At 33.9% G+C, this 72,089-nt stretch overlaps 4 protein-coding genes across 4 annotated transcripts; 1 reads left to right on the top strand and 3 right to left on the bottom strand.

Moving 5' to 3' along the window:
- The first annotated feature begins 19,479 nt into the window (after positions 1–19,479).
- LOC131639608 (pentatricopeptide repeat-containing protein At3g24000, mitochondrial-like) lies at positions 19,480–22,535 on the top strand. Its single transcript, XM_058910091.1, has 2 exons — positions 19,480–19,733; positions 20,143–22,535. Exons 1-2 carry the CDS (start codon positions 19,623–19,625, stop codon positions 22,351–22,353), a joined length of 2,322 nt encoding a protein of 773 aa, XP_058766074.1. The 5' UTR covers positions 19,480–19,622; the 3' UTR covers positions 22,354–22,535.
- A 136-nt stretch (positions 22,536–22,671) lies between these two features.
- On the bottom strand, positions 22,672–28,675 carry LOC131639609 (CBL-interacting serine/threonine-protein kinase 8-like). The gene is made up of 14 exons (XM_058910092.1): positions 28,171–28,675; positions 26,997–27,059; positions 26,551–26,622; positions 26,329–26,436; positions 26,175–26,249; positions 26,005–26,058; positions 25,767–25,892; positions 25,244–25,333; positions 24,724–24,846; positions 24,000–24,119; positions 23,736–23,852; positions 23,501–23,557; positions 23,322–23,396; positions 22,672–23,212 (listed from the first exon to the last, which is right to left on the bottom strand). Exons 1-14 carry the CDS (start codon positions 28,327–28,329, stop codon positions 23,111–23,113), a joined length of 1,341 nt encoding a protein of 446 aa, XP_058766075.1. The 5' UTR covers positions 28,330–28,675; the 3' UTR covers positions 22,672–23,110.
- Positions 28,676–49,067: 20,392 nt separating this feature from the next.
- LOC131639607 (uncharacterized) lies at positions 49,068–51,029 on the bottom strand. Its single transcript, XM_058910089.1, has one exon. It carries the CDS (start codon positions 50,844–50,846, stop codon positions 49,362–49,364), a length of 1,485 nt encoding a protein of 494 aa, XP_058766072.1. The 5' UTR covers positions 50,847–51,029; the 3' UTR covers positions 49,068–49,361.
- A 15,114-nt stretch (positions 51,030–66,143) lies between these two features.
- LOC131639611 (phosphoglycerate mutase-like protein 1) lies at positions 66,144–70,756 on the bottom strand. The gene is made up of 11 exons (XM_058910094.1): positions 70,663–70,756; positions 69,532–69,714; positions 69,376–69,437; positions 68,893–69,000; positions 68,624–68,703; positions 67,519–67,681; positions 67,343–67,417; positions 67,122–67,207; positions 66,925–67,044; positions 66,666–66,710; positions 66,144–66,575 (listed from the first exon to the last, which is right to left on the bottom strand). The coding sequence occupies exons 3-11, from the start codon at positions 69,433–69,435 to the stop codon at positions 66,491–66,493; spliced, it is 822 nt and encodes a 273-aa protein (XP_058766077.1). The 5' UTR covers positions 69,436–69,437; positions 69,532–69,714; positions 70,663–70,756; the 3' UTR covers positions 66,144–66,490.
- Positions 70,757–72,089: the final 1,333 nt, after the last annotated feature.

A 72,089-nucleotide genomic window follows, 5' to 3' on the forward strand; every position in this document is an offset into this window, starting at 1 on the left:
GCCATATCCATCTATCCCTGGGGATTTTAGATCGCCAATACTTTTGAGGGCCTCAGTAATTTCATCATTAGTAATCTGTCTCGTTAAGAAGTTACTCTGATCCACATCTATCTGCTTCCCTCTTCTCATGGCATCCACATGTATGTGACTGATACTATGTTCAGCTTTACCCATAAGATTTTTGTACAGGTTCAAAAATTCCTCTTCAATGCCTTTTTGAGTAGTCACAATGGTTCCATCCTCTTTCTGAAGGAACTGGATACTTTTTGCATTCCCTCTAGCTTTCAAATAAGCATGAAAATAGATGTTATTCTCATCTCCCATCCTGATCCAATTTATCTTGGTTCTTTGCATAAGACTTTTTTCCTCCATCTCATTCCACTTAACAAGATCCTCAGTATAGACTTTGATCCTATAAATATTGTGTGCATCCATCTGATGATTTCTGAGTTCTTCTTGGGCCTGTTCAAGTTTGTACCTAGCTTCAACAATCTTTTTTTTTGAAGATCAGAAACAGGTCAGTTTAGATTTCTAAGCACTGGTTGAAGTCTCAAAAGTTTTTTCTAGAGGATCTCCATAGGCCTACCAGTCATAGGTTTATTTCAATTATCTCTAACACTGTCTTGAAATCCATCAATATCAACCCAACTATTATTAAACCTGAAACTTCTCTTCTTCTGACTGATGCAAGTAGGACTGCTCAGGTATAGCATGGCATGGTCTGAAATGTGAGGGGATAACATATTCTAGTTGAGATTACCATTCCTTTGAAACTAGTATGTATTAGCAATAAGCCTATCTATTCTAGAGTAGATAGGGTTGTCACTCTGTTTGTTAGTCCATGTAAAGAAAGCCCCCTTACTATCCATCTCACCCCGGCTTGTTTCTCTAAGCATATCATTATAGTCCTCACATTCAACTTCAACTATCATTTTTCCTCCAATCCTATCATTAGAGGTAACTACATTGTTATAGTCTCCCACTGCACACCAAGGTCCAGTGTACTTCTTCTGCAGCTCAATTATATGCTTCCAAAGAGTCCTTCTATGTTCCAACTGATTCAAAGCATATATGGCAGTTAACCAAAATCTGAAACCCCCCATCAAGTCATACACACCACAATGTATATACTAATTTGAACTACTCACTGGCCTTATGTCCACCTTATTATTGTCCCATTGAATCCAAATTCTACCATTGTCACGAGGGTTGTAGTTATCTATATAGACTCCCTTCAAATGAAGTTTGTCTCTTACAGCTTTTGCATTATTCTTTTTTACCCTAGTCTCAATTAGGATAATAATCTCAGCCTGGAATTTAAGGAAATGGGAGCTAATCTCCCTAATTTTTCCAGCCTTATTTAGCCCTTATGTTCCAAGAGACTAACATGGACCTCTATCAACAGTCACTAGGTGGTCATTCAAACCCCTAATGCCTCAAAACCATTTAAGCACCTAACATATTGTGAAGTTTCAAGGAACAAGTGATTCTTACCTCTGTCTCTCCCAGCTTTTTGAACTCTTGTCCATTCTTTCTCCTCATCTTCACCAGTATTCTCCTTTTGAGTATCCTTTGGAGTGGAGATCACTTATGTATCTTGCTTTGTCTCCTCAGGTTTTTTCTTCTTAGGCTTCCACATTTTAACCTTAGGTTTGTCTCCACAATGGTGTCCCACTTGTTGGCATTTATCACAATATTTCAGTCGCCGCTCATATTCCATCACTTGCTTCCCCTTCAAGTCGCTGTTATCCTTTATGGTTATCTCATCTGGTAGTTTTTTTAGAGATATCCACCTCGACCAAGATACGAGCATAGGACACACGCAGTTTATGAGTAGTGCACTCATATGTCACCAGAGGGGTTCCTAAAGCACTTCCTATCTTGTTTAAGCTTGATGCCCCCCATAATTGAAGTGGAAGCATAGGAAGCTTAATCCAAATAGGAATAGTTCTCAGCAAATACTTCTTGAGATTGAGTTCAGGATTCCATTCCTTGATCAGCACAGGCATTCCTCGAATGGAGTATGGCCCTTTCATCAGCACCAGATCCATATCCTCAGACTTCTTGAATCGCAGAATGAAATATCCCTCATCATGGTAGTACAATTCTGGCAATTGAACAAAGTTCCATGTCTTCTGAATAAAGTTTTTAATAGCGTGCATACTCAATACCTCTCCCATCACATATAGAATCAATGCATTTTCCCATAATTGGAGTTCTGACGCTACATCCTCATCATTGATCTCAACTTCAATTTCACCATTTGTAACCATCAGCGCAACATACTCCATAACTCTCCCCTTTGTTGGATTCCGATTGTCGCTGATAACATCAACCCACAATCGCCTCGATTCAGGCCCTTCTTTCTTCTCAATTAGGGTTTCATTAATGGAGTTTTTCTTAGTGCTATTTGTCTCTCTCCTTTCGTTCATGCTTTCTTCATCTGTTGAAATTTTCGTATTGCTTCCCTCACCCTCGTCAATCTTCTCCGATGTCATCTCCGGTTGGCTTGCCGGAGGTGTAGAGCTCGTCGTCAACGTCGACACCGTCACTCCCGTACACCCACGTGATCGCTTGGCTCCCATCAGAGAATATTTAGGAGACCCCACTTTAAGTTCAAAGTTCCTGAAAATGTTCTTATTTGTATTATTACCTTTGAAGAAATGGACTTTGCCCCTTAAATTTCGTTGTGGCATTACAATTTACTATGAAGTTGGAAGATCTGGAAATAACAATACGAACTTGGTAATGTTGTTGAACGAAATCATTCCTATGCATTTTATTTGGTTTTGTGGAAAGATGAGAGAAGAGGGAAAGAACGTAAATGTACAGATCATCTTTCCATCGTATGGCACCACTACGAAAAAAGGGAGGAAAGAATTGGGAGCATTTAACATGCCATCACACCCGAGTTATATTTGACACCTTCTGAATTCAATGAAAAAAAATCATTATAACCCTATTTAAATTTTCCATCATTTTTATTAAATTCATGTTTCCTAATCGAAAATTTGAAAATTCTTTAGCGATATCGGAAATTTGGATAAGACATAGGAAATTCTTTGAAAAATTTTGTGGAATATTGGAAATTGTTGGTAGAATTTTTAAAAAATTTCATATTTTTCGGGAGAATTTCATGGAAATTGCAAAAAATATGGTAAATTTTACCAGAAATTCTGAAATTTTTGGTGTACAAATTTTTTTTTGAAAAATTCCACAAAATTTAAAATGAATTAAATTTCTGATACAGAATGGTAAATTTTTCGAAAAAATTTGTAACGTACTGAAAATTTCAAATGAACTACTAAAATTTTTGTTGATATCGGAAATTTTGTTCAAAAATGTTGTTCTTTTTTTGAGAAGGGTTATTTTAGGTATTAAAATTTTTGGGGGTGTGTCAGATATAATTTTAGGGGTGACATCTTAAATCCTCTAGAATTGGACAAAAAAAGAAGAAAAGGTCAAATTTATTCAAAAAGGACATTACACGTTACCTTTCATTCCTTACTCCCTTCATTTCTTACTCCCACGCTCTGACGAAATTTTAATGTTACTTTAAAAATTCTGGATTTCAATCTCTAGACGTATCAAATACACAACAAATTCTATTTGAAATAAGTCAAACCACAAATCAAAGGTAAAAAAGGTTTGGGTCTTAAAATTCGGACGTACTCCAATATATCGATCCAAACTATCGCATAACCTTGAAGATGATATCAAGACAATCTGGATGGTTGGCTTGTAGATTTTGACTTATGTATTCACTTCTACTAAAGTGAATGTTGCGACAGTCTAGATATTTGTAAGGTATACGTAGGGATCCTACAGTTTGTGCTCTTGTTAGCGCCCTCCCTAGAGATGTTGATGAGACATTTGTGGACTATGATGAACATCTTGTGTAAGAGGATGTACATAGCGTTCCAGCTCCTCTTCCACGGAGTATAATATACAGTTATATCTAATTGTTGTATAAAGTGTCATTTCCTTACATGGCACCGGATGTAGAATGAGACCCCCATAGGCCACCTTTATTTGAGGAGGAACACGCATGGGCAAACCATGAATGTACTGCCTATATCTCACTATATTGTTGCTATCGGGGGAGATATCATTGCTATGAGCGAGTTTCAGGAAGACACTTTTGAGAGGGTCACTTTACAAAAAATCTTAGTAGAGGCACGACATGCATTATAGTATAGGAGGCAGAGGAGGAACATGGGCGTTAGATATACCTAGTAGTGATATTTTAATTTGTATTTTGATATTAACATTTTCGATACTTTGTACAATTTGTTGTATTTTATGAACATTAATGTATGGTTTACTAAAATTTTGTATGACAATTTGCTCTTATTAATGAATGATTAATATGTACAGTCTATTGTCAGAAATTTGAAAGACCATAGTAATGTCTTAAAACACTTCACCCCTGTCAGACTTTGTATTTTGGGTAAATGGTAGATCAAGGTAAACTTAAGAAAAATATGACCTCGAACTAAGAAAAAATAATCTTAAATAAAGTTTTTAATGAGGGCAGGTTGATAAAACCCTTTTTATCAAGAAAACTGAACATGACATTCTACTAGTATAAATATATGTTAATAATATTATATCCGGTGTTACTAATGAGTCCTTCTGTAAAGAATTTTATGAAATAATGCATAATGATTTTAAAATATCTATGATGGCTGAGCTAAATTACTTTCTAGGGCTTTAGATCCATAAAACAAAAGGAGCAAAGGGAGGGACATATATAAATCAAGCTAAATACTGTAAAGAGCTACTTACAAGATTTGTTGTGGAAAAGTCAAAATTACTACAAACACCAATGCCAACATCACGCTCCCTAGACAAAGACGAAGACAGAAACCTGGCGATGAAAGAAAATATCAATGTATGATTAGATCCATGTTATATCTTAGTGCACCGCGTCCTGATATAATGTTTTATGTCTATATGTGTGCACGCTTACAAGCATCTCCAAAAGAATCACATCTCCATGTCGTGAAGCGCATAAGGAGATATCTGACCAGCACACAACAATAGGTCTACGGTACCCCAAAGGAGCGGATTGTGACTTAGTTGGATACTCCGACTCCAACTTTGTGGGGTGCAGATTGTATAGGAAAAGTACCAGTGGTACGTGTCACCTGCTTGGAAACTCACTAGTCTCATGAAATAGCAAGAAACAAGCAAGCGTAGCACTATCCATAGCTAAGGAAGAATACGTTGCTGCAGGAAGCTGTTGTACTCAAATCATTTGGATGAAACTACAACTCAATGACTACGGTGTCAAACTCTGAGTTGTACCGATTAAATGTGACAATAACATTTCCATAAACATTACCAAAATCTGATACTTCACTCTCGATCTAAACACATTGACGTTAGGCACCACTTTATTAGGGATCGTGTAAAAAAGGAGAATGCATAATAGATTTTGTAGACTCATAATAAACTTGCAGACATTTTTACCAAACCACTTCCTAAAGAAAGCTTCTTTTTCATAAGAACTGAACTAGAAATTTTAAACCAATCATACATGAATTAATACATGTGAATTTATGTGCTTATGTTTGTGTCTTAATGTTTATTTACCTTTTTGATTTCGACAAAGGGGAAGAAGTATACTCTCAAGGGGAGTAGGATATACCCTCATCTAACCCAGGGGGAGTTAACTACTCCATATATATATATATATATATATAGGGGACGACTCAAGTGAGAACACTTGGTTATTATGAGAAATGAGAACAATGAATCACGACCATTAAATTTGATTTTAATGGACTGGATTGGTTTCTCTTTCTAAGATCCAGTCCATTAAATATTAAGGATCTTAGAAAGAGAAACCAATTCAATCCATTAAAATCAAATTTAATGGTCGTGATTCATTGTTCTCATTTCTCATAATAACCAAGTGTTCTCACTTGAGTCGTCCCCTATATATATATATATATATATATATATATATATATATATATATATATAGAGAGAGAGAGAGAGAGAGAGAGAGAGAGAGAGAGAGAGAGAGAGAGAGAGAGAGAGAGGAGGGATATATTGACTCCAAGAGTAAGTGTTGAACACTTACTCCAAATCTTAACTATTGATTTTCATTAATTTAACGGTTTTAATTGATCATTAAATTTAATTATTTTTGGATTTTTTTTTTTATAAAAAATTAATTAAAACCGTTAGATTAATGATAATCAATGGATAAGAATTGGAGTAAGTGTTCAACACTTACTCTTGGAGTCAATATATCCCTACTTATATATATATATATATATATATATATATATATATATATATATATATATATATATATATATATATATATATATATATATATATATATATATATATATATATATATATATTGTTTTCTTTCTACTTCCCCGGAGAGATGCATTGTCATCATAAAAAAGAGTGAGAATATGGATCTATGTGCTTGCAGGTAATAAAGACCAAACATATAGAGTTTTGATGACGGCAACACATGACAATAGTACTTCAACACTAATGATAACAAAAGCATCATCTTATAAGATAACTCAAGATCAATTGATTTTACAATTTAATGCTATCCAGCAAAATATTGGAGCTTATTTGATGAAAAGTGTGAAAGCTCATCAGACCATGTTAGTCAGTCAATCAGGGTGAACTGAGTACTATAAAAATAAGATAGTAGTTTAAGAATACTAATGCAACTCACACACACTTACAAATATATTTTCATCTTAAAAATAACTTTTCCATGCCAAGAACAAGTGATTAAAAATCTATAAAAACCTTTTAAAATTACTTAGTTGATTAAATAAATATACTAATCGATTAGCAAGACTTTTCATAAATCTAATCGATTGAGGCACTTGCATAATCGGTTAAAAGGTTGATAAACATTTTTAAAATCAGCAAAGATAACACATTCAAGTCTTGCAACGACTTTATATCAAAACCTTCCTAAAGGGGCTTTACAGTCAATTAAAATTGAGTTGTCTAATCGATTAGAGTATATTCCTAATTTATTATATTCAACACGTGGATCGTTTTCATTCTTGGCGTTTCCAACTACTATATAAGGGAGGGTCTTCCTCACTTCAAATCACGCTACTTTCCATTGATTTCATATTTCTTTGGAATTTTTCTTTCTTCATCTTCTTGAATTTTTTTCACTTGCGGTTGCCTAAGTACTTTTGAGTGAAGCTTTATTTGCGAGGAAGATAATTTTTGTAAGTGATCATACTGGTCGTTTAAATTCTTGAAGGTGTGATACCTTTAAGAGATCAAATTTTTGGTTCTTGACATCAACATGTGGTAAAATCACTGTTATTGGTTTATTAAGCTTCACCGGAAAAAGCTTTGTTTTGGTTAAAGAGATTAGTCTTAAATCTCTAATTGGTTTGATAGCATAGTGTGGGGGTAAAAGCTGTCTGTTGGTTGGGGATAAGTATATTAAAATCCCAAGATCATATTAAAATAATATTCGTGGGCATAACCTGTTAAAAGCTTAAATTCTATAGTGAAACTCTCAAGAAGACCTCTTGGGGACAGGACTAGACCAACGTTTAGCCAAACCTATAAATCTCTAGTGCAATCTTTCTAACCTTATCTCTTTACTGTAACACCCCACACATATTTGTCTAGAATAATATGCATAAAGTATTATAAATGGTTCATAAGACAACAAATACATAATGTTTTGCAGCGGAAAGTAGAAGTACATGATACAAAAGCCGAATATGACATGGCCAAAATACAAGTACATCATAATAGTACATGTTCAAAATACATAAAATCTGATAAGCACGATAAGAACTAAAGGAACATCCATGTGTCATCAAGAGAACTAGTCCATCTTTCCCTTACCACGAGCTTGTCCCGAACCACCTGAAAAAAATATAATTGGAATGGGATGAGATTACTAAATCTCAGTGAGTCCGCCTATCCTATTAGTTCGCTCGGATCTAAAGGGAACATACAATTAAACGGATCCGCCGTGGACCCGTGGTCTTACTCACGGCTAGGTACAAATACACAATAGGGGCAATATCATCACTGGAAGTCCCATGGCTAACCAATGAGATATTATTAAACACGCAAATAACACACAAGTGTGAGTTGCTAGTACAATCACGTCGCCATGATCGTACCAACCCACCGGAGAGGCCCTACTGATATTGCCTATGTGGCATCACTAGGGGTGAATAAGCAAGTGATCTTACCGATATGGTATCACTATCTCACCGTACCAACATCCGATGTTTTCCTGCCAGAGGAAATGCCTTTTTCAGTACATGGTGAGTATACACCAGATCATTCCCACCAAGTACTAGCATTTCTTTAGGTAACACGATGAGTATACACCAGATCATTCCCCTCGAGTACCCACATATCACACTGATCAATGAGTATACACCAGATCATTCCCATTGAAAACAGTGAATATGCCCGGCTATCCCTTCCCACCAATGAGTATACACCAGATCATTCCCATTGGCGGCCATCCACGGAGTGTACACCAGATCATTCCCGCGTGGAAGGGGGCATAGAGATGACAATATATATATATATATGCAGCAATACAATACAGCCATCAAGATTACAGGAGAAAATTACATTCCAAAATACATATGCATCACATGTTATCAATATCGCACATAACAGAAGGTACGTCAGATATATCGAAAAATATCATTTTCACACCAAAGCTAATTTTCCTAGATAGTACATCTAACTAGCTTTCTAACGGTATATGGTACGCGTCAATCGGGCGTACGAGGTAGGAGATATGAATTTCCTAAGTTTCTGAATTTTTGCTTCTGCGCCCAGTGTAACCGGTTACACCAGGAACCGTAACCGGTTACGGTCACGCAAAATGCCCAGATTCTCAGTTTTTCAACAGCGTAACCGGTTACACCAAAACCCGTAACCGGTTACACTGAACCAGAATCATTTTTCTGCGTTTTTGGGAGTTCTAAACCAGTCCCAAAGTGCTTATGAGTTCATCCCCTGCATTACTAACAGTTCCACGAATTTAACACATGCACCATAATCAGAATCACCAACAAGCATGGATTTAAAGCAATGTAACATGATCACCTTCATTGATTCATTAATCATCACACAAACCCTAACCCCAATTAGAAACCCCAACATGCAAGCCCAAGGTTTCTATCTAGGACTCACCTTAGAAGAAGATGAAGATGATGATGGAGTTGAGAGCAGAACAGAAGATGTTCAGAGAATCAGGCTTGAATAGATTCAGATGCATGCAAGGTTGAGCTGAGTTTGGTCCAGGCTTGGAGGCTTCCTTCTCTTCCTCTCCCTTTTCCACGTTTTTCTTCTTCTTCCTCTACTAAATCAGAATTCTGGTTTTGGAAAGAAGAGGAGGATTAACCAAACATGCCCTAAGTTTTATTTAAGAGTGAAAATACCTTAATACCCCTTCTATCACCACTAATAGGTTTTGTTAGCATAATTGCCAATTAGTAGAAGTAGATATCATACTTATCGATCTTAGTTTATACCAATCACCTTAGTATTAATAAAGAGTGGATAAATAGGATATCGGGTATTACATTCTCCCCCCCTTAAATAGAATTCGTCCTCGAATTCAAAGAAAACTCACCAAAACAAGTGAGGATAGGACTCCCGCATCTCTGATTCAAGCTCCCACGTAGCTTCCTCAGGACGCGTCTCATCCCACATCACTTTCACGATAGGTATCTCCTTATTCCGTAGAGACTTGCTTGCACGCTCCAGGATCCGGTAAGGTTGAGGATCATAGGAAAGACCTGGTTCTACTTCAACAAAATCCGGAAGGATAGGATGAAAGGTATCTGGTACGAACTTTCGGAGCTGAGATACGTGGAATACATCGTGCAGCCCGGATAGTGAGGGCGGTAGTGCCAACTGATAAGCCACCTCACCTACCCTGCTCAAAATCTGATATGGTCCCACATACCTTGGACTGAGCTTCCGGGTTTTGAACGGTCCTCCCAACCTCAATCTCGGAGTGACTTTCAAATACACATGGTCACCAACTTCAAATTCTAACGGTCTCCTCCGCTTGTCCGCATAATTCTTCTGTCGGTCTTGGGCTTTCTTAAGGTTATCTTGGATCATCTTAACCTTCTCGGTAGTTTCTTGTATAATTTCCGGTCCAAGAATACTCTTCTCCCCTACTTCGGCCCAACATAGCGGTGATCGACATTTTCTCCCATATAAAGCTTCATAAGGAGCCATACCCAAACTAGCATGGTAACTGTTATTGTATGCGAACTCTATCAATGGCAGATGATCTTTCCAACTCCCACCTCCTTCTAAAATACAAGCTCTCAGCATATCTTCAATCGTCTGGATCGTCCTCTCCGTCTGCCCATCGGACTGAGGATGGTTAGACGTGCTCATATCCAGTCTAGTCCCCAATTCCTTATGAAACACCTTCCAAAATCTCGAAGTGAATTTTGGATCCCGATCGGACACTATACTGGATGGCACGCCATGCAATCGGACAACCTCCGCTATGAAAAGTCTTGCGAGATGGATCACCTTGTGCGTGGTCTTTACAGGTAAAAAGTGAGCAGATTTGGTCAACCTATCCACTATTACCCATATAGAATCATGTCCGCCTCGAGCACGAGGTAATCCCACGATGAAATCCATAGAGATAGAATCCCATTTCCATGTTGGTATCTCCAGTGGCTGTAACATTCCTCCTGGTCTCTGGTGCTCAATCTTAACTTGTTGACAGATGGGACACTGAGCTACATATTCAGCAATCTCCTTCTTCATACCTGGCCACCAAAAATCCTTTTTCAAGTCTTGATACATTTTGGTCGACCCAGGGTGAATAGAAAACCTGCTCTTGTGTGCTTCATCCAGAATCAAACGCTTTAACTCCGAATCATTCGGTACACACATCCGTTGCTGAAACAAGATTACCCCATCAGGTGCTCTCACAAAATCAGGCATATCTCTGCTTGCTTGCAATTGCTCATCATACCCTTGGGATATCCGAATTCTCTCTCGCAATTCATTCTGAATGCTCAAATTACTGATCAACACACCATTGGGTGCCCATTCAAACTGGAGGTCGAGGTCTCTAAACTTTTCCATTAAGTCATGCTCCAACATCATCAACTCAGCGACTCGAAATTCCTTCCTACTTAATGCATCTGCCACTTTGTTAGCCTTTCCTGGATGATACTTCAATTCAAAATCGTAATCTTTGAGGTACTCCATCCATCTCCTTTGTCGCATATTCAGCTCTTTCTGGTCAAAGAGATATCTCAAACGTTTATGATCACTGAACATCTCAAAGTGGACGCCATATAGGTAGTGTCGCCACACCTTGAGTGCAAAGACTATTGCAGCAAGCTCAAGATCATGGGTCGGGTAATTCTCTTCATGAGATCTCAACTGTCGAGACGCATAAGCTACCACCTGACCATCTTGCATCAATACTCCTCCTAAACCTTTCTTAGAAGCGTCACAGAACACTTCATAAGATCGGTTTGGATCCGGAATCACTAACACTGGTGCGGTAGTCAACTTCTTCTTAAGTTTCTGGAAACTCTGCTCGCACTCGGAGTCCCATTCAAAAGCAACCTCCTTACGTGTAAGCTTTGTCAATGGTAAGGCTAACTTAGCAAACCCCATAATAAACCTCCGGTAGTAACCTGCCAAACCTAAGAAGCTTCTGACTTCAGTCACACTCTTTGGTCTATCCCAATTCACTACTGCTTCTACTTTAGAAGGATCTACTGCTACGCCTCCCCCTGAGATAACGTGACCAAGAAAACTTACTTCGGATAGCCAAAACTCACACTTACTGAATTTGGCATACAACTGTTTCTCTCGAAGAGTAGACAACACGATCCGCAAGTGTTCCTCATGATCTTCAGGAGTACGAGAATACACAAGAATGTCATCAATGAAGATCACTACAAACTGATCCAGATATGGCTGAAAGATTCGGTTCATGTAATCCATGAAAACTGCCGGAGCATTAGTCACACCAAAAGGCATAACTAAAAACTCGTAATGACCATATCGGGTCCTGAATGCGGTCTTGGGTACATCAGAACTCTTCACTCGGATTTGATGGTATCCTGACCTAAGATCAATCTTCGAGAACACACTGGCTCCTTTCAACTGATCTAGGAGGTCATCAATCCGCGGTAGAGGATATTTGTTCTTTATGGTAACTTTGTTCAGCTGACGGTAATCAATGCACAAGCGCATACTTCCGTCTTTCTTCTTCACCAAAAGAACAGGAGCTCCCCATGGAGAAACACTGGGTTGGATAAAATGCTTAGCAAGAAGTTCTTCCAATTGGCGCTTCAATTCTCTGAGTTCAATAGGAGACATCCTATATGGAGTGATGGAAACTGGGGCTGTCCCAGGAACAAGATCGATTGAGAATTCCGCTTCTCTTTCTGGAGGAAGAGAAGTGATATCCTCAGGGAAAACATCAGGAAATTCACACACCACCGGAATCTCCGACAACTCGATCCTCACAGAAGGCTCCTTGGAAAGAACTAAAAGAAAGGATCTTTCTTGAGAAAAGAGATAATTAACCGTGCTGATTGTACCTTCTATCAACTTGGTAATTGCATCATCAGAAGAAGTCTCTTCAGCAGGAATGAATATGGCCTTCTCTTTGCAACCAATGTACACCGAGTTATGAGACAACCAATCCATCCCTAGAATGACATCAAGCTTCTTGAGGGGTACACAAATTAAATCAATTGGGTACTTGCGACCATTAAAAGAGACTGAACAATCTTTACAGATTAGTCGAGCTTCCACGGTATCATCCGTTGCCGAAGAAATAATCATGGGTTCAGGTAACGGAATAATCTCCAAACCAAGTCGGTAGACGCACTCGGTGGAGATAAAAGAATGAGTGGCTCCACAATCAACTAATACACATAAAGGTTGATTGTTAACGTAACACGTACCCGCAATAAGATTGTTGTTCCCTTTGGCCTTTCTAGAATCCAAAGTGTAGACGCGGCCTGCAGTCTTTTCAGGAGTCTTCCCTTGTGGACAGCGTGGAGCTATGTGGCCCTGCTCACCACATCTAAAACAAGTCACAGAACCGAGCTGGCAATCTCCAGTATGCTTCCTTCCACACCTACGACAATGAGGCGGTTGAGTCGATTGGTCACCATAAGCTTGCTTCTTCTTTGGTGGAGGGTTACGGGGCCTCAAGTGTTGAGTAGATCTCCCTTGCTCTCTGAAATTAGTCCTGTTCTGGTTCCTCTCTTCTTGAACCCTCTTCAAACTGTTTTCAGCAACATAACACTGCCTTAGACATTCAGCATAAGTAGTGAATTCTCTTTGGGAAACACTATGAGCAATGTCGGCCCTCAATCCCATCATAAACTGATCGATCTTCCATAGTTCATCCGGAGCATAAACAGCCTGCCTGGAATAATCTGCCAAGTCCTCGAACTTCTCTGCATATTCTGAAACAGTCATGTCACCTTGCTTGAAGTTCTGAAATTCTCTCTCCTTTTGGGTCCTCACACTATTAGGGAAATACTTCTCCAAGAATGCCACTTTGAAGTGCTGCCAATCCTTAGGAATCCCTTGGGTGGTGAAATAAGTGGATGCAGTGTTCCACCACCTAAGAGCTGGTCCCTTCATCTTCTGGGTAGCAAAGATCACCTTCTCTTCTTCCGTACACTGGATAGCCTGAAACACCCTCTCCATTCCAGCTAGCCAGTCGTGAGCCAGGAGTGAATCAAGTCCGCCAACAAACTCTGGAGGATCCATCCTGAAGAAGGCACGAAAATCAGGTCCAGCTGCAGCTTGAGGAACGGGAGCTTGAGTAGGAGGTTGTTGCCCCTGCATGCCTTGCATCATTTGAGCCATCATCTGGTTCTGCTGCATCATTTGCTGCATCATCTGCTGCCAAGGCACACCTGCACCTCCGGCTTCTTGCTCGGGCTCCACATGCCTAGTTCTGGGCCTTCCGGGACCTCTGCGTTGCTCAGCCATCTCCCTGTCTGTCCTACGCATGGAATCAAGTTGATCAGGCTCAGTACCACAATTAAGACAAAAGGGATCTTACTGATTATACACATATGAGGCAGAATTGTACTGCATTATGATATGTCTTAGCAAAGTCGAGGATCGACCTGCTCTGATACCAACTGTAACACCCCACACATATTTGTCTAGAATAATATGCATAAAGTATTATAAATGGTTCATAAGACAACAAATACATAATGTTTTGCAGCGGAAAGTAGAAGTACATGATACAAAAGCCGAATATGACATGGCCAAAATACAAGTACATCATAATAGTACATGTTCAAAATACATAAAATCTGATAAGCACGATAAGAACTAAAGGAACATCCATGTGTCATCAAGAGAACTAGTCCATCTTTCCCTTACCACGAGCTTGTCCCGAACCACCTGAAAAAAATATAATTGGAATGGGATGAGATTACTAAATCTCAGTGAGTCCGCCTATCCTATTAGTTCGCTCGGATCTAAAGGGAACATACAATTAAACGGATCCGCCGTGGACCCGTGGTCTTACTCACGGCTAGGTACAAATACACAATAGGGGCAATATCATCACTGGAAGTCCCATGGCTAACCAATGAGATATTATTAAACACGCAAATAACACACAAGTGTGAGTTGCTAGTACAATCACGTCGCCATGATCGTACCAACCCACCGGAGAGGCCCTACTGATATTGCCTATGTGGCATCACTAGGGGTGAATAAGCAAGTGATCTTACCGATATGGTATCACTATCTCACCGTACCAACATCCGATGTTTTCCTGCCAGAGGAAATGCCTTTTTCAGTACATGGTGAGTATACACCAGATCATTCCCACCAAGTACTAGCATTTCTTTAGGTAACACGATGAGTATACACCAGATCATTCCCCTCGAGTACCCACATATCACACTGATCAATGAGTATACACCAGATCATTCCCATTGAAAACAGTGAATATGCCCGGCTATCCCTTCCCACCAATGAGTATACACCAGATCATTCCCATTGGCGGCCATCCACGGAGTGTACACCAGATCATTCCCGCGTGGAAGGGGGCATAGAGATGACAATATATATATATATATATGCAGCAATACAATACAGCCATCAAGATTACAGGAGAAAATTACATTCCAAAATACATATGCATCACATGTTATCAATATCGCACATAACAGAAGGTACGTCAGATATATCGAAAAATATCATTTTCACACCAAAGCTAATTTTCCTAGATAGTACATCTAACTAGCTTTCTAACGGTATATGGTACGCGTCAATCGGGCGTACGAGGTAGGAGATATGAATTTCCTAAGTTTCTGAATTTTTGCTTCTGCGCCCAGTGTAACCGGTTACACCAGGAACCGTAACCGGTTACGGTCACGCAAAATGCCCAGATTCTCAGTTTTTCAACAGCGTAACCGGTTACACCAAAACCCGTAACCGGTTACACTGAACCAGAATCATTTTTCTGCGTTTTTGGGAGTTCTAAACCAGTCCCAAAGTGCTTATGAGTTCATCCCCTGCATTACTAACAGTTCCACGAATTTAACACATGCACCATAATCAGAATCACCAACAAGCATGGATTTAAAGCAATGTAACATGATCACCTTCATTGATTCATTAATCATCACACAAACCCTAACCCCAATTAGAAACCCCAACATGCAAGCCCAAGGTTTCTATCTAGGACTCACCTTAGAAGAAGATGAAGATGATGATGGAGTTGAGAGCAGAACAGAAGATGTTCAGAGAATCAGGCTTGAATAGATTCAGATGCATGCAAGGTTGAGCTGAGTTTGGTCCAGGCTTGGAGGCTTCCTTCTCTTCCTCTCCCTTTTCCACGTTTTTCTTCTTCTTCCTCTACTAAATCAGAATTCTGGTTTTGGAAAGAAGAGGAGGATTAACCAAACATGCCCTAAGTTTTATTTAAGAGTGAAAATACCTTAATACCCCTTCTATCACCACTAATAGGTTTTGTTAGCATAATTGCCAATTAGTAGAAGTAGATATCATACTTATCGATCTTAGTTTATACCAATCACCTTAGTATTAATAAAGAGTGGATAAATAGGATATCGGGTATTACATTTACTTTCTACAATTTACTTTACAATATTTTGTTTCTGCTGTTATTACTCACTTAAAAGTTACTAATACGGTCTTAATTGAGAAAAGTTTAAATCAATCACAAATTTTGAATACCACAACTCACCCCCTCTTGTGCTTGAGGTCACTTGTTCAACAAATTTCATATAGGCATAGATTTGTGTGAGCATTGATTAATCGAATGCTACATTTGGGTAACACCACGACTAATCGGCATGAATTTTTCTAAAGTATTTTTTACTATGTATTATTATTTTTTTAGTATTTTTACTATGCATTTTTTAAATTTTCTTTTACTATGTATTATTTTTAGGGTTGAGTCGACCGTTGGAAGTTAAAGCAGATGTTGGAGAATAGTATAGGTGACATGGTCAAGTGTTTAAAGGTTATGAATAATAACTTGAAGTTACAACCGGGCAACATTCAAGTTTCTTTTCAAAAATGTTTTTTTTGAAGTTGAGCAAGCGCACATAAGTTCATTTTATGGTAATCTGTGTGTTACAAAATTAATACTATTAATAAACAAATTTGATGAAGCTAATAAATAAAATAAATTAAATAAAAATAAATAAATACATGTAGTAGAGTAGAATAACCACCGAGCTGCTTGCAACTGGACATGGAAGCATCTCTGAGATATTTGTAGAGGGTAACCAACACAGCTTCTCCCCAACTGTATCCCGCACATCTTTCCAAGTTCGTAAATAGTAATAGATATTGTGCCTCGACAAGCGTAAAAGTCTTGTCGGCAAAAGTTGTGAAACCCATCAACATCAATATATATGTTCTAGTCACACAGTCCCATCTGCAAGCAACTTGGTGATCTTTTAATAAGTCGTATAATCTCTCCAACTTATAATAAGCCACCTTGCAACTACGAAAATGTCCTACGGCGCCACTCTTAAATAATTAACAGCAAGTTCAACAACAACTGCTTCAGTGACATCTTGAGGGCTTCGGAACATGCCCCTGATGGGCAAGTGAAGCGGCTAAGAGACATCATCTATTGTAATGTTTATCTCACTAAATGGCATGTGAAATGAACATGTATCTAGATGCCATATCTCTACATATGTTGATACCAGGTTTGTGTCTGAAATTTTGTTTCTCAAAGGACAAATGCCGAACACGATACTCTGACAATTAGGTTCGACAAGATATACCAAAACCAACACAAATGTAATAGAATGAGTTGTGTAAGTTGATGGATCTGAAAAATGATAAATAACACAGAGAATTGTTAACCTAGTTCGGTGAAACCACACCTACGTATGAAGGGTCAAGTCCACAACCCAAAGAAAGGAAATTTACTATCAGTAGCTTAGTATGTTTAGAGTTACAAGCAATAAGAAGCCTATGTTGTTCAATGTCTCTTCCTAACACTACCCAATGACTTTCTATTTAGAGTCTCCCCCTAAATCTAAGAATCCACCGACTTTTTTCCTCTATCACACAACGCGTGATAGGAGATTACAACCACTAAACCCTAGTGATCAACTTCAACCAACAACATAAGTCATGTTGAATTTTACAACTCAATTAGACAAACCTTCTATGCCAAGTTACTAAAACATAGAGGTATACGTATAGAATTTACACTAATCCTATTAACGCATTAGCTTGAACTAAAAGACACAAAACTTAGCACTCTAAAAATTTTCAATGAATACTTGAATTCTTGAATTCCAAATCCAGTTATGTCATCCTTATATAGCAATTCTTCATGGAAATTTGATTTGATCTCGTCTAGAAGTAATGCAGATTTTGTTCGATATTTGATTTGTTCCTTGAATATCACCAACAAAAAATATGATTTGGTTTGTTACAAATATAAATTTAAATATCTTTAAATTTTATTTGATCTTCACAACTGTCCAACAAATTATATAATCATATTGTTAACTTAGTAACAATAAAATTTGATCCAATCGTTAATCAGAGAATCTTCTAAAACACAACAATCAAGTCTTGATGCGCAAGGAATGTCGAGCAGCATGTTGAGACGTCGTGTCCAACATGTGTACCTTATGCACCTTTATACATCTTTAGCAAGCTAGATCAACTTTAACACTTTGAACATTTATTCCATGTTGTGTTTCGCAAAATATAACCAATCCAAAGGACCAGTTCACAAAGAACTCCAGTGTCTATCTTCGTCAAAATGGTTCTCTGAAGTGAAGATAGACCAGACCGACTCATCCACTCTCCATCTTTGGCGGGAGACTATGAGGAACCCTTTGGGTAAACTTCAGCCCATGTCTAGCAACCTTCTACTATTTTTTCGGGCCTTTCTCCTAAAAACAATTAAGAGTACACATATTATAAAACACAATTAAAATTTTAATATTATTCAATATAAAGTAAAATGTCATTTACTTACCTCATTGAATCATAAATGTCAAACAACATGATGCTCATACTTTAGCAAAAGAGACGTGTCGTACGACCATCTAGAAAAGTCAATCTATTGTGGAGTGGATGCAGATGCACCATTATGCTCTTCCTCACCTACCAACATTGATAGAGTGTCACATCCTAAACCACACTATGAAATCCCACTGCCTCGTGTTCGCACCACTGTCAAAAGAATAAAAAAAACATCAAAAAAAACAAACTAGAACACATTTTGAAAGAGTTCGGTGCATTAACTTTCCAAAAAACCAGAACACTATGTAAAGGAGTTCCAGTAAAGATGTCACCCAACCGAAAACTTTAGCCTAGAAGTTCCGGTATGTAGCGTAAAAACCGGAAGACTTAGCCTAGGAGTTCCGGTGAAATCACAAAATTAGAGAATTTACTGAATTTGTTCCAGTTTTGTTTTTGTGAACCGAAAGAGTTGTTGGAAGTGTTCCGATATGCCAATTTTTTTCTCGTTTTAAAGAGTTCAAAAACGACAATGACGAAAAAGTGAAAATTTGTAAAAGATAAACTATTTAAATGAAGGTATTTTGGTATAAAAAAAGTAAAGCAAGGAGTAGACTGATAAATAATGAGATATAGGGTAATGTTAAAAAAAAAAAAAAGGCAAAAATATATAAGGCGTCCTTTAAATTATTTTATTGAAAAATTGTGATCCTTTACATTTTTTTTCCAGTGAGTCCTTTAACTTAACTAATGTGTGCACTTTTGATCTTTTTTTCCTTTTTTTTAATCTAAAATTAAACCAATCATCCAAAATACATAAACTTGCAACAAAATACTACATATATACTAACATCTTAAATACATAAAATAACATTTAAACATATTTAAAAATATAAAGTCAGGTCCTAATTAAAAAAATTATTTAATGAACCAAATTATTAAAAAATCGTCGGCCACCATGTATTCTACCAAATCTGTAAATTGCATAACCATTTAACTCTTAAAAAAAATGGAAGGAGTTATTCGTCTCACATGTACTCAGCGACTGGTTCACATTAGATGAAATCATTGCTCAATATTTACCTTATCGTTCCTTCATTCATAGCATGAATCTACACTCCATGGTTTCCTTACCTTCTCCAGTTGCTGTCACTGCAACTCTTAACCTCCACCCACAATTCAGAAAATATCCAACAGCTTCTTTTCCACTACATAAGGTACAAATTTTCTATTTCATTTTCTCACAGCAATAAATTTTGGTTTGTTATGTACTTGTTTTTCTGTTTAAACTGTGTTAAGCACTTCTATAATAAGTTGTTTATCCAAACAGACCTTAATTGAAATAAGTTAAAAACAGCTTATAAACATGTCATGAGTTTTCTTGTATACGCTTTCTCAAACACTTATACAGAGATTACTAGTGTATTAGTCCAAATAAGTTGTTCAAGAGTCAATTCAACAACCATACCCTAATTCCCAACTTTAATGGACTTGCAAAATTATAGTTAATTCTATAATCAAGCTTATTCATAAGCGCTTATTTTGATAAGCACTTGTGCTATAAGCTGCAAATAAGCCGTTTATCCAAACAGATCCTTAATATTTACCTGCATCTTATGCTTTCAGGGTCAAAGCATTTCATTACAGAAAAGGCACATATCAACACATTTGGATCCAAACAAGCACCTTAATTTTCAAGAAGCACTTTCATTGGCAAAAGAGGGTAAAGAAGAAGTAGATACATCTTTCTACATTCCCTTGTTACAACAATGCTTAGAAAATGGCTCCTTTTCATCTACACAAATTATTCACTGCAACATAGTGAAAACAGGTAACCATGAAGACCCTTTTTTGGCAACATTTTTGCTCAATGTTTACGCCAAATGCGGTAACATGGAGTGTGCTCGAAGAGCATTTGATCACATAAACCGGAAAAATGATGTTGCTTGGACCAATTTAATGAAAGGTTATGTGCAAAACTCGATGCCAGATCGCGCTATACATTTGTTTCAAGAGATGCTGTTACATTCGGAGTGCTACCCTTCGACTCACACTCTTGCTCTAGTCCTTAATGCGTGTACATCTTTGCAATCTTTGAAGTTAGGAGAACAATTACATGCTTACATAATCAAATGCCATGTTGATTTTGACACGAGTATCGGCAACGCGCTTTGTAGTTTATACTCTAAATGTGGTGGTAGGTTGGAGTTTGGTCTAAAAGCGTTTAGAAGAATCAGAGAAAAGGATGTTATTTCTTGGACTGCAATGATTTCTTCTTGCGGCGAGAATGGTAAACCTATGAAGGGTTTGAGGGTTTTTGTTGAGATGTTTTTAGATGAAGTGCAGGTTCAGCCTAATGAGTATACACTAACTTGTGTATTGAGTCAGTGTTGTGAGGTTAAGTGCTTAGATTTTGGGATTCAAGTTCATTCGTTGTGCGCTAAATTAGGATACGAATCAGACCTACGCGTTCGGAATTCTTTATTGTATTTGTACCTTAAATGTGGTTGTACTGGTGAAGCTCAAAGATTGTTTAAAGGAATGGATGATTTCGATTTGGTTACTTGGAATGCTATAATTGCTGGACATGCAAAGATAATGGAACTTTCGAAGGATAATCTTTCTGCATACCGAAGTGGAAGTGAAGCACTCAAACTTTTCGCCGAGTTGAATCGGTCTGGAATGAGACCTGATTCGTTTACCTTCTCAAGTGTGTTGAGTGTTTGCAGTAGAATGATGGCTTTAGAACAAGGCGAACAGATTCATGCTCGGATGATCAAAACTGGCATTTTATCTGATGTTGTTGTAGGTTCTTCTATAATTAAGATGTATAACAAATGTGGAAGCATAGAGAAAGCAAGCAAAGTTTTTCTTGAGATGTCTATCAGAACAATGATTCTATGGACTTCCATGATTAATGGTTTTGCACAGCATGGTTGGTCAAAGCATGCATTAAATCTTTTCGAGGATATGAAACTTGTAGGAGTTAGACCTAACAAGATCACTTTTGTCGGTGTTTTAGCGGCTTGTGGAAATGCCGGTATGGCCGACGAAGCATTCAATTACTTTGAAATTATGCAAAAGGAATATAAACTTAAACCTGTGATGGACCATTATGCTTGTTTGGTTGATATGTTAGTGAGGCTTGGTCGGCTTAAGGAAGCTTTCGATTTTGTAAAAGAAATGGATTATGAGGCTAATGAGCTTATTTGGTCGAAACTGATTGCTGGTTGTCTAAGCCTAGGGAATCTAGAATTGGGATGTGATGCTGCAGAAAAGTTATTAAGTCTCAAACTAAAAGATACAGAGACATACGAATTGCTATTGAATATGTACGTCTCAGCCGGGCGGTTTGAGGAAGTTTCTTTGGTGAAGAATATAATGAAAGAAGAGGAAGTCGAAAAGTTAAAAGATTGGAGCTGGATTAGTATCAAAGACAGAGTGTATTCATTTGAAACAAATGACATCGCACAAGTCCAAACTTCACTGGTAAGTAAATCATTGGAGGATTTACTTGCGAAAGCGAAGAATCTTGGATATGAGATGTTAGAAAATGTGGAAATAAGTGACAAAGAACATGAAGAAAAGACTTCTTCTACCATTTATCATAGTGAGAAGCTAGCTATTGCATTTGGGTTGGAGAATTTGCCGAATTCTTCGCCAGTAAGAGTTGTGAAGAATACCTTGATGTGTAGGGATTGCCATAACTTTGTGAAGTACATTTCGACACTGACTAGTAGGGAAATCATTGTTAGAGATAGTAAGAGGCTACATAAATTTGTCAATGGACAATGCTCTTGTGGGAATGTTGGTGGTTTTCTCTTATATCCTCTATAAGATGCAGCTAAAAGTTCATAAGTTATTATCAAGAGATGACCGAAAGCAGATAATTTTTTTCACATTTCTACCTTTACTTCTATAACACATAGGTACTTTATAGATCGACAAGTTTTGAATTGTTAAAGGAAGTTCAATTTTGATTTTTGAATGTAGCTTCATAAAAACAAAATTATACCATGCATTGACTAGGTGACAATCCGTTTACATACGATAAATTCTGCACAAATGGTTTGCACATCAAAAGTAGTCCAAATTCAAGTGTAAACCATGATTGGAAGTTCACTAGTTTGTTTGATTTAGTGATGCAGCGCCAAAAAGAAAACTTATAAACTAAACATAATTCATGCACTTTAATATACAACAGTGTTAACCAATACCACGAGAACTATTAGTACATACTCAATCAACACTTACACTCTTCTAACTGTAAAATCTGGATACATTGTAAAGGCAAGACCAAAAAAGGGACAAAAGGAAATTTACAAACACCAAACTCGCTATTCTTGTCATTACAGTTTACACCTGATTCCTTTTCCTCTTTTGAATTTGAATCTGTTCTTGTATTTGTGGATGATAAAAAGGCCTGAATTGGTTAGATACTAAAGAGGTGACTCGGGTGTTGTCTGTAACGTAACACTTCCATATAAATATATATTTTATGCAGCTAGACTTTTTTTCTCCATCCATTTTCACAAATAGATTTTGTTCGCCTCTGCTTTTAAATAAAAAACAAAAGACACCACAAGCAACAAAACTAGGGTCTTTTGCTTCTATTCTTGGGGGTCTTCAATTTGCTTGTTTCATAAGGCGATTTCCAAATGATATCTTCGAGGTTGCTAGAAAAATTCTTGTAAAACTGTAACATAGAAGAGGTTTTTTTATTTTTTTCGTTAAAAGTACAATAAATTGATGGAAAGAATGGTGGGGTATAACACCAACCATACAAACAACTTTTAAAAACTGACCTTGAGATATTCACTGGAATCTCCAGCTGCTTTCTGAATATCCACCATGAAAAATGTGGGAGCAACTTCAAAAACCTTTTTGAACACACCAAAAAAAGAGACCAAGAAATGAAATTGTTAGCCGAAATGTTTAAGGGACTGTTTAAAGTCAAGAAGAGAATCATCATTTATCAACTTACTTCCAATATAACTGAGAAATGAGATTTCTTATTTGCTGAAATACCCTCTATTCTCATCTGAAAATATAGACCAAAGACCACTTCAGATTAATAAAATCAAGAAATAAGGCAAGCTTAATCTTAAGTTGAACTAACAGCAGATACAATGTATTAAGATTGATTTTTTAGAATAGATAAGTGAAAAAATGCTACAAAATAAACAATTGACCTAATCTATATATTATAAGCTACCAACCTTATAGTTACGAATATGCGTCTTGAATCCCATTGATTGTGCCACAACTTCCATACTTGTTAAAACCACTTTCACTGGCTTTTGAGTGACAAAGCGTGTTTGGTATTTCATAGTGTCCTTAAGATAATGACAGAATATGGGAGATCAATTATGCATATTTTCATAGCAAGCCATATTAAACGGGCATTTGCACATGATTATTGAGTCATAGAATAGAAAATAAATAACAGTGTAACTTAAAAATAAAAAATAAAAAAGAGATACCTGTCCCCGATCAAAGATTGAAGCAAGGTTTAAGCCTTGAGATAACATTATCATGTCGAATGCATTAAGAACTAAAGGACCCGTGTCCTCAACCTCACATTGCGGATTATCCCTCTGATCCTTCAATAACAAAATAATCAGTATGTCAATATAACTGATACAATTTTCAAATCAATATGCATGAAACAGAAAGTCTCCTCCTGAATTGAAGGGGCGTAAAAAGTTAAGATAACTGTGACGATAGTTTTGGCTTTCATCAGTACCTTTCAATCAACATCTCCTTCATCATCATTGATCTTTTGAGTTTTGAGTAACCAGAGATTTCAACGTTATTAATTGTCCTACTTTTAACACATCTTGCAACTTAAATATACTTAAGATTGAGTAATGTTAAATTTTCTTGTATAAAAGAGAGAGGAGTATATAATAAATATACATAAGGCTTAACCTACTTAATCCCGAAGACTAGGGAATAGGATCAATTAAGAAGAGAATAGTATCATAACAAATACGATAATATCTCAACAAATATCTTCCACTGATATTGTTATTTTGTACTCCAAAAAAATCAAGGTAGGAGGACAGGACATTCACAATGTATCCAATCCATTCCAATTCGAAGCTGATAGGGTACATTCAGAGAGGCTGAGGTGAATTAGCTCAAATGTTAAAAACTCCTACAATATATAACTTCTCCTAATGCAGAATGAAAATATTAACAGACCTCATCACTGTCAAATGCAGCATTTATATCGTCCAGATTTACATCTTCATACTCGAGGAGATGGACAGGAACATAGCTTTTTTGGAACCACTCGTCACTTCTAATCTGCTCAATGGTAATACGCTGAATTCAACATGCACACGAACACACATGGATGAGAATGAGAAAGACTCTGGTCAAATATTGCAATGAAGTATATATTGTATCCACTAGACTGAAGTGTATATATATGGAGTGTAAAGTTTGCACTACCAGGCATCTATGAAAGCCCCAATATAAGATCTATGACAAAATTCTAGCCTAAAATAATTTCATTACCAAGATTGATAATTACATATCATGACACGCTAGGACATTCTAGATCCCTTGAGATGCAACATGAATTTTTTCATGAATACAATTAGTTTTCAGTTTCTGAACTCGGACAACATTAATTATAAACTGATTGATGCTGAGATGCCATGTTTTAAACCTCTTTAGACATTAATAAAAAAAATTATTCTGCAAAGGAAATTCTTACATGTTCAGGGTTTGGGTCCAAAATTCTCTGTATCAAAGATTTCGCTCCCACAGGAAACCAAGCAGGGCATGAAAACTCCGCTTTGTCAATCTGCAAGGAAATAAGAAAAAATCATCACCTTTGATAAAAATATGAATTTTCTTTTGAACAAATTATTAGACTATGTAGTATGTCCTGACTCCCAAGCCTTTTGACACAAAAAATTCATTATCACAAGAACTTGTATGAACAGCAGCCAGCACCTCTTAGATAATGCAGCCGACATATTATGTCAGTATATGCAATTGCACGATATATAGATAAAACAAACACTCCTTCTGGTCACTATTATAAGCAACACTTCATTTTGTATCTCGTCAATATAGACTAGAATAGTTACATCAGTTATTCAATGAATAAACTAATGTATCTAGTATATCGATACAAAATGAACTTTTCCATATAATAGTGACCCGTGGAGTATTCAACAATGGAAAATCCATCTACAAACAGAAAAAGGAAGATTTGATGTCTAAATCCATGCCTTACTGTATAGCGTGGTAAGATCAAGCTCATCAAAGGGAAGATATCCCGCCATTAGAACATAGAGGATAACGCCACAGGACCAAACATCTGCTGGAGCACCATTATAACCCTTGTGACTGAGTACCTGAGATCACAAAGATAAATGTCAAATAAAGAAAGCTCGAATACTAACATAGTGAGTAGCCAAAGTTGACATAAAATCATATTACGAGCGCAGTGAACAACACAAAAATTACCTCAGGAGCTACATAATTTGGAGTTCCACAAGTTGTCCGCAGCATACTAACCCCCTATGAAAATTTTCACAAATTTAAGCATGTGTATAGTATTCAAAACCTATATATGATCTGATCTACATGGAATCATAATTTCAAGTCAAGTTTATGAATATGTGTAACAATCTCACTTTTTCTGGCAAAGCACTCAAACCAAAATCTGAAATCTTCATATTTCCTAGTGAATCAAGTAAAAGGTTTTCCGGCTGCAAAGGGGGAGGAAAACTGTTAGACGACACTATGATATGGATGAAGAAAACATTCCAGGTTTCAGTCAGTGCAAACCTTTAAATCTCTATGATAAACTCCCTTACTGTGGCAATAATCTACACCATCAATAAGCTGTTGGAAGTATCTCCTAGATTCAGCTTCACTGAGACGCCCGTGGTGTACCTGCACCATTCTTATCTTCATTATATCTTCAATGCCAGAAAAAGTGCCAATAAAAATCACGATTGAAGCTTAACAAAAAAAAAAAAAACCATCGATCCATTTTTAGCTACTCACAATTTTATCGAACAATTCACCACCTGTGATGAACTCCAATATGATATAAATCTTAGTACGGCTGGCCAGAACCTGAAGAAAACCATCATTTAAAATAGAACGAAGCACTTTTAACAGTGACAACAAACAAGATAGAAACATTTATTAATATTGGATCGTTGGAGCAGTTCTACTATACCATATATTTTGAAGGATAATAAAGTACAAGAGAAAAGGAAATTTCCAAACCAAGTCAAATTCAAAAATGATTCCTACAATATTTAGGTTTTACTTTACTAACCTTAAAAGACTTAAGAAGCTTACAAGTTAACTTTATTTCACACTTCACACATTCATCAGGACTTGGAGAACAAATGATTAATTTCAGATCAGAACCCAAACAGCCCCTTAATTACCTTTAAAAAGGAGAAAGAAACAATATCTACAGACAATAACATATGACATACCTCATGGAGGCGAACAACATATGGATGTCTGACTAGCTTCATAATAGAAATCTCCCTCTTGATCTGCGTTAAATTAAAACAAATAAATAAACAAATAGCAAACATAGTAATGTAAATAGAAACCATAGCAATCACAAATATAGTAAGCATCAAACCTCTTGTATCTTAAAAAACGGGAAAAAATCCAAGCAAAAATAAACGTCTTAAACCCCACCCGCTCGTCACTTACCGGGATGCCAATTCAATCAAAACATTTACCATCACTCAAGAATTAAAAAGACTTACATCCACAACCACATTCCTCTTGCTAGTATTATTAATAACCACACCGAAACTCCATATAACCACATGCAATGCATCAATAAAATTAACTTACTATGAGTAGAAACTATAAAATGAAGCAATGAAAACACTCTATGTTTGAGTAGGCGTTATCAAATCAAATGTGATTTTGAATAAAATTCATTTCTCTACAATTGAGCTGACTTATGAGTGAATGTTCTTACTCTAAAAGCTAAATTAGCCTAAAACTTGAAGTAAATTTTTTGATCCAGTAGAAAAGCTACATTTTATCACTCTACATTCCGAGGAAAAAACATAGTGAACACACTGCATGTCTCGATTGATTGTGGAATAGTTTTGAGATGTTTGGTTTTTTTTAAAGTAGAATAAATTCTGTCTTCAGAATTGATTTTACTTAAAGTTAAAATTTATAGCTTTTGAGTTTAAATGTGATTTTTTATATTGAAATTCACTAATCAACTCAATTTTACTTAAGATTATCCAAACATAAATCGATTTACATCCAACTCACTTTTAACCAGAATCAATTCTACAAAATCAACTCACTCAAAATCAATTCGCGTCGCTATAGAACTAAACATAAATCACTTTACATCCAACTCACTGTTAACCAGAATCAATTATACAAAATCAATTCTCGTTGCCGCAGAACCAAACACACTTACTAAAATCAAATTCTACTTGAAACAAAATCAATTACAAAACTCTTCAATTCAAACACACGCAAACTAAATATACTCCTTAGGTTATATCTACAATCTACTTCACCACCACCACCAACAACAACAACAACGCGTTAAAATCTCTAAAATTAACCAAAATTAACAACAATTGAACGAAATTGATCATGCTTAGAACAAAAATCGAGTACCTGATCGGCCATTTTATGCTTGATGATGGTGCTACGATCGAGAATCTTCATAGCAACGCTTTCACCAGTTTCAGTATTCTGAGCGAACTTAACCTTCGCGAAGGTTCCTTCACCAATTGTTCTTCCAATTTCATACTTCCCCACTTTTCTCAACACCATGCTTCGTTTTTTTTCTTCTTCTCTCTTTATTCTTTTCTTGTTCTAATCAACAACTATAACTTAAAATCATTTCACTCTATAAGTTTATCACTTTAACAGCGATTAGTGAATTGATTAATGGGTTGATTAGTTAATTAATTAGAATAGATTATCTTCTCTTTTTTTTAAGTGAAAAGAAGGAAGGGAAACTGGGAGTATGATGAGTGAGAAAGGAAAGTGGATTTGGTTTGGGAGGTGAGAGAAGGAATTAAAAATGAAAAGGTGCGAATGTGAATGAAACCTTTTTGTTTGAAAATTGAAATATGAAAATTGGAAATTTGAATTTGTGGGTGATGATTTTAATATGTGCGACTTTGGATTTGGGGACCGGAAAAGACGGCTTTTATTTGGAATTAAAAAGTAAAGTTGACACTTGCCAAGTTTATCAACAACAAAATAAAATTAACATAATTCATGTTACAACTTTTAAGATGATAAAAATGTGTCGAATTATGATTTGATAGTGTTTACAAATACTTGAAGTATGTGGTAAAATGATTTATATATGATGATTGAGTGGACATTTTAATTTGAGTGAATGGGTGAGAAGAGAGAAAACAATTAAATTGACATTTTCTTTTGAGTGATTTGGTGAGAAGAGAGAAAACAATTAAATAGATATGAATCACAAGTAAAGTATTTTGAGTTATTTCGTCCACAGTCCACAGTATGAGAATGAAAGTGGAGATTGAGCAGATTATAGAAGTACTCTAGTAAGTAGCATTAACTTGTTGATTATCATCAAAGTAAAGTAAGTAAATTCCAAACTTTTCTTAAATTTTATTTTTCAAGCATTTTCATTGAGGATAAGGAAAAGTTCAAGTTAGTGATTATGACGAGAAGTAGTCAGACTGTATTTTTAGAATTTAAATTTATTATTTTTAAGTGTTTTTATTACTAATACATTTCTGTTTTGTAGGTTTTAATAAAGAATCCAAAGATTCGTGAAAAGGACCAAACTATGTTGAAATCTGCCTAATCTGGCAATTTCATAGCATTTTACGATGAAAGTTACGATGAAAAAGTAAGGAGAACGGTGAAACACGGAGAACGGAAGAAAATCATAGAAAATGCATAAGGCATGTAATAGCAGCACACTCCAATGCAATAACGGGGCTATTGAACTTCATCAAGACATCGCAACTCTCAACAAGCTTAGAGATGTGATCCAAACTTTCTACCTTAATTGCAAAAACAAACAAAAAATCAAATCACGACACGTCTACAAGACATTATGGAGCCATCAAGCCCTATAAGAAAAAAACGGTGTACTCATTAGCATAGTAATGTTATCTCAACTTTACGCCAACACTTGGAAGCAACTTAATGATCAATTGTGACACACTTAGGTTATGACACAACCTAATTTTACGGTATCAAGATTTTATCTATAAATATAAAAATGTCACTACTATAAATAACACATCTATTTAGAACCGAGGTTATAAATTTATATGTGAGAGAAAGTGAAAAAATATGTTTAAAGAAAGTGAGGAGTGAGATATTAAAGCTCTTGATATTGGATATGAAAATATGAGGCAAAGGACCTCTATTTATAGGTTAGAGGTTGTCATAAAAAAGAAATTTGTTTGTGGCCAAAATTAATGAGTTAATCAATTGGCACCATGCTCCAATCAATTGGTTGACCTAAAATTAATCGTTTATAAGGTTTTAAAAAGAAAGAAACGTTTAGGATGCATTTTTGCACTAACCCATGGATTGTGTATAAGTTCCACTCGATTGGTCAGTATAAAAAGTGTCTAGAACTTTTCTAACACCTACTGATTCAACTGACACCATGCTCCAATCAATTGGTTGACCTAAAATTAATCGTTTATAAGGTTTTAAAAAGAAAGAAACGTTTAGGATGCATTTTTGCACTAACCCATCGATTGTGTATAAGTTCCACTCGATTGGTCAGTATAAAAAGTGTCTAGAACTTTTCTAACACCTACTGATTCAACTGACACGACTTTAAAACATTTTTTAGGAGTATTTTTTATAGAAAAATAAGTTTGAAAACTTGTTTTAGTGTGTGTGTGTGTGTGTGTGTGTGTGTGTGTGTGTGTGTGATTAGCCATATAACTCTATGATAAAACCCTTATGCTTTTACAACATATTGTTCACTCAGACACGATAAGGCGAGCTTTCACACTTTCTGTCTTTCACACTTTGAAGCTTTAAGACTTGTCAGACAATCCACTCATACAAACACTTGCTTGACTTCTTCTTGGAGATGAGGCTTGAGATTTATTCTGGTGTCATCATCATAAAATATTTGTAGTGATCATTAAACATTAGATTTGTTTGCTTGCATATCTAACAGCTTGTTATGCTTGCACTTTAGTTATTATCATCAGAAAATTGTTGTCATCATCAAAAGCATATTTATCTTCAGGAGAGCTTCTTTGATCACTAACCTGCAAAATATGGTTCTACAACGTTGTTAATTGGTGGGAGGAGTTGGGTGAACATTAGAGTTATTAAAAAGAGTTTGATCCCTTTTGAACTTTGTTCAGGATTAAAAAATAATTTCAACAAAATCTTATTGGTTGGAGGTAATGCGGTTGAGTCTGGGTTGGTAGATGCAACATTTGTACCTAATTGAAAAGTTTATCAGATTAAATTTTACAATTTAGGCCTCCCTATATGAGGTAAACCTCCCCGCCTTTATTTTTGGTATACAATGGTGGATCAAATCAAGTTGAAGCTTCCTAGTTGGGAGAGTAGAAACCTATTTATGAGATATAATTTTGTGTTATGTAAGTCTATAATGTATTGTTAGTGGATTATTTTTTTACCTTCTTCAAGGCTCTCATAAGTATATTTGTTCTATTGAATTCTTATTTAAATATTTCCTATGGTGTGAGAGTGCAGTTGCTATATAAATCAATTTGATTAAATTGGAGACATTTTGTTTTTATTGGACTAATGGGGGTTTAGGATTTCAAGCGTGAGCCATATTAATTTTTCTTTGTTAGAGAATTTGTGGTGGATGAAGATAGTGGATAAAAGGATTGTTGTTTAAAGTATTAGGTGTCAAATATAGGGTTATAGCTTTGAATCTTATTGGCTTGTGTGATGAGGGAAAATAATTTATTTTTGGAAGAATATGTGGTTAATGTGTGGGTTACTAGTTTGTTAGGGTTATTTGTGTCCTACCTAATAATGCATGTTCTCTCTTATTCAATTTTGCGGGTCTCACTTATTTTAAAAAAATCTAAAAAGTGCTTTTTTGTTATTTGGCTGACATGCGGTTGATATATTTAAAAAGAAAGAATGTGAACACTCTGGTACCTTTAAATTTAGTTGGATACCATATTTTCAATCAATCAAATAGAACAATTTCATGCTACGTCACTTCTGATTTAAATTTATTTTAAAATAAATTAAAATTTTATAACAGTTTACACTAAAAGTACGGGTACTCAACTTAAATTTCTGTTTAAGTTGAAAGTAATCATTTACTATCTCATATAAGTATTTTTTTTTAATGTATTTCTAATAATTATGTAAAAGGGTGAGTGAGTTTAGTTCAAATGATAAATGTTAATTTAGTTAAATGTGTGTAAAATTTAAAAATAACACATTATATTTGCTTTAATTGTTGTATTTTATAATAATTTAACTAATTGCTAAAAAAAATTCAAAATGTCTAAAAGCCATAATGTTTTGTATTACGTTTAATTTGTTATAGAACTATATAAAACAATATAAAGATCAAAGAAAGAAAGAGAAGAGAGAAATTAATACTGTAGTATCTTCTTCAAAAGTACAATTTACATTGCAATGTGGATCTTATTTATAGGACTCAAGGGAGATGGAAAATCACAATTATTAATAGGGAATATGAAGATGAAAAATAAGAATAAGGATGAACATCCACTTTTATCTTTATTCATAACATTCCCCCTTAGATGTCCATTAAGGATATGTCTCGCTAAAACCTTACTAGAAAAAACCCAGTGGGTAAAAATCTAATGAAGGAAAAAGTACAATATCATTTCATTTCTCCCCCCCAGCTGAACGATCATTTCTTCGATGAAGACCAATCTTTTATACTAGTTGATTAAAAATTCTACTTGGGAGTGACTTTGTGAAAAATTCTGCAAGATTATCACATGAACAAATTTGTTGGATGCTTATATCACCACTCTTTGAAGATCATGAGTAAAAAAGAACTTTGGAGAAATATGTTCTATTTGGTCTCCTTTAATGTAATCATCTTTCAATTGAGCGATGCATGTAGTATTATCTTCGTATATGGTCGTTGTATTTGATTTTTTAGAAGATAAACCACAAGTATTTTGTATGTGCTGAATTAATGATCTCAACCAAACACATTTCTGACTTGCCTCATGTAATGCTAAAAGTTCTGCACGATTAGATGATGTTGTTGTTATGGTTTGTTTTACCGATCTCCATGAAATAGTTGTACTCCCACATGTAAACAAATAACATGTTTATGATATAGCATTATGAGGATCTGACAAGTAACCTGCGTCTGCATAATCTGTTAATTGGAATGTGGATACTTTGGTATAAAACAAACCCATGTCTATTGTACCTCTAAGGTAACGAAGTATATGTTTTACTCTGTTCCAATGTCTTCGTGTAGGTGAAGAATTGTATCTTGCTAACAGATTTACAGTAAATAATACAGCAGGACGTGTATAATTAGCAAGGTACATTAGTGCTCCAATTTCACTGAGATATGGTACTACAGAACCAAGCAATTCTTTATTCTTTTCTCGAGGTCTGAAAGGATCTTTATCTACATCTAATGATCTAACAACCATTGGAGTAGACAACAGTTGACATTTGTCCATATATAAGCGTTTTAACACTTTTTCTATTTAGCTTTCTTGATGAACAAATATTCCATTGTCCAAATGTACAATTTGCAAACCTAGACATAATTTTTTCTTTCCTAGGTCCTTCATCTCAAACTCTTTCTTTAAAAAAATCATAGCTTTTGGGAGCTCTTTAGGAGTTCCAATAATATTTAAGTCATCCACATATATAGCTATTATTGCAAATTCTTTTCCTGATCTTTTTATGAAAATAAAAGGACAAATGGAGTTATTTGTATATCCTTATCTAAGAAAATATTCAATAAAACGATTATACCACATTCGTTAAAATTGTTTCAGCCCATAGAGAGACTTGTTCAATCTTATGGAGTAGTTTTCTCGAGATTCGGCGTTGTGTGCATATGGTATATTGAATCCCTCAGGGAGTTTCATGTAAATTTCATTATCAAGTGAACCATACATATAAGCTGTTACAACATCCATCATATGCATATTAAGTCCTTCATGTGCTATAAAGCTTATTAGATATCAAAAAGTGCTTGCATCCATTACAAGTGAATATGTTTCATCAAAATCAATTCTAGGTCTTTGCGAAATTTCCTGAGCGAAAAGTCAAGATTTATATATATATATATATATATATATCACAATGTCACCTTTTTCATTTTGTTTTCATACGAAAATCCATTTGTATCCAACTGGCTTCACATCTTGAGGTGTTCGGACTACAGGTCCAAAAACTTGTCTTTTGTAAACTATGTGTAATTCTCGTTCAATTGCATCTTTCCATTTTGGCTAGTCCCCACTTTGTCTACAAATTTTGATAGACGTTGGTTCCTGATCCTTTTTGCCATTTTTATCATTTTGTGTTATATTGTATGCAAAACCATCATTAATGTTGACTTCGTTTCGGTTCCATTGTATTCCATTTTGGACATTGTTTATCGAGTTCTCTTTATTTTCATGAGTTTCAAGTACCTGATCATTCTCTTCTAGAGAGGAAATGTTTATTATGCCTGAAGGTTCTTTTAGATTTTCTATATCTTCACTTGGGCCATCTTTATTCTTAGCTCCCTTTCTTGTTCGAGGATTTTTATCTTTGGAATCGATTGGTCTGCCATGCTTCAGGCGTGGTTGAGACTCATTGGATATCCAACAGGGATATCAATTTTTATTGGAGTATTTGCAACTGGTATATATGATTTAGTCACACCTTTTGGACCAGTGAATGCATTTGGTAATTGATTTGCTAAGTTTTGTAGCTAAATTATCTTTTGAACTTCTAGTTCATATTGTTTTGTTTGAGGATCAAGATGAGATAATGATAATTCACTCCAACTGATCTCTTTTTCCAGCTTGTTGTTCTCTCCCCTAATGTTGGAAAATTGGATTCATCAAAATGACAATCAGCAAAAAGAGCAGTGAATAAATCTCCTGCTTTTGGTTAAAGGTACTTTATATTAGCTGGAGATTCATATCCAACATATATTTCCATCGTCCATTGTGGACTCATCATATTGTGTTATGGTAGAGAAATCGGAACATATACCGTACATCCAAAAAAAATTAGATGGGAAATATTAGGTTCTTTACCAAAAACTAATTGTAAAGGGGAAGAAGTGTGGTAACTCATTAGCCTGATGGGAATCAATGTTGCAGCATGCCAAATTGCATGTCCCCAAGCAAAAACTGGGAGTTTGTATCTTAAAATAAGTGGTCTTGCAATTAATTTTATAAGTTTAATAAATGATTCTGCAAGTCCATTTTGTGTATGAACATGTGCTACTAGGTGTTCAATGTCAATTCTAATAGACATACATTACTTATTAAATGCTTGAGATGAAAATTTTGCAGCATTATCAAGATGTATTTTCTTGACATGATAATCGGGGTAATGGGCTCTTATTCGAATCAGTTCAGTTAGCAATCTCGCAAACGTTTGGTTGCAAGTTGACAATAAATAAACATGTGACTATCTAGTTGATGCATCAATTAAAATCATAAAATATCTAAATGGTCCACATGATGGGTGTATTGGCCCACAAATATCACCATGTATATGCTCTAAAAAACTAATAGATTCAGTTCCAGTTTTTATTGGTGATGGTTGAATTATCAACTTCCCTTGCGAGCAAGAGCTGCATGAGAACTTATTTGATTGAATAATTTTCCTACTCATTAATTAATGACCGCATGAATTTTCAATTATTTTTCGCATCATTATATAACCGAGATGGCTCAACCGATCATGCCAAATTAAAAATTTATCATTATTTATAAATTTCTGATTTACAGTTGTATGTGCTTCAGTTGTACTAATATAAATGTAGTACAAGTCAGAGGATAAAGCCGGTAACTTTTCCATTATACATTTTGTGTCCGATTTGTAATACAAAGATATTCAATCCCTCCATCATCTCATGTTTTAATATGGCAACCATTTAGGCGGATATCTTTGAAACTTAATAAATTTCTATGAGACTTAGAAGAATATAATGCATTATCAATGTACAATATTGTTCCTCCACGTAACAACATATTGACTCTTCCAGAGCCTTCGATTATTTTCGAGGTGTCAGATATAGTACTGACATCAGTCTTTTGATTCACTAAATTAGAGAAATATCTTTTATTCTTGAGAATTGTGTGAGTTATTGCACTGTCAGCAATGCACGTATCTTTATTACAGGTGCTAGTGTCCATATTCATTCTAAGAACAATAATAATTTTTAACAATAAGTTATAAGCGCACTTTAAAAACACAAGTCATTTAAACAATAAATTATATAAACAAACAAGTAGAAAATCCACTTTATTATTATTAGAAAATAAAATTCAAAACATCCATAAAAACTTATTAATAACTAAAAAGAAAATTTCCCATAAATTTTATTTCTTGACACTTCCATCTCCAATAAGGTGGATCAATTTTTCCACCTGAATCAACAAAGAAGTCACCAATATCTAAATGGGTAGCATCCATATTACTGTAATCTGGATCATCATGTTCATTAGCAAAGTGAGTCTCAATCATTTCCTTTTTATTTTTCTGTGATTTTTGAAAAAGATCAATAATGTGTTTTGGAGTACGACAAGTACGACTCCAATGACCTTTTCCTCCACAACGGTAGCAAGTATTTTTATTGGTTTTGCTACTCTGGACTTCTTTATCATTCTTTTCAATATTTTTTCCGCTTCCAGTAGAAGTATGTTTTCTTATGATTACCATTGCGACTACGATCAAAACCAAGACCATGAGCATAATTACTACCACGATCACAACCACGTGCGCATGCACGACTGCGACTATGGTTTTTCCCTTAGTGATCGTACCTTGCCACATTCACTTATGGGAATGGATCTGTACCAGTGGGACAAGCCTCGTGATTTTTCATCAATAGTTTATTATTTTGCTCAGCCACAAGAAGACAAGATATTAGGTCAAAATATTTATTAAATTATTTTTCTCGATATTGCTGCTGTAGGGGCACATTGGATGCATGAAAAGTGAAAAATATTTTTTCTAACATATCTTTATCAGTTACTTTTTCTCCACATAGTGTCAGCTTAGAAGTTATTCTAAACATTGCAGAATTATAATCACTTACATTTAAAATCCTGCAAACGTAAACGCACCCACTAATATCGAGCTTTTGGTAGGTAACCGTTTTTTGATGATCATATCTATCTTTCAAAATTTTTCACAAGACATGTGGGTCAATTACAGTAAGATATTCACTCTTAAGATCCTCATGAATGTGACGATGCAGGAATATCATGACTTTTTCCTTTTGTTGATCAGATGATTTATTTCCTTCTTCAATAGTGTCATCGTGATCTTTTGTGCTTAGATGAATTTTGACGTCTAGAGCTCATGTCAAATAGTTCTTTCCCGAAATATCAAGAGCCCCAAAATCCAATTTCGTAAGATTTGACATACTAAGCTCTATCATAAAAAATAAAAAATATTAAGTATTAAGTATTAAATATTATAATGAGATAATTATCCTAGAGGCAATATTAAATATTAATATTTAAAATTGTTAAGATTGATTAAAAATATACATGTTGATATTCTTTATGGTGGAGTATGATTGTCGGTAAAGACAATGAAAATTAATGTATTATCTTCAATCAAGGTGGAGATTGTTGGGTTTGGTTGAAAATATATATGTTGAAGAAGTCCAACATCGCTTAGTTTTGTGAAGGAAGAGGGAATCCAAAGCTATATTAAGGATTCAAGTTCTTTGTTTCAAGATGCACCAGTCAAAAACACTTTAAGCTTGTATTTGACTTTCTTCGTTCTCTTATGCTCCTGTATTAGAGTGTTGTGAGATGTAGTTAAATATTTATTTTGGAGGGTGTGGGTGTACAAGGGGCCTGAGGTATTTGAGGGTATATTATGTGTTGTAACAATTTTCACATAGGGTTATTCTCTGGTTGTCTATTGACAACGGCCGTGGTTTTTTCTCCGTTTTTGGAGTTTCCACGTTATATTTTGTGTTGTGATTGTGTTCCTTTTTTTTCTCTATGTTTGTTATTTTTCCCAACAAAAATAACACTTTTATAAATTCCAATATTTAAAATAACACCATAATAAAATGGATTGTCATATTAGTCTTAAAATTATCTACTTAAAAAAATCAAATTAGTGACAAAATACATCTTGCATTTTCTTTTAATTGTTATCTAATCTAAAATCTAAATTGTTAACTCCATCAAAATCATGAAATAATAATATTTCAAACAAATTTCAATCTCTTGACACAATAATAAATATAAGGATTTATACATTCTAGTATTTTAAAATAACAACCAATAATCTAGAGTGCTGACTTTAACAAAAAAAAAAAATCTCAACTTTCTTCTTTATGAGAACTAAAAATTTCCTGTTACATCTTAAACGAAAAATAGCATATAGAGCATTACAAGTTCTTCAGAAACTATACAATCTTATTTTACTATCCTTCAGGGATGCTTTGCTTTATAAGTTCTTCATGAACTATATAACTAATTTTTTACAAACAATGATCTAAAAATTATAACCATCATTCTTGGGTGCATTAAAATTATTTGTGTCATTTATCTGGAATGACGATCTTTTGACAACTTTTTAAAATTTCAAAAAGTCATCAATAATAGTATACTTTTCTAATGTTGAACAAAGGCTAAATAAATTATAGGGTTAAGTATGTTTTTGGTCCCTATAAATATCCCAAATTTCATTTTTAGTCCATATTAAAAAATGACATATTTTGGTCCCCATAAAATTATTATGCACGTAGTTTTAGTCCTTACTGTTATACCGATGTGCATTTTTGAATGATTATTTTACAAACATGTTTAGAAGGTTATAAAAAGTTCCTCGAAAAAAAATTAAAATTTAATTTCTAAGTCGAGATTTGTATTACTTTTATCATTATCTTTTGAAATTTAAAAAATTCATATTTAATTCTTCTCATTATAAAAAATTCTATAATTTGGTTAAGAAATATTTTATAATATTTTAAACACGTATGAAAAATACTTATTAAAAAATTTAAAATTTTAAGAGTAATTAAATAGTTTACAAAATTTCAAAAAATAGTAGGGACTAAAACTGCATGCATAAAAATTTTATAGGGGCTAAAATATGTTATTTTTTTAATAAGGACTAAAAATGAAATTTGAGATATTTATAGGGACCAAAAACACACTTAACCCTAAATTATATACATGAGATGGAAGCGAAAGAATCATACATGAGAGTTTCGTGCTGATAACATGTTATAAAACAATATAGAAATCAAAGAAAAGAAGAGGAGAGAGAAAATAATATTGTATCATATTCTTTAAAATTACACTTTACATTGTAATGTGAATCTTATTTATAGAGATCAAGAGAGATGAAAAATTACAACTATTAATAAGAAATGTGAAGATAAAAAATAAGAATAAAGATGAAGATTCAGTTTTATCTTTATTTATAACACCGCATTTTCATTTATTTTGTTTTTCTTAGACATTTTAAAACAGAAATGTTATTCTTACACCAAGCCATACACCTACACGGTATGTATGGACGACACTGTTCATGTACGGACGACATTGTTCATGTACGGACGACTACTATTCATGTACGGACGGAACTGTTCATGTTACTATTGATGAACATTACTTTACAGTAGTCACCAAATTTGGTTAATGCAGTGTAAAAATTTGGTTAATGTGGTAATGAAGTTGGTTAATGCAACATCCAGGTATTAAAAATAATTTTTAGCAGTCATCAAACTTGGTTAATACAGTGTAAAAATTTGGTTAATATGGTAATGAAGTTGGTTAATGCAACATCCAGGTATTAAAAATAATTTTTAGCAGTCATCAAACTTGGTTAATACAGTGTAAAAACTTGGTTAATACAGTAATAAAGTTGGTTAATGCAACATTCAGGTATTAAAAATAATTTTTAGCAGTCATCAAACTTGGTTAATGCAGTGTAAAAACTTGGTTAATGAAATAATGAAGTTGGTTAATGCACGTCCAGGTATTAAAAATAAACGTCCGTACATGAATAGTATTCGTTTGTACATGAATAATATTCGTCTGTATATGAACAATGTCGTCCGTATATGAACAGTGTCGTCCGTACATACGGTGTAGGTGTATGGCTTGGTGGAAGAATAACATTTTTGTTTTTAAAAGACATAATATATAGTATATTTTTGTTTTTAAAAGACATAATATATAGTATTTTAAATGTATTTGATTCTTGTTTCTAGTTTATGTTTTCTTAAGATATTTCGAGATTTCTTTTTAAATATTCTTTGTCATGTTTTTTTTTTTTTTTTTTTAACTGAAAAAAAAAATCTTCTTGAACAATATGGTAAAACATTGGCCACAACAACACATCACCATCACCTCTTTCAGCTATGCAGGGCCGATCCAAGGGGCGGCAAGTCAGGCGGTAGTTTAAAAATTGTTTGAGTTTCAAATTTATGTTTTTAAATTTAATTCTTAATATATATTTTTTAATTAACTTTTTATTGATTTATTTAATTAAAAAATTTAATCAATATTGTAAATACAATTATTTAATGTCTATAAATAATTTATTAAACTTAAATTTTTTCTAACTTTTAATATTATAATTTAGTATCATTCTCGCTCTCCCTCCATGTACATCTCCACCACCAATCTCAATCAAATATCAACGGAAATGAATTTTCCAACCTAGCACTCACATAGAAATTATAATTTAAATAAAATATACTTTTTTCTTAGTAAAAAAACCAATAATTAATTTAAATACTTAATTATTTTAATACTAATCATAATATTTTATCTTTTTTTTGTTTGATTTATATTATTTTGTTTGATGTATTTATATTATTTAAAATCAAGTTTTTCCACTTTTATATAATGAATCAAATTCACAAATAAATAGGAGGATAAAAAGAACATCGATGGTTTAGTAAACTTAGACCAAGTCAAACCTTATCACAATTAAAATAAATTAATAATACATTTGAATTAAAATATTTTTTCATTTAAAATGATGAGACATAATAAATATAAAATTTTAAAATATACTTAACAGTTAATCACTAAATTTGATGCTTTTTTTGAATTCATTGCTTCTTTTATTTTTTATTTTTTTGGAATAATAGCAACTTGACAATTGGGAAGATGGAGTTAAGAAGACTATTGATGAAGTTGAATATACATTTGAGCTAACAAGCACTCAAAAGGTCATCATGATCTTCTCGTCTTTATTTATATCATTAGATTCTTAATTCTAACAAAATGCTAAAAGTTTTGAGAAAAAAATATACATTGAAAGTGTAAATAATTTTACACTCTCAACTAATTAGGACTGTATTATATATTGTTATTTTTAAAAAAAGTTATGTGTCATAAACTAATTAAAAATAATTTATTAGAAGATTTTATACGGTGAGTACACTATCTTTAACTTCAAAAATTTTGTTTTATGCTAACAAGAAAAGTTCAACACTTTGTTCATCGTAATTCTTGTGCCTTATGGTCATTTTTTAGGTGATTAATCTTTTCTTTTTTATAAATTGAAAAATCTCCCTATTTTAAAATTGAAATTCCGTCTATATTCACTTATATGTATTTTAACTAAAGAAAAAAAAACTGTTAAACAAGTTTCAATACATACCTCATTAGAGTTTGAAACATATGAGGAAAACGAAGGAGAAATGATGATTTTTGGAGTCTTATCTTATTTTATTGTCTTATCTTATTTTATTTTTAAAAAGATTATAAATATTAATAATGCGACAATATCTTATGAAAGACATAAATAAAATACTATAGTTAAAGATTGAACGATGAACAAATAACTTAAGCATATTACATATATCTTGAGTTACACCGTATACTCAAAATATTTTAATAATATAATTGCTCTCGAATATGAAAATTAGCCAAATAATTTCTAAGTAGCCTGCAATAATAATATTTTTAAGTGATTGCGTTGATGAATGAATGATATTTTTTAAACGTGGATTTCTTAATTTCTCTACAAGAATATTAAGAATATTAAGTAAAATGTGATCGCAGAATATTGCGTTGGATGTGTGATAAGATTAGAAATAAAAATATTATAGAGATTGTTTGGGTAACATTTATAGAAGAAAAAATGATAGAAAATAGACTTAGATGATTTGAGCATGTTGAAAGAAGACCGGTAGATTATGCTGTAAGGAGAGTAGACTAGATAGAGAGAACTCAAACAATTAGAGGGAGAAAAAGTCTTAAAAAGACAATGAGAGAAATTATTAAGAAAAATCTCGAGATTAAAGATTTAGATAGAAATATAGTCATGGATAGAACATTATGACGCAAATTGATTCAAATAGTAGACCTCATGTAATGAGATAAAGCGTGGTTGTTGTAAGTGTGTTAGCCTGAGATTTTTTGCTCTGCATTTCGACATGAATATGGGATATGCTTAGTGTAGATAGCTAAGTAATATTTTTGACACCCAGTGAACTTTTCACAAATTCGACAAATGGATTTTTCAACAGATATGATGAGGTAACTTGAGGATATTTTCGACAACAGTAACGATTTAAAGCAGTTTAAGAACCCAAGACACGTGAAGATAAAAACCCATGTAGCAGGATACATGTTGAATTCTGGAGAGATAATCGTTGTTGGTAGTTATTGATGTGCCTAGTATTTAAGTAGATTTCGATTTTGTAATAGAGGTTCACATTTCATTTTCTTTCTTTAAAATTCACACATTTGAGTCACATAGATAAAGAATTTGTGAGAAATGTATGAACTTGCGTTCCACTCTTAATTCAAACATTTTTTATTCAAATGTTTTTTTATTCTTCTATATTTACTTTATCCATTTAAGCACTTTTGTATTTACTTTCTTGAACCTTTACATTGAGAATGTTTTAGTACTAATACATTTTCTTAAAAGTCTAACACAAAGTGTCCTTTAGAATTTTTTGAGTTTGATCCTGCAAGTGAATTAAAACTCGTTATTGTTTGCTAAAACACCAGTAAACAAATTGTACACCCGGTGGGACCATTTTGTGCATAATTTTGCAAAGAATGTATGTGTTTTTATGTTTGTTTTTTCGTTCCTCACATCCAAATGTTGTTAATTATTGAGTATTTATGTGTGTGAGGAGTGGAAAATTTGTTAGTATGATTAGACTTGGAATAACTACTCCCATTGTAAATCAGACTTTAGTTTCGACTACGACACCAAAACTGCTGATACCACCACCAACTAGTTTTCATGGTAATCCCAAGGTTACAAAATCACTGTAGGAGGTACTAGGCCTACATTCCTTCAGAGTTTTACACTTCCCCTAGTGGTAGAAGTATCCATATGGCATCCAACCACAACGATGACAAGCCTATAGGCTAACACACCGATTTATGCATATAATGCAACGGTTGTTTCCTCTCTTTTTAATCCATACACGGCATCATGACTTTCTATAAACAACCCTGGTCGAATGGGTCAATCCCATGGAGGATTGGGATACACCCCTCAGGTTATGCCACTTTTGGCTAATAATTCGCTCTTTTCTATATGGCAACAAATGTATGATAATAACTATGACATGGTTAAAATGCTTATCCAACAAATTGGTACAGTGTTCAATCCTTTTATCCAAAATACTAATCATAGTTACCAACGGTTAGCACATCAAACGAGTTTAATTTCAGATTTATTTAGTTCTCCTCAAGCACCCATTCAACCAGTCCCTAATAACCAAATGCAACAGCAAGTAGCGCCCCAGCCAAGCAAACAACCTAGACCCAGGGTAGTTGAAGACACAGTGTTGGTAAACAGGAACAAAGACCTAGATAATGTAGTTAAGAGAGTCCAACAAAACAATTTGGGGGGGGGGATAACATAACCAATATAGTTGAACAAATCCTAACTCAAAATGGTCTTAATAGGCCAAATTTTCGTTTTTGCATTATCTGAATATGTCTTGCAAACTAAACTCCCCAGGGGTTAGAAAATAACTAAGTCTACTAAATTAGCAGGTGACACTAGTGAATCTACTATCAAGCACATTGCTCAATACCATACAAAAGTCAATGATCTGGCTAATAATGAAAATCTGAAGATGAAATACTTCCCTAATTATTTGACCATGAATGCTTTCACACGGTTCACTACTCTCCCTCCAAATTTCATACATAATGGGGGTAAATTAGAAAGAGTGTTCCACGAGCAGTTTTATACGGATCAGTAAAAAATTATCCTGAAAAACCATCCATTGTGAAGCAAAAATCGTCAGAATCGATAGATGATTATCTCAATAGGTTCAGATTAATGAAGTCAAGGTGATTTACTCTAGTGCATGAACATGAGTTATTCGAAATGGGTGCAGGTGGTGGTTTAGATTATTCCATTAGGAAGAATTTAGATACCCAATACCTAAGGAATATGGCTCAATTAGCAGATAGGGCTAGACAAGTCAAACACCTAAACAAAAAGAAGGCTAGATTAGAAAAGGCTAGAAGAAATCGACACTCTAGGAAAGAAAATATTGCTTATATAAAAATAGATGATAATAATCAGGAACTCGACGTAGTTTGTGAATATGTCAAAGAAAATGAGGTAAATTTGGCAGAATTAAAGCCAAGACCTCCATATATTTGTAAGGTCTTAAGACCTTATAATGGAAAGAACCCTATTGAACTAAGTGGAAATGAAAAATTATTATAAAACTAATACATTCGATTTATCTAAGTATGATGAAATTTTCGATCTTCCGGTTACTGATGGTCAAATTATAGTGCTGAAAGGCCTTTATACGCCACCATTGAAACAAAGGAAGAAAAAAGATTTTTTATAAATATCATAATTTTCTTGGTCATAAAACATCTCAATGTATTTTTTCAGGGATTTGGTATAAGATGCTTTGAAGGATGGCAGGCTGGAGTTTGGGGATAAACCTAAGCTACCAATGAAAATTGACACATATCCCCTACAAGTTGAGGAGGCATATCTCATTGAACCTGTGGAGATTACGATGGTCAAAACTACTATGAGGTCCAACATAAAAGTCTAAGAAGTAGGTATGGTGGATTACACAGAGAAAGTCAAGGTTGTATATCCAACAGCCGAGGAGGAGTTAATTGACTTTCTAAATCAGTGCAAAATCAAATGTTCTGAAGTGATGTTGTGCCATCATTGCAGTGCAGTGTTTGACAAAGAGGCAACAAAAGGACTAAAAAATATCAAGCCTCAACAACTAAGGAAAAGTATGCGGGATGACAGAAGGTCCAAATTTTCCTTTGACAAGAGGGGGGTTCCTTACTAAAAATATCAAGGGCCTTCAAGTCATTGGAGAAGTCAGAAAAAGACTTATGTTCCTCTTGCTAGTGTTTCTCTTGGTGAATGGATCCTACCTAATAGCAAAACCAATATTGATCAACAAAATTGGAAGGTAATCAAAGTTGGTGTAGGTTCATCATACCACAAAAACTCACATGTGTCAAAGAATGACTCACATGGTCTTAAGACTTACCTGGGTAAAAAGCCCATGACCAGAATGCAATAGAGGAGATACCAGCAGAAAAGAAATTTGTTCTTGAGGCTGAAGAGTTAAGTAACAATAGTGAAATCTTGGTGTTGACAGATGTTTAAGTGGCGAAGAGACCCATAAAGGAATGACTTTTCCCCCTTTGCCAACAATGGTTAAGCCCAAGGGAAAGGATTTCATGCCAACAAAGATGATGATATGCTTACTGGTAATTTTGAATCTTGGTCAGAAGATGAACTTGATATAATATACAATGTTGTTTCTGTTCTACCTATAGAATTTGATAGAATAACGGAGGTGACAGAGGAGAAGGATGATTGTCTTGCTGAAGAGATAGTAAGTCATAAGCCTCTGAGCTATAATGTAATAAATAATGGTTTTGTGGAAGAGGAGAAGCTCAAATTTCCTTGATGTGCATACCCCGACCTTTCTTCTTCTTTGTTTATTTCTCTAGAGAGTAAAAAGTGTTGGTTAGACGTTACAACAGAGTTGAGTGATCCACAATAACATCATTAAGATATGTCATCCACCACTTTCATATTCTTTAGTATAGAAGAAAGAAACTTCAAGTTCGAAAGAACTCAAATTAATGACTTTTTGGGCATGAAAGTCTAAATACGACTTGTAGTCTCTCTTCATCAGTGTGGTATCAGCCAAATAAATTTCCTCTTCCATGGTAAAGAGGGATCTCGGTAAGAACTCGATGAAACCAAATTGTCTAGCCACCAAATTTGGCTGATATCTAACAAGCCTCAGTCCAGCTTTCCCCATAAAAATTATAATTGACAAAACAATAGGTTTAAAGAAAGCTACCCGGGCGTCGAGAGCCTCATATTGGTTTTCCGGTACATAAGTTGGAAATCCTCTTCTGAACCAATTTGGTCTATGTTTTCGATTGACGAATGGGGCCATAGAAGAAACAGATGTAGCACAATTTATATACATAAAGAAATATTTTTTGAAGTAGACAAGTCAACATCTTATGGAGTTAGCAAAGCATATCTAGCACCATCGACTTATTTAGATAAATCAGATGGAACATCAACTTTTAGAGAAGGTTCAATTGTGACATTAAGTCAAAGTTACAAGAGCCACAAAGGGGTAAAAATCAAGAGATTTTTCATCAGAATTGGATCGATTTTTGAGTTCAAGGGAGGAAAGTCCAAAGGATTCAAAAAGAAAATCCATGACCAATCTGCTAAGATAAACCTTTTTCCCCTCATGAAGCTGGGTTGTTAGAGGTATGAACTTCTAAGCTACTTAGAGAGAACTAGAATAAAAATCGAAAGGAGATAACCAGATGGCGAGGTAGCAATATGCTCGTAGTTTGATACTTTCTCACTTTAGTCATGATGGTCTTTGATGTATGCACTGAAACTAGGATGGTCAAAGGAAAAATTAGATTTTATCGTATGCTTGAGAGCATGCTCAAAAGTTTCCCTTGTTAGTTGAAGATCAGAGATGACAACAACGTCGAAACGGGTGGGAGTTATCATTCCACAGGTAAGAAGAAAAGTGTTGGTCGTAGCCTCCTAGAAACTAAGGGCGGTTTTAAGCATGTTGGCATTATATCTTGGCCCAGTTCTTGACTGCTGAATCAAGTCCAAGATGCCTTGATTTTGCTAGATATTTCCTTTCTTCTTTTCCATTCTATTGAGCCAAATGAGATAAGTTTCATTGTTGATAGAAGGATGATAACAAAATAACTGATGGGGTTGTTCGATGAACCCCAACTCAAAGCTTTTGTCCTCAAAGGCACTAGGTTTAAAATAAGGTAAACAATGGAACACACCTTCTAGTTTTTAGGCTTCACAGATGAACTAGGTATAATGCGCAGAAATGCATGCGTCTTACATACAATAGAGAAACGAAACAGTACTTGGGAAATCCAAATGAGGGATTTTTCTTCTTGATTGGTGGTTCTGGAACGTAAGTTCGATTATCTGAATAGATATGACCATCAATATCAGGAGTAAAAAAGATTTTGGGTTACTTTTCTATGTTAGAAAAGGAAGCCATTTTTCTAGGATTTGAGTAGAAGAAAAGGTGAAAAATGGATGTTGCAAAGAATGAAATTTTTAGGGTTCAAAAGAGAGAGAAATATGGTGAAGTGGAAGAAAGAAATGAAAGAGATGTTTTATAGTTGTTGGAATGAGACTTTTCAATTTTCCCTCTAAAAAAATTAAAAAACTGACGTTTTGATTTTTGTTTTAAATCACTACTAATTAATGATTTTTCTTTTATTTAATATGGTTGATTTTTGTGGCTCACGATAGCCTTGAAAATCGAAGTCATGATGGCAGGTACATGCACATTGCAGATGTGACGGCTGCATAGAGATAGTCATGATGACAGTGACGTATGTAGAATGGTTTGAATAGTGTTTTGAATTTACTAAAAAAATGCCACCTTTCTGCCATATTGCAAAATATGATCGAAAATAGCATTTTTTGGGAGCATCTGTTAGCCTGAGATTTTTTGCTTAGCATTTCGACACGAATATGGGATGTAAAATGTATATAAACGCTAAGTGCAAATAGCTAAGTAATGTTTTCGACACCTATTGAACTTTTCAAAATTTCAACACCTAAGTAATATTTTCGAAGACAAATCCCACGTAGTAGGATATATGTCAAATTCTGGAGAAATAACCATTGTTGACAATTATTGATGTGCCTAGTATATAAGTAGATTTCGATTTTGTAATGGAGGTTCACGTTTCATTTTACTTTCTTTAAAATTCACAAATCCGAGTCAAAATAATAAATAATTTGAGAAAAATGTATGAATTTGTGTTCCACTTTTAATTCAAGCATTTTTTATGCAATCATTTTATTATTTTTCTTTATTCATTTTATCTATTTAAACACTTCTGCATATACTTTCTTGAATCTCTTACATTGAAAATCTTTTAGCACTTATATATTTTCTCAAAAGTTTAACACAGTGTCCTTTATGATTTTTTGAATTTGATCTTATAAATGAATTAAAACTCGTGATGGTTTGATAAAAACACTCGTTGACAAAATGAAATATTATTAAGTATGAACGGTAAGGATGAACACTTTTTCAGAGGGCATCTTGGTGTATTCAATTTTTCAGTATAAGCGATAGGGCGTTAGTAACAATATTTTTATATGATTTGGATAATGCCATACCACCCAGTTTTTAAATTACATACTGACACATGTTATTTCAACATTGCCCACATATAAAACACACAACACTAACCCTTTGTTTTAATTCAAAAAAAAAAAATTAGTTATGTATTATATACCGTATTCGTGCACTTCATATAACTTTCTGTTACTTTATTTGAATCAATTGATCTAACTTAAGTAATTTAATTTATCTATAGCTTATTACCAACAGTTGACAGCAAAGTGGTTTCTAATTGTGTGTTTGGAATTTAATTTTAGATGGAACCAAACAAAACTTATAATGCCATTGCTCAAGCTGGCAACAACCAACGTCGTCTTCATGTGTATACAAAAGGGTTATTTCTTTTAAAGTACAACACAAAAGCCATAATTAGACCCTACCCTTTAGAAGAAATTAAACTGTAGATTTCACTTTCCTTACAAAAAAGGTACAAATTTCATGCTACTATTTGTTAATTTAATTAAACTAAAAAGAATATTCTAAGAACCAAACTCAAATTGTTAATGGCTAATAGCTATTACGTAACAACCAGAAACCAAAATTACGCAAAAAAGGCGCTGACAGGCTCTAGACTCAGAAAATAACATCGTAACTAAAGTTGCAGCCCAAAACAGGAAAAAGTAAAATATATATAAAATAATGGCAATAAAATAAAAGGAGACAACCCATCTATAAAATAAAGCAATAAACTTTGTTTTTTGTTTAATGAAAATATACTAATGAATCAGAATCCAGAGACTCACTAACTACACTCAAAAACAAATTTAAAATCCTAATATGCACCTATGAACAAGAATGAATGTTCTTAACACCAATATTCCAAACAATTAAAAAAACCAAAAAAATAAAATCCACTGAAAAAATGAAAACAAAAACACACTAATGATTTTTTATTTTTTATTTAATAACAATGAATGACTCTATATGCAGTATGCAGTGGTATATTTCGCCCAGAATCAGCATTCTCCCTCCGTCTGCTCCGTCAATTCCAGCTGTCAACACCGGCAACCGCCGCCTGAGATGGAAAACCTTGCCTGTACGAACCATTCGAATAGCCCCGCTCTGAAACCATGCCAGGTAGCCCTGATGCATTGTAACCAAACTCATTCCCAATTTGAGTATATGCGAAATAAACCGGTTGACCGTTAGGTCCAATGACTGGCCTCACTGCTTGATACAATCCAGAAGCTGTTTGAATCAGATAAACCGGTATTGGTTCATTTGGATATCCGGTCGAGTAAGGACTAACCACATTCGGCATCATAGGAGAAAATGATGACTGAACCGAAGCCGGTCCAGGAGGCAGAAACTGAACCGAACCGGAATGAACCGGTGCCGGAGGTTGAGCAGGTATTTCAGTTGTAACTAACGGCATCTCCGTTTCCGTGTTTTCCTGAGTGTAACAGTTAGCTCCGCCGTTTTCTCCGTCAGAATTCATTTGCTGTTCTTCATTCACAGCTTGAACAGGTGGAGTAGTAACTAACGGAATTTCAGTTTCCGTGTTTACCTGAGAGTGACTGTCAACACAGCCGTTAACTCCGCCTTTTTCTTCGTCAGAATTCATTTGCTGTTCATCACTCACAGCTTGAACAGGTACAGTTGAAACTAACGGCGTCTCCGTTTCCGTGTTTTCCTGAGAGTAACAACCAACAGAGCCGTTAACTCCGCCGTTTTCTCCATCAGAATTCAATTGCTGTTCATCATTCACAGTCTGCATTACCTGAATTTCCTGAATCTCGGTTTCTCTAACCGACTCAGACTCACATTCCGTATCCTTCGCCGCAAAATCCGGAACAGACTCCGGGAATTCCGCCTGTTTTGCCTCGGGAGACGGAGAATACGGTTTATCCAATCCAAACAGATAATCAGGATTCATCGTCGGCGGCGGTGGAGGTGGAGAAGAATCCTCCGACGGCGGAACATGAACGGAATTGAGAGCATCTACGAACCACTTGCCTTCCGATTTGGAATCCTCAGCAAGATTCATAGCGGAATTGATAGAATCGAAAGATGCATTGCTGCTGTGGTTCTTGACCGGAGAAGGAAAGAGGAAAATCCTCAACCTCGCAGGCTTAGGTGAAGCGCGACACATCCGATCATACTCGATCATCATATAATCGAGATCATCTTCATTGCAAACCGAGATCAAAGCATCGAGATCTTCACCAGGGAGTTGATACTTGAAACAGACATGAGAATCCGCCATGGCATTGAGCTTACCAATAAGGTGTGATAATTTCACATTACGATCGACGGCGAGGATTTTCGTGTCACCTCCGATGTACGAAAAGTGACCGTCGTGAAGCCTAGGCTGAATTTTCCCACCGAAGCTACAGATGAGCTTGACTCTCTTAGTGTTGGAAGGTGGTGGTTCATCGAACGATGAACGGTGATCGTTCTCTAGCAATTCGCGTGAGGTAGGTGAGGAATCACGCGAATTGGGACGCGAATTGGAATGATTCTCCATTGATGAAGGTGAAGGTGATGAGAATTAGGGTTTAATTTGGGGAAATTTCAGGATCTAGGGTTTGGAATTTGGAGAAGGAAATTTCTAATGGAAGAGTTTTCAGAGAGTGAAAATTGAGAGTGAAGTGGAATGGAGAGGAATGAAAAAAACGGCGTGGATGGAAAATGTGATGTGAGAGGAAAAGAGTAGAGAGTGGCTTTATTTATGAGTGATGAAACTGTGGGCCCACTTATCTTTTACTAGTGTATCTGGTTTTGAATTTAAAAAAGTTTGTTATTAGAGCGTGTTATTAGATAAGATTTCTGTAAAAATAAAAACAAATTAAGAAAAAAATCAGGATTTGATTTGATTCAAAATCAAATTAGGGTTACATAAAATTTATTTAATTTTAAAATTTTTTGTTTTTTTAATTTTAATTTAAAATTATTATGAGATTCAATAATTTGATTTGACTTAGCGAAAATAAAAAAATTTATGAGATAATAATTAAGTAAAGTATTTAAAATGTCTTCATAAAAAAATTGAAAAAGAAAGTAGCACACAAACTTTGTTACTACCTCTTTATTAAAATGCATACTTATAGTTATATTCCATATATTCCATGACGCGTGAAAAATGCACACGGATTTTTTATATTAATTTTATTATTTTCTTTAATATATTAATAATATTTAATTTTCTAGACTTATGTTTTAATAATATATTGAATATAGAATTATGATAAATAACTTTCTAGAAAGAATTTAGAATTAATCTGTATTTGTATATAAGGTAAATAATATATTTTGTTGAACAGCTCTTTAAAAGTTTGAAACCATTTTACAGTGCAACTTCAAATAAATTGTTCAAGTTAAAAAATTTAATGCTAGAATAAAAGTTGTTGAGCAACACAATTATTAGAAAAGACATTCTAAAAAAAATATAATATCTCTATATTAGATATAAATTTGTGTGCTACTACTGAATATAATTTAGAAGAACTGATTCAACATTTATATTGTGAATATTTATTATTTAACACAAAAAATATGGCATTTAATTTTAGATTAAATGAGTTTTTTTTTAAGTGTTGTGCATTAATAAATTGAGTGATTATGTTCATTAGTTTATCTGATTGTGTTTGAGAGATAGAAATGAACATTATCGAGACATGACTTTTAACGATATTATTAAATATGCAACTTATAATAATTAACTTTCTAGAAAAAATTTGTAGAATTAATCTATATCTATATATAAAATAAATATTAAATTTTAGTGTAATTTTTTAATAAAAGTTTTACGGTTCATTTTTAGTGAAGGACATTGACAGCTATGTGCTTATCATATTGAATTAAATTTTAATATATATATATATATTTTACTTGTATAGAAATAAAATCTTGACAATATAAATAAAATAAATGAATATAGTAAAAAACTTTATTAAAAAGAATAACAATTGTGGGGGAGAATCGTTTGAGGTGTGGTGTATAATTGTGAAGGAAGGAGAGAGATTATGCGGTCATCTAGAAAGTTATAGTTAGTCATTGTAGGAGCATTCATGGTCAAAATGGGAAACATATTTTCTTTAAAAATAAAGTGCCGAAAAATAATGATTTTATGAATTGACAATTTGTAACACTTATAACCTCTATGATTAGACGGATAGCCTAGAAAGACACAAGGTGTAGATCGAGAATTCAACAGAGACATCATTATCAATTGTAAATTTTCTGACAGAAACAAGAAATTTTTATAAGTTTCAGTGCATGTAAAACATTGTTTAAGGTTAGTGAACTGGGTAAAAATGCATGCTCACTACCAATAACAGGAATATGATGACTATTTCCAACAGTAATATTACTAATATTAAAATAATATGGGAGGTTACCTCTATTTCCCATCATATGAGAAGTTGATCTGCTGCCCATATACCATTGATCATTAGGAGGACAAATGGAAAAAGTGTGCATAGCAGCATGGATGTCCATTAGAGTATAGTATTGTGGTGCTTGCTGATTGGTGGAAGTCGATGGAGTAGTGGCTATATGGGCTTATTAAGGACTAGTGCCACATATGCTAGATTGTTTATGTGACGTGCCTACTGTCAGATAGGGACATGGTGGAGTTGCCCATGGATGCCATGGATATGCCCACATTTACTACTGATAGGGAGATGGAAACCACTGTTGTTGTTGTGGATGAGATCAACCTCCATCTCAACCATTGTGTGTTCACCTGCCACGACCGTCGCGACCATTGTTTCGGCCACCACGAGCACTATTGTTGCATCCACTATTATTGTTGTTGCAGTTAAGATCTGCCGAAACTAAATCATCATCTTGGGAGGGTAGGAAAGTAAAGTTTTTGGTCGAAATCATTGCCTTCTTGGCCTTAGATGTTTCCTCAAGATGATTCTGGAACGAGTTTTGTAAAAAGGGGCAAGATAATCTCTATGATGAATTTGGGATTTGACCGTGGTGTATGCATCTGTGAGGCCATATATGAGTTGAAACATGATCCTTTCGTTCGACACGGGAGCAGCGACATTAGAGAGTTGGTCGGATAATGATTTTAGATGTTGACAGTAGGTAGAGGAATCAGGAAATTGTCTCATACGAGCATTCAAAAGTTCTTGCTCTAGGTAGAAAGACTTAGAATTTTTATTGTCATAAAAGATATTGAACAATCGGTTCTATGCTTGTTCCGCGGTTGAATTGCGCTCAATAATGGTATGAATAAGATCATCTGATATAGTACCATAAATCCATTGAAGGGCAAAAACATCTAGACGTTTCTAGAGGTGAGGGCCGCTGGTTTAGAGGTTAGGAGATGATGCAGGTTCCTCAGAATAATGTGATCGATAACTTCATAAACCCGAGCATGGATTTTTAAATTTTTATACCATGTTTTATATTGGCATTTTCGATGCTCAAGGTAATTTTGATGAAATTTGTGATGTTTGAGATGGTGAAAGCGGGTTGGATAGGAGATAGTTTTGCTGCCATGGTAGCATACTTAAGAAAGGAGGTCGAGGTTTTGGTAGGAGAGGATGAGGACTGGTTGTCCTCGACCATAGTGAGATGGTAATAGGAATTGTGTGCGGGGAGGAAGAAGAATGATGGGGCGGTGCTGTTAGGGTGAGGAAGGAGAAGATTGCATGGTTTAGGATTTGATATTTGGATCAGTACCTGATGCTTACTGATACCATGTAAGTATCATAAGCCTTGCCTTTTCCATTCATTTGATCAATGTTATATGCAATAAGGGTTTCCATGAATAGTCTCATGTATAATCATTACTATTCTATACATAGATATATGTACAATCATGGTCTAATACAATATGTTTAATATCTACTAAAACTCTATGATCTCAAATTCATACATAATAGAAAGTAGAGTTTTAAGTGAAATATGAATTGAGCGAGTATAGTGATACATGTGAAATATGAATTAGATGAGTATATATGAGTTTTTAGTCATGATAATAAATTATCGTGAGTTTAGAGTCGTTACATTATGACTATATGTATAAAGATCATTTTGATCTAACCAATTTTTTACAATACGATTATATTCATTTTCTATAAAATGCATTATTTATTTTAGGGGGGGTGTTTGTCTCATCGATTATATACTTATTTATGGGAATAAATACCCATATTTGTTATTCGAGAATGAATATTAATTTTAAGGAAAAAATTATATCCAAGAAGTTATCGCAGTGTAGGTTGGATTTTAATTCCCCGCGATGACGGTGGGAAACTTTCATTCTCAGGTAAGTGGAGTCATTTTTTGCTAAAATACTATTCTACCTCCAATGAGCTATGTGATAATTATGGATGGTAAAACGGCCTTGTCCATCCATATATCTACTTTTCCTGTTATTTTTTTGCGGTCGAGCCTTAATTTTGAACTTGCGCATCGAGTAGGCATGCCCTTCCCCGTACCTCAAAAAAATGAGTCGAACGCGGGCAGCCTGCGGATAAAGTAAAAAAAATGGAATTTTTATTTTTGGTGGGTTGTAACTCATGAGACCAAACTATCCTATTTATTTACAACTAAAAAAATTAGGGTTACTTATTTTACTTTTTTCTTCTCTTTTTCATTCACGTTCCCCTTCCCTTTCCTATACCAAATTGCTGCTGCATGTTCTTTCTTCACGTTGCTACTACCAAATCGCTGGTGCTACGTTCCTCCTTCACATTGCTGCTATCAAATCGTTAATGATTATTTCAACATATAAGGTATAACCATTCAATTTTTATTCTACTGTAGCACTAAATGTTGTATATTCCAAATTAGAGTTTGCAATTTCCTATTGTTACCTCTGTTCTATTATATTCAAATTCCTCTTCAGTTCTTTCTCTCGTTTAATAATTTTCTTTTCCTCTTCAATTGGAGTAATATTTAATTTTAATTTCTCTCTTTCGAATTCATGGTTATTATTTAGCAGTAGTTAATTTCTCTCTAATTGCTAGCGATTAATTGTTCTTTCACTATGCTTAGATTTCTAGCCTCGTGTGTCTTTAATTAACATAGTTTTTTATTTGTTCGACTGAAATTAGGTTAACTACCATTTTTTACTTCTATGCTTTAATTCAGTTGTGAATTTCAGTCTATTTAGCTAACAAATTATTTGATTAAATAATAGTTGATGTTTTGTATGTAATTTTTCTTACCCTTCCTATCTTAAGGTGTTGATTTGGGCTTATGTCTTATGAGTATTGGAAATTCCTCGTGGTTAAAGCTATACAATAAATGATGTATATATCTAATCATTTTGTTTGGTTTTAAATCTCTAAATTAGTTAATACATAGATTTGGTTTTGGTGTAAAATTCGGCGTGAAGTGTATCCTAGTTTTTTTTACCAAGTATAGTCCATTTTTTAAATTTTGTGAAGTTTATATTTTGTTTTTTTTTTAATTTGTATTTGTTTTAATTGGCGCATATTTGGATACATAGGTGATAACTTGAAATTGAATCACAAACCATTGATAATGAAATTGTTGGCAAAGTGATCGTGGTTGATTGGTTCTATATTCCACATACATTTCTTTTACGTTTTTCTCCCTCACTGGTTTTTGTTAAAGAACTCCAACATTGTATAATATCCTTTAACAAGTTTCTACTTAATGAATTTTTTCATATTTTTTAAATTGCTCATATCTCATATTTATTAGTATAGAGATAAAAAAAAATTATATGTTACAAAAACACTAGTAATATTTTAAGTATTCTAATGTATATTTCCCATGTTTACAAAAAGATTTTCAAGTGCTCAAATTATTAACCAAACTCATTTTTGAAAAATTCATAGGAATAAAAATCCTATTAAATTCATGGAAAAGTTATTCCTAAATAAAAATTTTGTATTCATAAAACAAACACCCCTTTATATGTATAACTTAGTTATTATATGCAATAACATTGATATGCATACATTTTATTTAGGGTCACTCACAAGTAACACACATAAAGGCCCAAATGCAAGCACCATGAGGAACATGTGTGACCTTGGTCAAGCATGGAATTTGTAATTCCAATATTCTACTAACTTCCCATTCATATATCTAATCAAACAATGGTCCACGCGAAGTATTGCTTTGAGCTGCTCAAAAAGTACAATATGAAGAATTCAAAGTCCATACCTACACTGATGGCTTCAAATTTGTCAATTAATAAAGATGATCAAGGATTGGAGGCAGGGATATCAAAATATAGAGGTATTATATGATCTCTACTCTATTTGATATTTAAGTAGGCTTGAAATTATGTATAGTATTTACATATGAACTTGATTTAAAGAGTCACCTAGGGAATCCCAATTTAAGATCTTTAAAAGAATTTTGATGTATCATAAAGGAATATCCCATCACAGTCTTTGGTATCCTAAAGGTAGCGATTATAGCATAGTAGACTTCCCTGATTCTGATTTTACAGGGTGCGAATCAAATAGGAAAAGTACTAGTGGTACCTGCCACCTATTTGGAAATTGTTTAATTTCATGACACAGTAAGAAATAACATAAAATTGCTCTTTATACCATTGAGGCCGGAAATGTAGTCGCTGGTAAATGTTGTACATAAGTCTTATGGAAAAAGCAACAATTACTAAATTATAATTTAAAAATCAATTGCATTCCAATTAAGTGAGATAGCAATAACGCTATAAGCCATACTAAGAATCCATTTCTACATTCATGCACTACAAATATAGATATTAGGCACCGCTTCCTTAAGGATCATGTTGAAAAGGGTGATGTTATTTTGTAGTATGAGGATACGAAAAATCAACTTGTTGATATCTTTACATAACTTTTATCTGCGGAACCTTTTAATAAAATTTGTAAGGAACTAGGGATCCTTGATGATACTTGTTTTCAATATGCTTTGATTCTATTTGTTATTTCGTTTTTGATAGATAGAATTATTGTGCACTAATGATTTATTGCATAACAAGTTACTTCTTTACCAAATCTATTGGTATGATCTTTCCAAACTCTTATTTTTAGTTTTGTAACTTTCTTAATCTGATTTGGTTATGTCTATGTGATTTATTTGCTATGATTCTCATATTCATGTTGTAGTTGCTATATGACTCAATGTTTTGCATTTAAAATCTTCTTAAGTGCATTTTTGGTTATGTGCATATTGTCATCACTTTTGCTATTATGAATGACAATTGGACCCATCTCCACTAGGCACCCGCAAATATTACCCACAACTGACAGGGTAAAAATTCACAAAATGGATACGGGCACGTGCACTCACAATTACCCACAAAAATAAGCGGGTATGGGTGCAGGTACGGGTATCATAGTATCCACTCCGTCTCATACCCGCACAATATAACTTTATGTATTTTTATTTTTATTATTATGTATACATGCTAATTAATAAATTTTATTAAATACATCACTATTAAACTTATACACATTTTAATATAAATGTTTGTTTATTTCTTAACTCAACAATATCATTCTTAAATTTTTTTAATGTTAAAAATTTAAAATGACATGATAGATTATAATTGATATACAATTTTTTATTAGAAATGCGGGTAAATAGGTATGGGTATGGGTACTTAGATACCCATAGGATACGAGTACATGTAGAAACATTTGTGCCCATACGGGTATGGGCTCGGGTACAAGGATTTTTCAAACCGCGGGAAGGGGGACAAGTACTATAGTACCCTGCCCAAACCCTATCCATTTTCTCCCTATTTGCTATGATCATGCCTTATTTATATCATTATTCCATTTTATGTGTCTTGATTGTTGTGTTTTGTAGCTATAAACATCCATGTCACTGTTGTGCATATTTGTTGCCTTTGACATGTATAGTAGCTTATTTATTTGTGATTTGATATTCTATTTTTTGTATATCCTTGTTTAGATTTTTAGTTTTTTTTCTTTGGATTTTGGTATGAGTTTGTTTGTCATTTTAGTTGAGACTCCTTATTATCCATCTCTTTTTAATCTTGTCAAAGGGGAGGGGGAGTTGTCATTAGTCTAGTATATTGTTTGTTTTATGCAATTATTGTTGACAAAGTAACTCCAAACAAAAGAGGAGAGATGACTTATGTTGGTTAAAACACGACGTTCAATTATAAAATTTTTGATTTATCATAATGTTTAAGTTAATTTTATAAAAAACGAATATTAAGCAACGAACATTTAAATGTAAGAATATAAGAGAGATCGAGAAAAAGAAATACAACAGAAAGAAATAAAAAACAGAATGATAAAGAGATAAGTGAAGAGAAAAAGAAATGCGCCAAAGATTTATACAGGTTTGGCCTCACTACTTGGCCAACTTATGCCCCCAAGACTTTCCTCTTGAGATTTCCACTAAAAGGAGATCTTAGCTTTTCACATGTTATGCCAACGAACCTTCTTACAAATAAACAAGAGATTTTGAATGACTTATCTCTTGAACCAAAGAAATATTTTTACCAAGATGATCTTAGGAATCATAAAGATTTTTTCATAGGCTAACGTCAATAACCAAATAGATATTTCAACCAGGCTAATCTTAATAACCAAACATAGATCTTCACAAGCTAATCTCAAGAAAAAATAAGACATTTTCACTAGTTAAGCTCAAGAACTAGACATTAACTTCTTACAATGATATCACTAAAGATAAAACAACCTTTTAATTAAATTACAAGATTAGAACAACACCAGTACAACAATAATTCTCACATATATTATTCACTCTCTAGGCACTAAGACAACTCCGGTGAAAGACGAAGTCGTCTTAATTTTTGGAGGCCCTGTGTAATTTATCCATAATTCAACCATGAAAAAAAGTTGGAGGCCTTATTTAACTATGTTTTACTATTGTCAAATATTTTATGAGTCCCTATTTACGTACGTCTTAATACTGATAAATTTTAGGCCTTGTACAGTAGCTTGCCTTGCACGCCTTTAAGGACAACACTGGTGAAAGGATAAAAAAATAGAAGAAGAGAGTAGAAAATGAGAAAGAAGAGTTTCAATTTTGAAATATTGTGTGAAATGAAATGAGGAAAAGCCATCTTTATGTAGGAAAAGATTCAACTCCAAAAAGGAAACAATCAAGGGTATTTTTAAGGTCTTGATCGATTAACCCTAGTTGTTAATCAATTAAGCAACCTTAATATGGAACGTTTTTAAATTATGTCATTTGGCATAAGTTATTGTCATCATGAAAATCAACAAGATCATCTAACATTTGCAGACAACTGTACCTACAAGCACATAGATCCACATTTTCTATTGTTTTGATGATGACAAAACATCTCTCATTAAAGTGATAAAATAGAAAATAGATATATAATAGATTGGAGTGGTTAAAATCCCGCTCACTATTAAAGAGAGTATACTTCACTCCCTTTGAGAGTATATTTCTTCCCCTTTGGAATTATCACATATAATCATTTAATAAGTAACAAAACTTAATAGATTCAAAATCGTCATTTATTTAATCAAAGGGAGGGAATACAAAGGGAAAGTCTTGAAAACAAAAAATATAAAGATAAGCAACAAAGAAAACAAAGCAAGCACAACAAACAAAGAATACTCAATATCCCCATTATCATCATCATCATCATCATCATCATCATTAAATAACCAAGGATCCAAAAACATTTCCGTTTTAGCGAGTTTGTGAGCCAGAATCTTGGCATTTATTCGTCTTTTAGCTTTGGCGTGAGCTTGCTGGTTTTGGATAATAATGTTAAATAGAGGTCAAATATGAGGAGTTTGACAGATTTCATTTTTGAAATCATCCAATCTTGAAGTTCCTGCATACTAGGGTGCTTGAAGATGAGCTTCAGTTTGTTGACTTTGTGCACATTCCCTTGCTTTGGGAGGTTTCTAAACCAAAACTCCTTTGCAAATGATCATTTTCATATGTACTACAGTATGCTTCCCTATCCTTGTCATTTTCTATTATAAATTTTCTTACTCAATATTAAAGCTAGTGAGTTCTAGAGTTTTTTTATTATCTGGTCATTATACGGTAACTACATATTCCCCTTCCTCCTGCTTTCCCTCATGTGGTTAATCACCCCACTTATCCAATTTGTTAGTTAGTAACCAAATCATAACAATATCGGTTTTGGATACTTGCTCAAGATTGAATTTTCTTGGGATGAGAATACATGTTGCCACATAGTTAATGAGACGAATATTTAGATGCATATAGCAAGCATTGAGAGGGAAAAGCAGACCCAAAATTGGATTTGACAAGAAAGATTGAGAAACAACATCAAAATTAAATTCTTCACCTTCTTTTATCTAACGAGGCTTTTACATGAAGCCAATGCAAGGAAGGCCACAAATTTCAGTGAATTCTTCCAAAGTTAATGAGATTTCTTACTTACGCACCTCAAAAGTGATGAACTCATCTATGTAGTTCATATTGGAATAATTTTATTTACCAGGGTAGGAAACATCTCTTCAGGAGTGTTATAGATGAAATCTTTAAACTTTTCTTGGACGGAGGCATCAAAGAATTCATAGTTTCCAAAAACACTCACATCCAAATAGAGAACTCGAGTAAGATATTGGGTGAGAATGTAGATACAATAAGGCCTTGAAGGGGGGATGGATAGACCAATCCCTTTAAAAATAATGGCTTAATACCCTTTTTGGTCCCTTACCTATACCTCTGGGTCCATTTTGGTCCATTTACTTTTAAATCGACCAAATTGATCCCTTATTTCTTCAAGCTGTGTCACGTTTGTCCCTTCTGTTAACTCTGTTAGTCAAAGTTAAATACCTCTGCCATGTCATGTACACTTGGCAATTAAATACCTCTATTTAATTCAATTGTTTTAATAGATGTCTGCCACGTGATAAGAGATGATTTCAATGGTTTAGATTTATTATAATTAAAAATAAACTCAATTTTTTGTTCAGAAAAAATACAAAAAATAAATCAAGAATTAAGTTTATCTATCTCAGCAAATATGGAAATAATTAATAATCAAGAAATCTAGAATATTCTAGACGCTCAACAATTAAGAACCAAATCTTTTTTTACTAATTTACATCTATTTCAACCAAATCACAAATATTCTACACACTTAAGAATCAAAAACCAAATCAACCAAATCTTTTCAAATGATATTTCAAAATCTGTAAAGAATAAAAAAAATTAATCAAATCTGGAATGAACAAAAATTGTTAAAGAGAAGAATCAAGAATCTAATCCTTTTAATGATTACACGATTAACAACATTCTACACAATATTCTACACGCTTTCAATCCAAAATTGTTAGAGAGAGAATCAAGAACCAACATACTTCTAGATCCAAACATTTTTTGCACAACATAAAACATGAACCGAAAACAATAACCTAAAAAATCCAGAATATGCTTTGCTTGATGGTGTAAATCTGAGAGGTGTGACTACCACCCTTCACACAGATGTGCATGTCCAAACAATATTCTTCTTCTCTTAGTATCTAGAAATCGCGTTCTTCTTGCAACTGAAACAATGAAATTGCTCAAACTTTTCCATGGTTTTTTCTGAGGTGTTTTCCAAAATTGATTAGAACAATCTTCCAGCTGATCCAGGAGAGAGGAAAAAAATTTCATGTTATTATCCAAATGACCGAGATAACATTCGAAGAGCTTATTTGTAAAAAGGAGCTTGTCAACTAAGAGAACATGATTTTCCAAAAAGAAAAATTGGACCTCTTTTTAGGAAGTTTAATCCTGATTGGTTTTTAGAATTTGGAAATTGGTTAGAATCACTATGCCATAAAAGTTATTTAATAGCGTTTTCTTTTTATTTTTGATAGCGGTTAAAAGCACTATTAACTGCGCCGCTATTGTAAACGATTTTGATTAGTAGCACTTTAAAAGCGTTATTAAAGTACTGGTTTTTAATAGTGCATTTCCTTAAGCGCTATTGAAGTGTACATTTTGCGCTTTATAATACAGTTTTCAATTTTATTTTGATAGCACTTTTAATTAAAGCGTTATTATAGGGCACATGTTTGATAGCACTTTCAAACAAAACGCTACTATAAGACACATGTGTGATAAATTTTGTGTTGAATATTCATAATGGTTAACAAGCCTTTAATCAAATATATTCAGTAATTGCTTCTTGCCAATATCTTCTAAAATATTGTTATGTTATAACACATTAACACTTCTTAAATAAAAATCTCATATTTTATCAAAACCACCCCAATCGCACAGATCGAAGAAATTTCAGTCCAAAATTCCTATGTTTCTAAACTTCTGATTCAAACAGAATAAATAAGTATGTGAAAAAAAGCTCAAAATAAAGAAGAATTTGTATACCTACCTACCTTCGAAGATCCCGTCGAAGACTTCAACTCCGGTATGGTCTCAGGTAGTTTCCTCTGTCCGGTGGTGAATCAATGAATCGTGGTAAAAAGTGTGTGAATTTTGGGCCGACAAATGGAAAAGAGTGTGTTGTTGGGTTCATTCTTTCTTTTCGGTGAAACGGTGGAGAACTGATGGCTAACGAGGGAGAATCGATGGCCGACAATGGTGAATTGATGGGCAACAATGATGAATTGATGGGGTTTCCTCCGAGAAGATGACAAAGAAGATGAAGAATAATCGATAGAAATCAGTGAGTTGTGGAAGTGGAGAAGGGAAATCTGTAAGTTGTGGAAGTGGAGAAGGGAAAGCGTTGAGTGGTAAAAAATTATGCGCTAAAATAAAAAGTATCCGCCAAAATTTTTATTTTATTTTTTTAAGTATTAAGTATATATTAAAATACAATAGCAATTGTGAAAAAAAATGTTAACATAGGAACGTGTGTTTTGTTTTATTTTATTTTATTAATTATATTTTATTAAAACAATAACAGTTTTATATATAAGTGTTATCCTCATGAATAATATTAATAGCGTTTTGGGCAGAGTGGTATCTTAATGTATAATATTCATAGCGTTTTGAAAAAAGCGCTATCTTATTGAAGTTTAATGGGCTAAATTACTCCTAGGGTCCTTTAAGTTATTTAATTATAACAGCTTGGTCCTTCATGTTATTTTCACTACAACTAAGTCATTTATGTTATCAAATGTGTGCACTATTATCCTTTTTTAACAAAGAAAATATGCTAATTGTGTATGCAATTATTTTGAGTGGTATAAAAATGACGGAGTGCAACCAAAAATATAACAATCAACATTTCTAAATGTTTAAAATGAGAGAAAAAGGAGGCAAAAATCATCCAACAGGACCAAGTTGTTACAAAAAAAACTTAAAGGACCAACATGTTACAATTAAATAACTTAAGGGACCCTGAGAGTAATTTATCCAAGTTTAATAATAGCATTTTTCACAAAGTGCTATTAAAACTACATTGTCTGTCTCTTATAATAGCGTCCGACCATAAAGTGCTATTATAGATGTATTTTTTTCCTTTTTAATATCACTTTCTTTAAAAGTGCTATTAAATTAGGTGATACAAATATCAATTTTGTCGTAGTGAATATAGTGTCAAAAGATGCTGTATTTTGTTTATGTTGTTATCTGATGAGATTTGATATTGGAGAACAAAAAAGCAGTGATGCTTTCTCCATTGAAAGTTTTTCAAATTGGAAGAAAAAGGAAAGGTTGAATATACATGTTGGAAATTTTAACAATGCTCACAATCAAGTTTGGAGAAGTTATGAGGCTTTAATGAATCAAAAATAACATATTGAAGTTGCTATCAGTAAACAATCAAACTTAATGAAAAGATAATATAGGATTCATTTGACTTTAATAATTGATTGTATTTGATACCTACTGAAGCGAGGATTGACATTCCTCGGACACGACGAGTCAGTTACTTCAAAAAATAAAGGTAATTTTCTTGAGCTTATACATTTAGTGTCAATACATGATAAGGAGTTTGATATGATTCTAAAAAATGCTCGTGGAAATCTTAAATTAATGTCACCTTCTATTCAAAAGGATATTGTGACAGTTGCAACTTATGAGACCATAAAAATTATTGTTGATGATGTTAGAGATGATTTCTTTGCCATTTTAATAGATGAATCTCGAGATACATCGACCAAGGAATAAATGTCTGTTGTTTTGTGTTATGTTGATAAAAAAGGAAGTGTCATTGAGCGGTTTCTTGGTCTTGTTCATGTTGCAAATATAAGTGCTATATCTTTAAAATTAGCATTGAAGTCATTGTTTGCAACATATAATTTAAGTTTGTCAAGAGTGCTTGGACAAGATTACGATGGAGCTAGTAATATGCTAGGTGAATTTAATGGACTGAAAAGTTTGATCTTGAAAGAAAACAGTTCTGCATTCTATGTTCGTTGGTTTGCTCACCAACTTCAATTAGCACTTGTTGTCGTTGCCAAAAATTAAGTTGATGTTGGTTGTTTTTTTAGTTTGGTTAACAATGTATCTAACGTTGTTGGAGGTTCATGTAAACGTCAAGAGATTCTTAGAGAAATTCAAATGCTTAAAGTTCAAGAAGCTTTATTGATTGGTGAAATTTCTAGCGGTTCTGGCTTAAAGAAGCTACATTGAAACATGCCGAAGATACAAGATGGGGCTCACATTATGGTACAATACTTAGCTTGATCTCTTTGTTTACTTCAGTAATTGATGTCCTTAAATTTATTGAGGAAAATGGCTCATCATCAGACCAACAAATTGAAAGTTGTAATTTATTGAAATGTATACAATCTTTTGAGTTTTTTTTTAACTTGCACTTTATGAAAAATATATTTGAAATTACTAATGATTTATCTCAAGCATTGCAAATAAGTGATCAGGATATTGTAAATGCTATATCATTAGTTAAAGTTTGCAAGGACAAACTACAAAGTATAAGAGATAACGGTTGACATACTTTACTAAATGAAGTATCATTATTTTGCGAGAAACAAAATATTCGTATTCTGAATATGGATGATGCACTCATTACACAAGGAAGATCGAAGCTTAAAGCTAAAAAAAATTCAAATATACATCATTTTCAAGTTGAGTTATTTTATGAAGTGATTGATAGACAACTTCAAGAGCTTAACAATAGATTTACCGAGTTGAATATAAAGTTGCTTCTTTGTACGGCAAACTTAAATCCAAGAGATTCATTTTTTGCATTTGATAAAGAGAAGTTGATTCATTTGACTAAGTTTTATCCATCAGAATTTTCTCATGTGGAGCTTATGGTGCTTGATAGTCAACTTGAGACTTTATCATAGATCTTCGGTCCGATGATCAATATTCAAAGTTAAATGGAATCACTCAGCTTTCTGAAGTTAGCATGATTTTACCCGTGGCAACGACAACTATTGAAAGGTGTTTCTTTGCCATGAATTTTGTGAAGAATGGTTTACGCAATTGTTTGGGAGATGAGTGGTTGAATGATTGTTTAGATACATATATAGAGAGTCACATATTTGATGAAGTGGACGATGAAAAAATCATCGAACATTTTCAAAATATGAAAACTCGTAGAGGACAATTGTAAGCTCTTTAGTATTTTAACTTTTTTGTCGTTATACTATATATTTTTTGGAACAATTTGAAATATTTTTCTTTAATCAAAATATATCTATTATTTTTCAACCCCCACTATAGAATTTTTTTGGATCTGCCACTGCTAAAGAGTATACAACAATGCATCTCCAGACCAATTTTTTGTAAAATAGAGTGAATATTAGAATAACGCATTTTAATATGATTTTGAATGCATCTAGAGATGCATCTCCAAATGTTTGAAGAACATTTTTAAGTTTTCAAAGATGTGGAAAACACCAATAAGAATGGAAAGAACACCCTCTTTTTTTATAAAATATTCCACTTTAAAAATTACTTTTGGCCTCCAAACTTATTAGACCGGCCCGGATTAAATGCAACATAAAAGTCCGTTAGTCTAACTTTTTCCGCTAGTAGGTCTATAAAGTGAAAAATATTTTCATATGTTAAAAATAATCATCTATTTAAAAAACTGATATACTTACTCCCTTGGACAAGGAATTTTAAAATTGTTCTTACGGAGATACTTTTATTTCCTAAGAAACAAAAATATTATACCATAAATGCGACTAAGAAATCAATCAATATACTCTGTACTGAAGAAAATTCCAAGGCTGTTACATACTACCAAGAACAATTATTTGGTCAGCCCATTACTTGAATTTCAGTAATATTTTTCTAGTCAGTAGCATCACTAGGAAGATCCAGACCATGAGGAATTTTGCCAGGATAGTTGGTGGTTGAATTATGAGATCCAATCATACTGCACATGTATAAATCATATAAATCAAATGAATTTTCTGCATAAGCTTGAATTTAAGTTTTATGTTATGCAAGTAAAGAAAATGCTTACCCTTTATCAACAATAACCATGGAGCGTAGTTCACAATTAGCAAAACTGTTGAACAGAAAACAAAATTTCACAATTAGACATTTTGAGAGAACCACCTTGTTATTTATTATTCTACACTATTCAGCACATACACAGACATGGACACCGGACACGAAATCAACATCGACATGTCGGTATCCGACACAGACACATATTTTTTCAAAGGCTTATGTCGTATAACATAAATAAGTATAGACAAAGTTTCTGAAGAGATGCTTACTGTTTGCACATTTCAGTCTTGATATTTGGGTGACAGTCATTTCCAAAAGCACTGAGGGTATTAAACAGAAAACTGCTGTGGGTAACAACAGCTATCTCCTTCTCTTTACGTGTACACAACCTGAACAAAATAAATAAAATTTGAGAAAAATATGAAATCCTAACTTAAGAGAATTGCAGTGATGCTTTAATACTCACCATTCCAAAAACTTTAGCCCCCTACCAGTAACTTCTTCTTTCTTCTCTCTTTCGGGTTTCCACCAAGTGTCCTCGTCGGTTTCAATCTATAAAGAATTATATTTAGCACAAATCCAACACAACCAAAATTTTAATATTTTATAGCAATCAGTGTGTCAGAACAAACTTAATTATATAACTGCTAGATCATATCATAAGGTGAGAAGCAAAATATCACTAACCAATGAAAAATCAATTCCTGGAAACATGTGTCGGTACTCGCTAACGGTTCTTCTCTTATCACAAGGATGGAGTCCCTGCATTACAAAAGAAAGATTTGTTCAAATGTGTTAATCATCATATTTAATGTCAAATGTTTGTGTCTAAGATATCATTTCTTTGCACTTTTATATCATACCATTTGCTCCCGGCAAAGCTCTACAGCAAGAAATGGTGGGCAGTTCAGAGAAGAAACAGCATGATGATCACTGTGTCCCACATTTTCCACCATCAGAGGAGGTTCACTAATTCCATCAGTGTATGCTTCCCCACCAAAGACTCCAACAGCTGTTTGCATTGTTCTGCAAAGCAGTAGTTTTAATTTCAACTTATGATAGCCCCAAATATAGAAGCACACTTATTTACTCACCATATGAAACAGTAAAAAATAAAAAGGATTTCTGCTAACATAGAATCAATAATTGCAAATGATTCCTACCACTAACGAAAAGGTCAACTAAATTTTCAAAAAAATCAAATGGTCAAATTCCATTACAATGTCAATATCACTATCAATACTAACACTAGATGACCCCCATGATGTACATATTAAACATAAAAATAGACGGTAGGTGTTATTTCCAGTTAGATTTTAGAATCAGTCTCTATGCATTAAATTTGAGTCCTCACTCTTTCCACTAAGGACTTTTCCTATTTCTCTCATAGAATCTGTTTGGATTGATTTATTTATGCTTATCAACTGACATAATCACTTGTGAACTATGAAGCACTGATTCTGACTTAATCTTGAGATCTTTGAAGAATGCACCAGGTAATGATCTGCTTTTCAAAATAAGTTTGACAAAAAACTGACGAAACCTACACTGATGCTTTTCAAAGGAAGAATGTGCCTAAGCACATATATACATTCAACACTCCAAGAACTTTATCATGTGGGACTCTAATACAATTTCAATACCCACCCTCGCGTCTAACGTGAGCTTTGAGTCCAATTTCCCTCATTACATCCTTAATCGTGATAAAATACCATGTTATCAAGCTACCAATGAAACTAAATGTGATAACAAGACTGCTAAAAGTATTAGTAAAAATCTAGTACAGAATAAACCAAACCAATCCTTGTATCTCATTACATGAATAAACCAAACCATTTATCATCTCTTCTCCTAAAGTTCTATACCTTGTTCAGATAATCAATTTTAACAAGAAACAGAAAAAGAAGTAATATAATAAAGTGTAACATATATCCATGATTTGGCAGAACTCAAAATCGCAATAAGTACCTTAACAATGGGGAAACAACAACTAGTTCAATTTTTCTGGGAAGTTCATTAGCCTTCACATGCTTTTGCAGATTTTCAACCTGTCATACAAGTATTTCACCACAACATTTAAAGAACATAAAATTTGGGCAGAAAAAACTAGCAAGAGATGGATGTATGTGCGACAACAAGATTATCATCGACAGTTTTTTGTGAAAAATCTAATTGGGGAAATCCCAGGACAGAATACTAATACCAATATCTAACAACAGTATCATCTTGATCGGTACCTGCTTCCATCCAAGAGGGGTTAGGTTTGCATCAAAATGATCATAAGATAAGTAAGCATCATGGTCCTTTTCTCCTTCTACATTATGAACTCCTTGGGCATGCCTAACCTGTATATAAGGTCATAAAACACATTAGTGTTATAAAAAGTATAGCAAATTATAAATGGTCACAACTCAAAAACCAAAATACAACTGCTGCAAGACACACACTATTAACCTATGAAATGAAAAAAATGCCAAATCCCCGAATCATTGCGCAAAATTCAATCTTTATGAACTGAATTTCATGTTGTTCAAAATCTTTTTGATCACATAGAAGTTTATCTTAATATGTAATTCAGAAAGAGATAAGTACTTAACACTAGTTCATATATAAAATCAGAGGTGAGTAAGGCTAAGGATTTCATGTCACATGCTAAAAACTCAAATTTTTGCATGATAAAATAAATACAAATCTGCTTCAAGGATAAATTTGCAACCAACCAGGTGAATAGTTTTGCTATGATGCAATGGATAGAGACTTGGACCTGCTGCAGTATCCATCACTGCAGTTACACACACAAAATGAAAAATAAAATAAATCTGATTGATGAAGTTGAATAGATTTGATAAATAGAAAACATGTGACATGTGACATACATTTAATACTTCTGTAACTTTCTACACACAAAGAATGCAACTTTAGATTACTAGGGTTCTTCTCCGTTAGATATTGGATGGTTACAAAACTTTGCCGAATCAATGTTTGTACCTAAAGTAAAGTTACAAAGTAACAAAAAATCGCATCTTGCAAGCAAAATTTCCCAAATTAGGCACCTAGGACTACAAGATGCCAAAAAGCAAGAGTCAACAAAAGAGTCTACATGTGTTTCATCATAAACCTAACCCTACCAATTTGTCCTGAAGCATACATATACATTTGTTACCAACAGTGACACATCACAGTAAAGAGAACCAGAAAATAATCAGGAATCTTTCACAGCATATTCTGAGAATATGATTTGAAACCTTGTTGAAATAAATATCAACAACAACCAACAATGCCAAAACTTAACTTAAATTAAAACAAATATAAATATAAGCAGATTTTATATTTTTTATATATGATAAAATTTTAATCACAGTATCCTTAATCCTTATGCAATGCAATAGTCCTTAATTTACTCATGAAAAAATTACCATCTACCTTGAACTGAAAATTAATCTGATTTATTTAGAATATACTACATGAAATGAAAGCAGAAGTTGTGATATCATATCATGATACAACTATTCCAAAACTCCAAAATCTGATGAACTTATTTAAACTTATTTACTTATATAAACAATTGCGAGCTATGAAGCACGCACACTCAAGACACGACAACAACAACACTGCCACGACGAGACCGATAATAATTTTAAAAAATAATAAATCAATCGTAATTACAAGTGTCACATACACTCTTTTTTTCCAGAGGTGTATGTGTTATGTAATGCATAAAAGTTGCAAATATATGATTATACAAAAGAACATGAAAGAAGACGTAGAATACACATTTTTGCAATTTGTGATTTGAATAAAACAGCGATTTATTGAAAAATGATTATAAATGAATCAGATAAAGAGAAGGTTAAACATGCTTATTGATTTGATCTTTATGATAAAAATGGAATCGAAAACGTTTCTGAAACGAGAAACTGAAATGAAAAAGTGGTAACTAACAGAGTTTTGGATTGGTGAGTGAATTGAGATTGAAGAAGAAAGGTGTTGGTGTTTGTTTGACGTACCTGAAGAGAAGAAGAGAAAATGGAAGGAGTGATTGATTGCAGGGAGAAAGAGGAATGAGAGGAAGAGAAGTTTGTTTCGAATGGAAGTGGGGATAGGAGTGGGTTTTCACATGTTATTACATGTGGAAGATTATTATTTGATCTACATTGTAATTATAATAACCGTTGGACGGTTGGTCATTGATTGAAAAACACTCACCGACATCTAATTGCTTGAATGCTGAAAATATTGAAACTAAGAATTTGTTTGGATTGATCGATGGAATTTGATGGAGCGGAGTAATATGAAATGAAATAAAGTGGTATTTTATTGTCTGGATCATTTAAAATCGAATGGAGTATAGCGGAATGAAGTGATATGAGTTTTATTCGGTTATGTTCTTGAACTAGAATTGTCGATGCAACTCCACGGGAAGGCGTTGCGCATTGCTTCGGTGTGGTGATCTGGGTAGACCTGTGATGTTAGCATTCTAACACCTAAGTTAGTTTATAAATAACGAAAATGGAGTGAATTTTGAATGAGAAAATCATACATGTTTTAGCGTCAATAATAGTATATTTTTAGGGATGTTTAAACTGGACCTTTAAGCAAAGGACTGGGCTGGAACAATTGCCCCCATGTTTGCTATGTCGTGATGCATAAGAAGTCTCCTAAAGTCGGGTCGAGTATCACTTTATCCATGACCTTATGTTGAAGAGTGGAAAGGTTTTGGGAGACTAGTTTAGGGTTTAGGTCTCGTTGAATGTCCTACTCGTGGCCGTAGGTGAATAGGCTAGGGAGTCAAAGGGGGAGACTCGAAGGAAGTCAAAGGAAGTCTTAAGGGAGACTCAATGATGTTGGTTCGTCTTTTCCTTTTCTTGAAAGATCAATAAATAACGATTTAAATGGCGCCTCGAAAATACAAGTGTATAAGAGAACATTCGAGGCGCCATTTAAATCGTTAATTATTGATCTTTCAATTCCTCATGCCTTATGATGTTGGTTCGTCTTCTCCCTTTCTTGTATAAGACTTCCTTTAACATTTCTCGCAACTTTTGTTTTCCCTTTTGCATCCACGTTTATCATTTTTTGTGCTTTCTTTTCCTCTGTGCTATCATTTTGGTGATTCCTGTTCCCAATTGTCTTTTCATTTGCTAGGGCCTTTATATTGTCGACCATTCTCTATTCAAACAATATCCTCTAGTTTGTTTTCTTCATTAGGTATGATTTCTTACCTTACCCTTTTATCCTTTTTATTGTCTTTCATGGATAACCTAAGAGTGGTACCTGTAAATGTAAATGGAGGTGGTGGGGTGATCTCCCATATCAACCATTTATGTGAACCCTGGCATTCCTGAAAAATGGGCCTTTGGAGATTAATGGCCGTATCCCGAATTTAGTAATTTTGAGTAATAATTCAGGGACTAAGGGAGGCTCCTTCGAGAGT

This window comes from Vicia villosa, unplaced genomic scaffold, assembly GCF_029867415.1.
Source record: "Vicia villosa cultivar HV-30 ecotype Madison, WI unplaced genomic scaffold, Vvil1.0 ctg.002710F_1_1, whole genome shotgun sequence".
Classification (NCBI taxonomy): Eukaryota; Viridiplantae; Streptophyta; class Magnoliopsida; order Fabales; family Fabaceae; genus Vicia; species Vicia villosa.

Coding starts and splice junctions, on each gene's coding strand:
- LOC131639608 (XM_058910091.1), top strand. CDS start 19,623: ATGAATCTACACTCCATGGTTTCCTTACCTTCTCCAGTTGCTGTCACT. Junction 19,734..20,142: donor CTTCTTTTCCACTACATAAG/GTACAAATTTTC, acceptor TTATGCTTTCAG/GGTCAAAGCATTTCATTACA.
- LOC131639609 (XM_058910092.1), bottom strand. CDS start 28,329: ATGGTGTTGAGAAAAGTGGGGAAGTATGAAATTGGAAGAACAATTGGT. Junction 26,059..26,174: donor TGAGTGCTTTGCCAGAAAAA/GTGAGATTGTTA, acceptor AAATTTTCATAG/GGGGTTAGTATGCTGCGGAC. Junction 23,558..23,735: donor CGCATATTCGTAACTATAAG/GTTGGTAGCTTA, acceptor CTATATTTTCAG/ATGAGAATAGAGGGTATTTC.
- LOC131639607 (XM_058910089.1), bottom strand. CDS start 50,846: ATGGAGAATCATTCCAATTCGCGTCCCAATTCGCGTGATTCCTCACCT.
- LOC131639611 (XM_058910094.1), bottom strand. CDS start 69,435: ATGGATACTGCAGCAGGTCCAAGTCTCTATCCATTGCATCATAGCAAA. Junction 67,682..68,623: donor GTTGTTTCCCCATTGTTAAG/GTACTTATTGCG, acceptor ACTGCTTTGCAG/AACAATGCAAACAGCTGTTG. Junction 67,418..67,518: donor AGCTTTGCCGGGAGCAAATG/GTATGATATAAA, acceptor TTTGTAATGCAG/GGACTCCATCCTTGTGATAA.